The 72,089-nt window shown below is 41.5% G+C and overlaps 1 long non-coding RNA gene across 3 annotated transcripts; it reads left to right on the top strand.

The window, feature by feature from the left end:
- Positions 1–39,162: 39,162 nt before the first annotated feature.
- On the top strand, positions 39,163–42,957 carry LOC123573071 (uncharacterized). Of its 3 annotated transcripts, XR_012429502.1 has the most exons (3): positions 41,104–41,313; positions 41,952–42,097; positions 42,386–42,957. It is a non-coding gene; the product is annotated as an uncharacterized lncRNA (long non-coding RNA). The 3 variants fall into 3 exon arrangements; XR_012429500.1 differs by lacking the exons at positions 41,104–41,313; positions 41,952–42,097 and adding an exon at positions 39,163–39,398; XR_012429504.1 differs by lacking the exon at positions 41,952–42,097.
- The last annotated feature ends 29,132 nt before the right edge of the window (positions 42,958–72,089 follow it).

Genomic DNA, 72,089 nt, shown 5'->3' with positions numbered 1-72,089 from the left:
GTTGCAATATTAATAAAGACATTCCTTACTAATGTCCAGACTTGCAATTTTTTCTTTGACAGATATTCATATCTAGAATATACAAAGAATTTATACAACTCAATAATTAAAAGACAAAGAGTCTAATTTTTAAAATAGAGTCTAAAAAGACATTTCTCCAGAGAAGATATATAAACGGCCAATAAGCACATGAAAAGATACTTGGCATCAATGATTACCAGGGAAATATAAATCAAAACTGTGATGTGATACTTTCTCTCACCCTCCAGAATGGCTAGAATCAAGGAGTCAGATAACATATGTTGGTGAAGACTCAAAGAAGTCTAAATAATTGTACAATGCTAGTGGGAATGTAAAATGGTATAGCCACATTGGAAGAAGGTCTGGTAGTTCCTTAAAAACTTAAACATGTAGCTACCATATGACCCAGGAATTCCAATCCTAAATGTATACCTAATATAGTTGAAAGTGTTTGTCCACAGGGAAACGCAAAAGTTTATAGCAGCATTATTTATGATAGCTAAAAAGTGGAAACACCCAAATGTTCATCAGCAGATTAATGAATAAATTAAATATATTATATCCACACAATAGAATATTATTCAGCATTTAAAAAAAATGAAGAGCTGATACATGCAACAATACAGATCAACCTTGAAAACATTACATTATGGTAAGTGGAAGAAGTCAGTCACCAAGAGTCACATACTGTATAATTTTGTTTATATAAAGAGTCCAGAGAAGGCAAATCTACAGAGACAGGAAGATAAGTGATTACCTGTGGCTGGGGGTGAGGAATAGGAAGCATGGGTGGGGAAGATGAGAGAGATAAGGATTGGCTGATGTGGGTACAGGGTTTACTTCTATGTTGATTAAAATGTTCTACATTTGAATATGGTGGTAGATGCACAACTCTGTGAATTTGCTAAAATCCACTCAATTGTAGACTTTAAATGGGTAAATTTTATGGTGTGTGAATTATATCTTTACAAAGTTTAAAATAATTTAAAAAAAAGAAAAACAATAGAAAATGGGGTACCATGCAGTCAATAAATAAAAGAAAGCTGGAGTGGCTTTATTAATATCAGACAAAATAGACATTAGAAGAATAAATAGTACTAGAAATAAATACAGGCATAACATAATCATAAAAAGGGTAATTTACTAAGAAAACATAACAATCTTAAATATGTATGTACCTAACAACAAAGCTTCAAAACACTGGAGCAAAAGCTTAAAGAACTAAAAGATGAATTAAATAAATCTATAATTATATTCACAAACTTTGGCATTTTCTCCCACCATGTCTAGTGAAGTGTGCCTGTTTGTTTCATTTCTTACATTAGGGCAAATCTTTCACTATTTCACCACTAAGTTTAATGTTTGCAGGAGATAGCTTTTACCAGATGAAGAAGTTTTATTCTGTTTGTAGTCACTCGAGAGCTTTGTGTTTTTTTTAAAAATGGGTGTTTAATTTTATTTTTCTGCATTTATTGAAATGAGGATATACATTTTCCCATCTTTCTTTACATAATATCATACATTTTAGTGATCAATTCTTTGAAATTTTAAATTCACAAAATAAAATCCAATGAGTGATTTTCCTTTTTTATGCATTTCTAAAGTCAATCTGGTGTTATTCCGTTTAGAAATTTTCTATCTATGTTCATGAGGAAGAAGTCTGTATTTGCTTTTCATATACTATTCTTGCCAGATCTTCTATCAAAGTCATGCTGGCCTCATAAAAAGAATACGAAGTATTTCCTCATTTTCTACTGTTTGGAAGAGTTTGTATAAGAGTAGTGTTATATTTTTTTCCTTAAACATTTGGAAGCATTCACCAGTGAAGTCAATTATGACTGGAATATTCTTTGTGGAAAGAGATTTAAGTTAATGTCTTTAACGAACAAGGGATTGAAGTAAAGAAACCGTAATTTTTTTTTTTTTTTTTTTTTTTGAGACAGAGTCTTACTCTGTTACCAGACTGGAGTACAGCAGCGCAATCTCGTCTCACTGCAACCTCTGACTCTCTGGTTCAAGTTATTCTCCTGCTTCAGCCTCCCAAGTAGCTGGGATTACAGGCGTGAGCCACTATGCCTAGCCAGTCAGAAACTGTAGTCTTTTTGTAGATAGCCTAGCTAATTTTTGTATTTTTATTAGAGAAGGGGTTTCACCATGTTGGTCAGGATGGTCTCAATCTCCTGTCCTCGTGATCTGCCCGCTTTGGCCTCCCAAAGTGCTGGGATTACAGGGGAGAGCCACCACGTCCAGCCAGAAACTGTCATCTTTTTGCAGATAATGGTAGGTTAGGTTGACATCATGTGGCATAAAATGGGTTTTAATCCCAACCTCACACCATGTTCAAAAATTAATTTATAAGATGCGTAAGAGACCTAACCATCTAAGGCAAAACAATGAACCTTTTAGATACATCTTAAATAACAAGATTCAGAAAATATGATTATGTATAGAGTTTATCTGAGCCCAAAGCTTGAGGATGGACACCTGGGAGCATAGATTCAAGTTGCCCTGAATATACAGTCTGATTAGCAGCACTTACAAGTGAGTTTTTAAGGAAAAAGAAGAGGAAGTTCCTAAGTTCATTACCAATAATTTGCATTTAAATAACATAGCTATTGATTGGCTATATATTGCTCTTTGTATAACAAATTCCAGGAACATGAATATAATGTATGAAATAAAATACCTTTAAACAATTGCCCCTGGACAGGGGTGCAGGGGCCATGACTGAAGTTCCATCCTCAGGTGTCTGTGGGCCTGAAAAATTTTGCGCATCTTACATATCGGAGAATGCTCTGATCGATTTTCCCTTTCTCATTTTCCCCCTTTTCACTAACGTCTTTTGATGAAAGCCTTGCAGATACACTCAAAAGGTTTTGGCTTCTTTTATGTTTAGGAACTTAGTCCCACATCACTAGGAAGATTCATTTCCTAATGGCCCTATCCCACTGTGGGGGAAGAGGACATGTCTCAGTGAGGAATTTTAAGAGCACTAAGTGATGCCACTTGTTGAATCATCTCTAGTCTTCAAACTACCATGAATTTCATCATCTTCGAAGAAATAAAACAATGAAAGAGATACAGTAAAAATACAATGTACATAGAATTACAATCAAAAAGAGAATTTGGATGTCAGAATAAAACAAACAAACAAACAAACAACGTATTCTATTGGGCAGCCAACTCCACCCATCACCATGGCTAAAAAGAAAAAGGCAAAAAATAACCAAGTGTCAACATGGCACAATCAGATCTCTCACATACTGACTTAATTAGAACAGTCTTTAGTAAAATGCAAATTAAAATAATATATTATTTTCACCCACCCACTTCTGAAAAACTGCATATGCATAACCATTTTAAGGAACTCTCTCAGGAGCTACAAAAACTGAGCATAAAGCTGATCTTCATTATTCACAGATTTCTTATTTGCAAATTGTCGACTCACTAAAATTTCTTTGTAACTCCAAAAATCAATGCTTTCACTTTCATTCATGGATATGCACAGAACAGCAAAGAATTTGAGTCACCTGACATGCATCTTCCTAGCTTAGGTCAAACAAGGTGACTCTCTGCCTTTTTGTTTCAACTCTCATTTTGTAAACAAGAATCTTTTTTATGGTCTATTTGGTGTCATTGTTCTTCACTTTTGGGTGCTCTTGGTGAATGATTTCGGTGTTTAACATGCTCCCATGCACGGTGCTGACGTGCTGTCTAGGGGTTTGAAGCACAAGAAGGCTGTGATGTGTCTCCCAAAGAAAATATGTGTGTTAGAGAAGCTTTGTTCAGGTATGGATTACAGCACTGTTGGTGGTAGCTTCAGTGTTAATGAATCAACAGTATATATTAAATACGATGTCTTTAAATAGAAGCACACAAAACAAGGTTATGTATTGATCTGTTGATGAAAATGTTTTGACAAGAGGCTCACAGGAACCTAACCCTGTAACTCCCCTAACAGCAAATGCTCTGTGCTTGCTAATTCAGTGTTTGTGGTGACTTCGAGATGTATACTCTGTGAATAACGAGAATTGACTTACGTACTCTGCTTTGCAACAATTCCATGCCTACTCATATACCTAAAACAGATATGTACCTATGTTCCCCCAGAAGAGAAAAATAAGAAGACAGTAGCATTGTTTGCAATTACTTTAAATGGAAAATTTCCTCAGAGGCCCATCAGCAGTAAAATAATTTGGGTATATTCTCAATAAGAATAAATAAACTTCAACAACACAGAATATGGAAATGTCTTACAATATGTTTAGTGAAAGCAACCAGGCACAAAAGAGTACATATTGCATGATTCCATTTACAGAAAGTTAAAAATAAGGGTGAAACTAATTGGTGATGTTAGAAGTCAAGACAGTGGTTACCTGTGGGTGTATGGGGGAGTATTAGTGTTGGAGAGAAGAATGAGGAGCTTCGAGATGTTACCAACATTCTAGTTTATGATTGAGTGCTGGTTACATGAAGTGTCAAATATTTTGAAATTATTTTATGAGTCAACCGACAATTGCAATGGACAATTTCCTCCCTCAAGACCAAAAGAATTATGAGCATTTAGCTACTTTCACTGTTTCATGACCCTGGGTTATTATTTTCCACACTTCAACACTTTCAACATTGCTATCTATCTCCCACAGGAAAGGACTTTCTCAGTATAGGGAGGCAAAAAGTAATTTTTTCCTTCCACCAATCTTAGGTTCGTTGGCTTAGCCTCTATAACAAAAGACAGATTAGCAAGAGAAAATCAAACAGAAGTTTATTAACACATAATTCATATCTACATGGGAAATACCCAGGGAATGAGTCATTCTCAAAGAAGTGGCTTAACACTGTATTAAATAACATCCTTGGCCAAGAATAAGACATTTTTAGAGAAGTGATGAGACCCAGGAATAGGACTTTGGGTGCCTAGGGGATGTCAAAATGTGGAAAGGCAAATAGATGGTAGATAAAGCCTGGTTAATAAAGCTTGGTGGGTAAAATCCTCTGGTGCTGTCTCCAGGTTGATGAAGGTCTGAAATTGTTTGACTGTGTCCCCACCAAAATCTCTTGAATTGTATCTCCCAGGATTCCCATATGTTGTGGGAGGGACGCAGGGGGAAGTAATTGGATCATGGGGGCCAGTCTTTCCCATGCTGTTCTTGTGATAGTCAATAAGTCTCATGAGATCTGATGGGTTTATCAGGGGTTTCTGCTTTTGCTTCTTCCTCATTCTTTCTTTCTGCCACCACGCAAGAAGTGCCTTTAGCCCTCTGCCATGATTGTGAGAACTCCCCCAGCCATGTGGAACTGTAAGTCCAATTAAACCTCTTTTTCTTCCCAGTCTTGGGTATGTCTTTATCAGCAGCGTGAAAATGGACTGATGCAGGATCTAAAGTTGTATTCAGTGGTTGGCCTTTGTTCATACTGGTAGTGAGAAGCAGCAGACACCTTTGTAAATTTATGTCCTGCTCTTAGGCAAATAGGAGGAGGGCAGAGAGCTTTGTCTGCTTCTTCTCAGTTGTCTTCAGCTCAGAATAATGCTATGCCAAGGTGGAATATTTTGCGGGTGGCATATTCTGGTCTCCTACGCCAGGCCGGTTCATGCCTGGAACTGACCACTCAGGGTATTTGTTTTTTGTAGCTGAGGTGGCTCTTGAACATGGTCCAATCTACATTGAAGATGTTAATGATAGCCATGATGTCCTCCGGCAGAGGTAAATTTATCACCTGGAATCATGGGCTGGCAGAATGGGGCAGGTAAGATGCTTAATCTTTCATAAACTCTAATAGCTCTCTGTATATAATTTCTCATTGACACTTTCCAGCAAATTTTGTCAGAAAATGCATTCAGCAGTCTCATTATGGATACTTCTTTAGTGTGTGATAAATAATGTACTAACAGGTACCCTTGGCTTCTTGATGAATTGAATGTGGTTGAGGGGACTAAAAGATGGAAATAATTAAGGCCACCCAAGGACCAGTGAATAAAAGTCACAAGGTCTTTAGTCTTCCCTGATCAACTCTAGAAACACCATGGAATGTTCATATGCATGAAGACAAATGCCTTTGGCGTGTTGACATAGGTTTTGTGTTTCACAGTCACTCTTGGGACCTATTCATGAATGCAAACTGTCTTAGGGCAGGAAATTTTCCTGGTTTTCTCACCAGTGTATCTCCAGAGCCTTGAACAGAATCTGACACATGGCAGGTGCTTCATCAATTGCTTTTAACTCTACCCAAAGAAAGGAAAAAATATATTGACCATTCCAACCTAAAAGGAATGTTAACATACTGCCAGAAACACAGATATGGAGAATCAAGAACTGGCAATAAGCCTACTTATCCAATTCAAACCTTCCTGTGGACAGACTCCAACTTAAGAACTTGGATTTGATGAGTCACAAAAGCAGAAAATTTAATTCTTCTCAGGAAAGGATGCTCTCTGTTCATTCAAAATCAGAGTTAAGCATCTCAGCTTTTGTTGTTGTTGTTGTTGAACTTCACGTTTCTCTGTTTAGGCAGGGCCACAAGCCCCTGTCAATTGATCTACAATTGAGTTTCATGTACTACCCAGAACAGATATATTGAAGATGCCCATCAAAACCTGGCAATTAGAAACAGAACTGCCAATGTGGATCAATATGCTCAGTCAATTAGCTTGTTTATTCAACTGCCTTTACTCAGAGCTCTTCAACATCAAAGACCATTGAAGTTAATAAAATACAAATACAATATATTGTATGTCAGGCTGTCAATTGCCACTTTGATGTGATAATCGTTTTTAATAAGGAAATTATCCTTTACCTGGAAGAAGAAGGAGAAAGATAAACACTGGGAAGAACTTTTAAACAATAAAAAAAAAACACTGCACGAACTTAGATCTGTTCTACATCCTGGCTGTTCTCTGTTTGATTTCTCTGTGCAAAACATGCTATCAATTGGTTGTCCAGGTGTAAAAGGCTAAATAGTTCCACAGGCGCTGGTCACACAAATTTGGCTGGGGAGAAACAACAGCCATTAAGCCAAAAGCAAACCAAAATAATTACATTTTACAAAGATAATGTGTTTAGTGTGTTCTCATGCTTCTAATAAAGACATACCTGAGACTGGATAATTTATAAAGGAAGGAGGTTTAATTGACCCACAAGTCAGCATGGTGGGGGAGGCCTCACAATCATGGCAGGAGGTGAAAGAGGGGCAAAGTCATGTCTTACATGGGTGGCAGGCAAGAGAGAGCATATGCAGGGGAACCCCCCTTTATAAAACCATCAGATCTCGTGAGACTTATTCACTATCAAGAGAACACCATGGAAAAGACCTGCCCCCCATGATTCAATTACCTCCCACCAGGTCCCTCCCATGACTCACGGGAATTACGGGAGCTACAATTCAAAATGAGATTTGGGTGGGGATACAGCCAAACCATATAGATGATATCAAGCATCAAAGGACAAAATTACAACAAATTTAGTTTAAAGATCTCAACTGGCTTTATTGTAAGTCTAGAATCAGGTAATACGTTATTCCATAAAACAGAATAAGTGTGCAGATGAACTGAGCAGAGGGTGTTGGTCTTATAGACAGAAAGGGATGAAGAAAGCAGAAAGGAAGAACAAAAAGCAGATTGGTCATTTCACAGCTGCTTTCTCTGTAAAGCAGGGACAGGGAGACAGAACAATAGAGAAATAACTGAGCTGCTCACGTCAAGTGACATCAGGCTACCTTTTGTTGTAAGAATTAAAACAAAGGGAATTTCATTTTCACGCTGATTGAAGATTGAAACCGGCTTGTTTGGAAATCGGCTGTCAAAAGGTCAGATGACGAGTTGATGGGTGAAGCACGCCAACATGGCACAGGTATACATATGTAACAAACCTGCACGTTATCCACATGTACCCTAGAACTTAAAGTATAATTTAAAAAAAAAAAAAAAAGGTCAGATGACATTTTAGTTTCAGCTTGGTGACTTGGAACTTTAGCGTGGGTGACTCCATTTTGATTTAGTCAGATTTGTTGGGGCCTCATGCAGAGCTTAGTCTAAAACCATGGCCTTTTAAATGTTGTATTTAACACAAGTAAAACTTAGAAATAAGGTACAAAGAAGAGCAGCACACCTTTTCAATGTCATCTTAGAGTATTGCTTTGCAGGTTTTCCCAATGACATTTCATCATGCTCTTCTGTCCAATAGGATAGCTACCAGACACATGTGGCTATTTAAAATCAAGTTTTAATTACTTAATTAATTAAATCAATAGTTAATTAATTTGGCAATTAATTAAATTCATGTAATTAAAATCCACTTTCCAAGTCACACTAGGCCACATTTCAAGTGACCCGTAAACTTATTGAACAAGTGACTACCAAATTACACAACACAGACAAAGAACATTTCCAGCACCACAGAAAATTCTGTTCAATAGTGCTGGTTTCTAGGGGATTATTTGTGATTGACTTTGCTCACTTACAGGGAAGCTACATCTTAACTTGTAGATTTCTGTTGTGTATCTCTAACCCCCAAGGTAATGGTTTTATTGTCCTACAGCACATTAACTGGTTTTGTTTTTAACATTTTTTGTTGGCCAGTAAAATTCCTGATCCTTCAGTGCTATTCAAATCAGCTTTATCATCATCTTGATTTCCTTTATAATTAAAGAATCAAATAAAATCCTTAGTATGTGTTTATTTTATGTTGGTATAACGCTCATGTCTTAACTTTTAAAAAAATTATACATGAACAGTGAGAATTCAAAGATCAACAACTTGATAGGCCAGGGTGGGCATAAATGCACAAGCGTATATATTATTTTTAAGGGAGGAGGGCTTCCAAATATCTGGAGTCAAATGCTGGGAGTCAGTGTATATATTAAACATAAATGCCAAGAAGATGTTTCAGTCACACTTGCCTGAAGATGTGAGGGAAATAGAAATGTAAGTCTATGCCTTTCCCATCAGGATCCCATTCATGAAGTGATTCCAGTTCTCTCTGGCAATTCCAGAATTCATGGCCCATCAATATTCCTGAAGCAATTTGTGTCCTAATTTACAATGACAGGACATTAGCTATGCACATTCAAAGCATACGGCCATGTCTCTCTATATACAAAGATGCCAATTAATTTTGAGGCTTCACTTCCAGGTACTGACAAAGATTCTCTGCTTAGGCAAAATTTAGTCAAGCTCCTGAATGTTCTCCTAGGCCCATCTGTGCATTTCCTTGGAAAACCCAGTTTTGGCAACTAAGTCTGCTAAGTCAGTTTAGCCAAGAATCACCATCCTCATCCTGACCATCCTCAATATCTGATCAGACTCCTCATGCTCCACCATCCCCAGGTTATAGCTCATCACCCTTGCCTGCCTTCAGTGAGAATCCTGTTAGGTGGGTTTAGCCAGAATCCACCTCACCCCTGATGTTTCTTCTTAATAATTTTATTTTTTCTTCTTTTTATTTTCATTTTTATTTTTGAGACAGAGTCTCACACTGTCACCCAGGCTGGAGTGCAATGGCACAATCTCAGTTCACTGTAACCTCCGCCTCCCAGGTTCAAGCAATTCTCCTGCCTCAGCCTCCCAAGTAGCTGGGACTACAGGCATGTGCCACCCTGCCCAGCTAATTTTTGTATTTTTAGTAGATACAGGGTTTCACCATGTTGGCCAGGCTGGTCTTGAACTCCTGACCTCAGGTGATCCACCTGCCTTGGCCTCCCAAAGTGCTGGGATAATAGGCATGAGTCACTGTGTCTGGCCTCTTAATAATTTTCTATCTCTGGACCGCATCCTGCTCCTTGGCTATGCTGCATTAGGAGTGGAGGCCACTCTTTTCCTGCACTGCAAGACTCCATCACAGTGGTCCCTACATCTAGTGTGATGGTCCTAAATAAAGTCTTCCTTATCATGCTTTAACAAGTAGCATTGAATAATTTTCTCTTTAACAGTTACAGTGCGGGCCAGGTGCGGTGGCTCAAGCCTGTAATCCCAGCACTTTGGGAGGCCGAGACGGGCGGATCACGAGGTCAGGAGATCGAGACCATCCTGGCTGACACGGTGAAACCCCGTATCTACTTAAAATAATACAAAAAACTAGCTGGGCGAGGTGGCAGGCGCCTGTAGTCCCAGCTGCTCGGGAGGCTGAGGCAGGAGAATGGCGGGAACCTGGGAGGCAGAGCTTGCAGTGAACTGAGATCCGGCCACTGCACTCCAGCCCGGGCCACAGAACCAAACTCCGTCTCAAACAAACAAACAAACAAACAAACAAACAGTTACAGTGACATAAGTAGGATAAAATCATTTATTATTCCACACCTAAGCCTCTTACTCAGGACCCCAGGTTCAGGCCTTTAAGCCCTTTATCTTCTTTCCTGATTAACTGATAAGAGATCCATTGGTGAGTCTGTCTTGAAACATTTTTCCAGACAAACATCTATTGAAGCTGGTGAGGACAGATTTTTATTCTTAAGCCATGGGTGTAACTCTCTGATGCTGGATTAGAGTCCCAGGCTTCTTTTGAAAGGTGACTCATGGGCTGGTGGTCCTCCTTCCCGGCTCTGTGGGGCCTCTTTATTCTCCCTACACTCTGTGTGCTCTCCACTGAATCCTGCTTTTCCCATGGGAACTTCTCCATCACTTGAATAATCAAATTCCCTTATCAGTTGCATCGTCTACTTGAAACCCTGTTGGCTCTATACTCTGCTAACTCTGGACCCTTTCCCTCCCTGCTTCAGTCCCTCAGTCATTTGAACTTTAAGCCTCCTATCCTCTCATTTCAGCACATCAGGGGACTCAGGGTTCCCTTAAAAGTAAGCTGAAGGCTGAAAGGAGAGAAATGAAAAAAGAACTATTTGGAAACTGGAAAAATGAAAAATCTGAAAGGCATTCGCAAATATTGGTAAAAAGCTTCAGCCCTTACTGAGTAGGTAAACTCAACTTGTCTCATTTTCATAAAAAACACAATTTGGATAAATATATAAAGTGGAGATAAACCAGTGAGTTCATATTATTCTGTTTTACTGTTTCATGGCTAAAATTTTTTAAATTAAAAGCTGTAAGATCTGGTTGGATCTATTTGTATGTGTATTTATTTGTGCATGTATGTATGTTTGTTTGTATGTTATGTATACATTTCATTTTATCTCTGATGGTGTTACCAAACTAACTTTCAGGAAAATAGAAATCAGCCCAACTTTTTTTTAAATTAATGTGATCAGGGATAATCTTTGATAAATAAAAGCTAGTTTAAAAATTGTTGGTAAGATAAAAATATAAATGTCTTGAGAATTGTCAGCATACTTGTTTTTTGTTTGTTTGGTTGGTTGGTTTTGGTTTTTTTTTTTTTTTTTTTTTGGCCAGGCCTTGCTGGTCAGATAGGTTTGTGTTGCCTGTGATAGATGTTTAAGGCCGTAAAACCATAAATCTAACCTGACAGCAGACTGCACAAGAAAAGTGAATTGCATAATTGCCTAAAACATGTCAGTTGTAAAAGTTAACAAAGAAGAGAGGCTGTGAAAATGTTGTGAAAATCTTGTGTCATCAAAGCTGACTGAGATTGCATAAATTTATTTATACTATTTTAATAAAAATTAGTTTTAATAGTGGATTGATATAAAAGTAGAATCTTGTCTTCTCTGTTAAAATGATAAAGTTTTCTTGAAGTATTTGTGTAAGAATATCCATTTTTTTTGTTTTGTTTTGTTTTGTTTTCCTTTTAAGTAATTGGCCTAGGAAGCAAAGATTTTGTGTTTTATCAAGAAAATTTCTTGAATTTGATGTATTTTATTAGGTCTTTGATTATGTAAGAAAACTGAATCTTCTCAATACTAAGACAGCTGATGTTTTAAATCACAACTATGTAACTTTTTGTATTTGCTTTTGGAATCTTTTATTGTCACTTTGATTAATTATATAATCAAAATAAATTCAATTGTATTAAACCTTTTGACTTTTTTGATACATTTCCAAAATAAAATTTTATATTGTGTCTTTTTGACCTCAAATTAACTTTGAGATTTCCAGGTGAGTCCCTGGAGAGCTCAAAGAATGTGACTTTTAACTTCTAAAATAAAGATATTAAACTAATAAGGTTTATTTGATTTATAAATTCTATGGGAATCATTGTCTAATAAGAAATTGTGTAATCCTTCCTTGACTTAAAATTTTATGGGTATGTTGTAAATGCATGTCCCAGAAATCGTATAAAATTGTTAAAAATTTTATATTCTAGAAATCTGATATATTATTGGTCAAAATCTTGATATTATATTAAAATGTTGTTTACCACAGAAATAATCAAATTTCCTGATCAGTTGCATCATTTTTATATGAGCTCTCATCAGACCTTAAACCATGGTAGTTTAAAGTTTCTGTCATTCATAGACAGATATTATTTTATTTTACTTTTTCTCTAGAAGTGTTTGCACTTAGCAATAGTTCAAAATTGCTTTCTCATTGAGGAGGTTCATTAAAAATTACTTTGGAAGGACTCTGGATTACAGATTTCTAATGACTTTAAGATAATACTTTTGGACTGGGTAAAGAATTTTCACAACTCTAATTAAACTGATGACTTCATGACACTGTTATCCTAAGATCAAGCAGAATAAGAATTAATCACATGAGACTGAATAAACTCATAAGGGTAATTTTTTGATGATTTTTTTGTTTTAAATATTGCCAGTTTTTAAAATGTTTTGTTTTCCAGATTTAAGGAAACTTTTTACAGCTATCTCTAGCTTGCAGCAACTTGGTAATGTTTACTTTTGTGAACAAAAATTGAAGCACATTTTCCCTACTGATCCCTCCAGACTTTGAAAACTATTCATAAATATTTTTATTTTTATAATAATATAGTTGTGCAAATAACTACAAATTCAATAAGAATCAGTTCTCCTTATAACAGGACGTAATTGGAAACACTTGTTATATTACCAAGGCTATGACTAGAATGTCTTATTTTCAGATATTGTCAGACGGATTTTAAAAACTAAGATTGGCTTTATAAAGCCAATAAAGCCCCCTGTGGAAAAACTGGTCTGAGAGTTCTCAGACTTACAGGTGAGTAAAACATGTTAATTTTTGGAAGGCCTGGTAATCCTGGGAAATTTTAAGGACCTTATGAAGAAAGGAATTCATGGTTGCAGCCTGATAGCAAGTTCTTGATTTTGCTTCTTAGTCTTAAAAGTCTTTTCTTGTTTTTACTTTGTTAAACTTTGATTTCTTGTTAAAAGTTTCAGAAAAGCAAACTGAAAAAGAGCCTATATGGTCAGTCACTAATCTTGCTGCACTTATATAAATATTCAGGCCAAGTTTAATGAAACCAAACTTATTTTGCAGACTGATTAGTCTTACTTTGATTATCTTTGATAGAAATTGGGTGACTGTACAGAGGAAAAAAGTATGTTCTAGAAGAAAACTATAGTGCAGTCAATATTAAATTCTAGCTCTATTTGTTTTCTTTGAGGTTTTATTATCTATCTTCATTCTGGACTGGATTCTGAATTCTTGTAATTTCTTTCGATATCTGACTATGATTCTCCAAGCTAGTATCTTCAATTTTCTTTAGACCTTCTGGCTTGGAATCACTAAAATTAAACTGCTTTTTTTTTTCCCTGAAGCTCTGCTAGTAGAAGTTGGACAGCTAGATGTAAACTTCTGAGAAACCACCGCCAGAGCTAATGTATGGACAATCTTCCTCAAATCCTAACTGCACAACAGGAAAATCTTTCAGATTGCCACTGCCTGCCCTCACTTCAACTGAAGATGCTTAAAACCCAGCATCTAGAAATCTCCTTCACTGGCTGCCCTCTGGACTCAGAAACCAAGTTTATAATTTTTCCAGCTATTAGTCTTTGGTTTTGTGTCTATCTTCTTAGAAACTAAACTCCCTTCATTAAAGTCTTATGGCTCCTACCATGCAGGAGATCTCCTCGGCTGCCAAGTGTCAGTGGATGATTCAGCCAGTCATTAATGAGCAAAGGGCAGCTGAGCAAGAAAGTGGACTGACGTCGTTCAGAGAATCAAAGAATGTGTCTTCTTCCTTTGAACAAGAATCAGAACTGACTCTTTGCTTGACCAAACTTTAGTCAGGCTCCTGAGCCTTCAGCCTATCTGTGAACTTCCTTACAAAATCCAGTTTTAGCTATATATATATAGATATATATACACTATATACTATATATTATATAGTGTGTGTATATATATATCTATGTATAAATTTAAAAATAAGTCATAAACCTGGAAAACGGCGGTCCTGGGATGGATGGCACTCTAGTCACACAGACCAACCTGCACCAGTTAAAAGCAAGTCTATCTATCTATCTATCTATCTATCTATCTATCTATCTATCTATACCTAATATAGATCTATCTATATATCTATGTATAGAGATATATATCCAGTTTTAGCTATATATATGCAGTTATATATATAAAACTATATATATAGTTACATATATAGCTACATATATATAGTTATATAAACCTTGCTAAGTCGGTTTAGCCAAGATCCCTGCCCTTGATATCTGATCAGTTTCCTCATCCTCAACCCTCCCCAAGGTGACATCTGATCACCTGGCTTGTCTTCAGTGAGAATCCTGCTGAGTGGGTTTAGCCAGAGTCCCCCTACCCCTGATGCTTCCTTCTAGTCATTTCCACCCACTGACTCCTGCTCTGCTCTTCGGCTGTGAATTCCCTCTTGCACGGGCTGTGTTCAGCGTTGAGGCCAATCTCTCTCCCACTGCAAGACTCCATTGCAGTAGTCTTTATACCTTTCATGATCATCCTGAACAAAGTCTTTCTTATTGTGTTTTAACAAGTATCATTGAATAATTTTGTTCTTTAACAGTACCTTGATGTACTCTGAAATCTGGTATATACAAAAGAACAATATACTCACCGGGGAAGTTGACCTGAGACTAAAATAGCTGCCCCCACCCCGCAACCTCCAAACCAGGTTTAAGAAAGCAGTAGGTTTATTTGTAATCCTTGCGAGAGGACTAAATACGTGTTATTTGTCATGCTTATGTTGCTGTTGTTGTTCTAAACAGCTCTAGAATCTCAAAGTAGAGACTTCCTTACTAGGTCACAATATCACAGTAAAGATCTTTTAGATTCCCACAGTCTTTGAAGTGGTCCAAAGATTCTTGTGCCCAGCTTCTAGTTCGCAAGTTTTGCTTTATTCACCAGTACAGACCACCCTGTCATCTAAGCAGCAGGTTATAAAAGGAACCACTTTATTTTCCCATGTGCTGTACATTTTTCCTATGTCCCCATTTTTATTACTTTTAATCCCGATTCTCTGAGACAAATCTTAATGTTTCCATTAGAGAGAGTGGGAAAATGAAACATTTACGTAAAGTCACACAGCTGGGAAGTGTCTGATCTGGGCTGTGTATCCAGGTCTGCCTGATCGTAAAGCCAGTGCTCTCTGATGCTGTTCTAAACTCTGCACTGGGAAGTTCACAAGTCAGAAGAAGGCACCTGAGGCAGACACTGGGCAGGAAGATAGACCTTTATTCCTTTCTGGGCCTCTGAACTTCCTCCAGGTTCACTGCCAGCTCCACCAATCTTTGCCAGGGCACTTCATTTCCTAGGGGTCTTTTTTTTTTTTTTTTTTTTCCATCACTACCTGTATTTATTCTTCCCAAGTCATCTCTCCCTCCCAAGCCACAACAGCACCTTTGAGCTGCCCAGTGCTTGCTCCACTGAACCCAATTTGCGGTACTCAGTCAGGACAAAACATCATTATATGTATGTAAGTGCCGCCAAGTAAGATGTGGGGCGATGTTTTCCAGAAGTGCACTGGTCACAGTCCATTTAGTGCCAGGGAAATCGAGTTTGAAGGAGCTGTAATTATCATTATTGACTGGATGGTTCTGTGCTGCTATATGCAAAATCTGTAATTTTCTTGACAATGTGGCAGAACATGGTATGGAACCCTCGCTCTCCTAATCCTACAACAGGAAAAAAAAAAAAAAAGACAATAACAGCCAAGTTGGCAGATGAGACTCTTCCTTTACTGCAGCCTTCTCTACCCTTTCTAGCTGATGGTCTGCCCTGTGAGCAATTACATGCAGTTGGATGGGTGGGGACTACACATGGCCATAGAGGAAACAGGCAAATAAAATCTGGTGGCTACCCACCCAGGAGCGTTCATGAAGGGTCTGCAGTTCCCAGGCGGGTCTTTCAGTGCTTTATTTGGGCATTAGGAATTCAGTTTATTTCTCCGATAACATGAAAAAAGTCAAGCATTACGGAAATGAAATGCAAGGCTGTCATGGGTTGAATTTTGTTCCTCAAGAAAAGACAAACATGCAGCACCTTGGAACGTGATTTTATTTGGAAACAGAATCTTTACAGATATAATCAAGTCAACGTGAGGACCTTTATCCAACATGACTGGTATCTTTATAGAAGGGAACTTTGAACACAGAGACAGACATGCATAGAGGAAAGATGATGTGAAGGGATACAGGGAGAAGATAGCCATGGAAACACAAAGGCAGATATTAAGGTGATGTTCCAACAAGCTAAGGAAAGCAAAGTTCACCAGCCACCCCTAGCAACTGGGGAGAGGCCTGGACAGATTCAACCTGCTGCCAACACCTTGATATTGGACTTCCGCCTCTGGAACTCAAACAGAATAAACCTCTGTTGTTTAAGCCACCCTAGCTGTGGTGTTTTTTGTTATGGCAACCAAGGAAGCTTATGTGAAAATCTCACCAAAAAAAGGGTGGGTATGAAGAAAGAATTTTAATAAATATGTATGATGCATTTTGGTGATTTGAAAAGGAAGCCATATTTGTCTAGAAAAGACTTTTCCTGGGCAATTGACATCATCACTGGTGTGGAAACGAATGAGTCATAAACCTGGAAAACAGTGGTCCTGGGATGGATGGCACTCTAGTCACACAGACCAACCTGCAACAACCAAAAGCAAGTCTGTGATCAGAGCGTGGATGGCATCAGCCAAATCTGCCCTCTAGCAACAGTGACCACAACAGTCTCCTGAAATGCTAATTATCTAATTATCCTTCCTTATGAGAGCCTTTTTTAAAAAAACTATCAGCGGCTAAATAAATTGAACATGAAGGATAATTTGGCTTACTTATTTTTAGAATATTGTCTTCTTTAACCTATCTTATGAGCCTTCATTTAAATAATTACTCCAAGCTTCCCCCAATGGCACATTTCGCATTTTTAGCGATACCCGTAATGACTCCCCGTGCCACAGAGAGATGACAATGACCCTGTGGCTGTCTCCACTGTGCATCCAACTCACTAATGCCCTCTGTCTCTACCTCCCTGGGGGCCGAGGTCCCTGGAGACACCTCTCCTGTGGAGTCTCTTTCTGACTTCGGGGGACAGAGATGTGTCTTATGGATCACTCAGCTTTGTTTGTACTCTGGGAAGCTGCACTAGAATCTCTTCCCATTGAGACTTAATCAGTGATTTCTTGTTGCTTCTTGTAACTTCACTGAATTGTAACAGAAGTGTTAATGTAAGTACAGGTTCCATCTCAGTGATTTTACCAAGGCTTTGCTTGCTCAGCGAGCTGGTATCCTCTGACTCCTTGACTCTTTTCCTCCTGTCTCCTAGAGATTTGCTGCCTGCCTTGCTGATAAGGGAGGTTTTGTGGATTTTTTTTGGATGAGAGCATGTACAGTGTTGTCTTCCAGGTGTCTCTGGAGTTCTTCCATGGCACATTCTGCATCCAAAAGCACCAGATTCCTGCAAACGACTCAGTTCAGGGGCAGATCAGAATATTCCATTTCAAATCATCAGGATTTCAAGTGTGGTTTGTGTTTTATGGATTCCTTCTCTACCCTTCTTCCATTACCCATTAAAATATTTTTTGGCTCCCCAAGGATGAAGAAATACAGAACAGAAATTAAAATATCAAGCCCAATGACCTGCCTTCAAACTATTGGTGATGAAATGCTATTGCTGGAGATGAAAACATGCCACCCCCAAAACAAATATGACTAAAAAGCTACCCTTTTGCAAGAGAGATTTACATCTGTAAGATAAGTCTCCTTTTGGAAGGGGGTCTCCTTCTCTGCACCAGGGAAAGAATCACTAGGTTTACCCCCATATCACTAGAGAGACTTCATCAATGAAGAAGGCATCGACTTAAGTCTATATAACAAGTCTTAGCTTTGTTTAAGGTCCTTTTCCTGCCCATTTCTTTTCTTTTAACAGAGGTGGGGTCTCACTACATTGCCCAGGTGGGCCTCAAATTCCCGAGCTCAAGTGATCCTCCTGCCTCAGGCTCCTGAGTCACTGGGATTACAGACATGAGCCACTACACCCAGCTCCATAATCCCCATTTAACATGTGAGAAAACTGAGACACAAACCAGGCAAGACACCTGTTTGGGCTGGACACACACAGCCAGGTGGCTGAGCTGAATATGCTTGTTTGTACCAGGTTGGTTCCTGCACTCACATTTGTCACCCTCCTGTGATGATCTGACCTACTAAGTATCTCCAAGAAAATCGCCAGAGGGAGGTACTATGTGTTTTAACACTGTAGAGCAGCCTCAACAAGCTTCACCTGGGACAAGCTAAAGGCTCTATGGAGAATTCATTAACATTGTTTCCTTTGTATTGACTGTTATTACAGTAACCTTTGAATCACCCAAAAGGATACTGGATTTCCATTCACAGGAATGTTACAATGTATCCCATAAGATGAATGGAGTTACATCTAAGATTTTTACCAGTGGACTCAAGGGCTGCAATATACTTACAAGATCCCTCAGAATATACTTACAAGATCCCTCAGTAAGTAAACGATATATCCAACAAGAGGGGATTGATCAAGTGAATATTGGGCTATCCATGCAGTAGAATGTTATGCAGCTATATGGAGGGGTAAGAATGCTTCCTAAATGAACTACGAGGGAAATAACAAGATATATCATAAAATGGAAACAAACGTTAGGGGCAAAATGTGTAGCATATGCTACTGTTGCATGATTCTAAAAAATGAAAAAGGGGGCCTGGTGCAGTGGCTCACATCTGTAATTCCAGCACTTTGGGAGGCCGAGGTGGGCAGATTGCCTGCGGTCAGGAGTTTGAGACTAGCCTGGTCAACATGGACAAACCCTATCTCTCCTAAAAATACAAAAACTAGCCGGGCACGGTGGTGCATGGTGGTGCATAATCCCAGCTACTCAAGGGGCTGAGGCAGGAGAATCACTTGATCCCAGCGGTGGAGGTTGCAGTGAGCTGAGATCGTGCCACTGCACTCAAGCCTGGGCAACAGAGGAACACTGCGTCTCAAAAAAAAAGAGAAAGAAAAAGAAAAAGAAACAGGTGAGAGAGAGAGAGAGAGAGAGTGTGTGTGTGTGTGTGTGTGTGTGTGTGTGTAGAAACAGTGGCTTCCTCTGGAAGAGAAAGAGAAACTGAGCGGCAGGACATGGGGAGTGAGGGTTCACATCTTGGTGCCTTTTTAAGATTTAGAGCTATTTAAAGATAAATTGAAGTTATCTTAAAAAATAAAAATGCTTAATGAAAAGGAGAGCCGACTAAAGAAAAAGTAAGCTGGGACTGCAGGTGCATGTGAGAGCACCAGGCTTTCGCTATTTCTCTTTAATAGGTCTTTTCTCACATCCTTCTTTCTTTGTTTCAGAGAAGAATGGTATTTAAGCCGGAAGTTTAAACTACCCTTTTGAGATCTACTCTAGAGATTTACTCAACTCTTTGAGTTATTTCTCATGTATACAGAACATATACTTGTACATGCAATTAAACTTCTGTCCATTTTTCTCTTGATAATCAGTTTTTTCCTTCCCAGGAGTCTCAGTTAAGAACTCACGAAGAGTGGAGGAGAAAATTATTTTTCCTCACCTACACCATTCGTATGGTTAACAGAAAGTGCTTTTAGAAGATTCCTGTAAATAAATGGATTACTTAATAGAAATTCAGAGAGGCATAGAGGTCTTCAAAAAGTATCCTGAGTGGAAAGAAAATGAGGTCATCATTATCTAGGAAAACCCAGATGACCTAGAGCTTCTCTCATAGAAGTGCTCACGGAACAGAGAAGGGATGTTAGTCCTTCCTCCAGGTTCATCTGGGGAGCATCACACCCCCCCTCACATCTCCTGTGCACACTGTCTGTTGCTGGAGCATCATTCCTGCACCCCCACACCACTCTGTGTTGAGGACATCACAACCCCTGTGCCTGTGACCCCTCCACACTCCATATTGCACCACACTGAAAGCCCAGTCTGCTTACTAGCATGCCTTGCTAATAAAGAGATGTCGAATGTTAAATTCTAAAATTCAACTTTTTTCGAACATCTTCAATCCTGTTGACAATAAGTAAATCAAGAAAAATAATAGACTTTTCAAAAAAGTCAATTCTGAGACTGAGTTTCGGTTTCAGAGACGAAGTCCTCATCCTTTGGAGGGTGAGTTTGGCTGTTTTCAAGGTGGAGGCTCGCTGCTTGGTCTTCTTCACTTTTGGTTTCTCGCCTTGTCTGCCCCTGCCCTGCCTCCCATCCATCCTCCTCCATCCTGTGGTCGTTGGCTTCCTAACACCAATATTGGATCCTGCTTGAACACCTTAAGGGCCCATTTGCTGCTGTTCTCAGGATAAAGTCTTGAGTCCCCAGCACGGCACTCAAGGCCCTTCATAACTTGGTCGCTTGTGTATGGTAAGGTAGTGTGGGGTTTAGAGGAAACACAGTCCACACCAACATTCTCACTTCTGACACCAATTGCAGATTCAGGAGGTTTCCAAAACTATTCTCAATTCGTATAATTTTTTAGGATTTGCAGAACTCTTCTGCCTCATCTCAGTTAATTCCTCACTAAACTCTGCCTGAAATTATTGGGCTAACGGTCACTGTCTGTGCAGTAAATGATTTAACCTTGCCCAAAGAAAGGTCTGGCTTTTGTCCCCAGCTGCTGAGACACGGTGTGTAGGCCCATGGAATTTCCCTTCTAATAAGGATGTGTCTATTTACCTGAGGCCCAAGACGGGGTAATTTATAAAGGAAAGAAGTTTAATGGACTCATAGTTCCACATGGTTGGGGAGGCCTCACAATCATGGCAGAAGACAAAGGAAGAGGAAACGTACGTCTTACATGACAGCAGGCAAGAGAGAGTATGTGCAGGGGAGCTCCCCTTTATAAAACCCTCAGATTTCGTAAGAATGTCTTACATGATGCCAGGCAAGAGAGAGCATGTGCAGGGGACCTGCCCTTTATAAAACCATCAGATTTCGTGAGAATGTCTTACATGACAGCAGGCAAGAAAGAGCGTGTGTAGGGGAGCTCCCCTTTATAAAACCGTCAGATTTTGTGAGACTCATTCACTATCATGAGAACAACACAGGAAAAACCCACCCCCATGATTCAATTTCCTCCCACCAGGTGCCTCCCGAGACTCATGGGGATTATTACAATTCAAGATGAGATTTGGGTGGGGACACAGAGCCAAACCATATCATCTGGAAACTGTATTTGGAACCTGCCAGACTCTGCCCAGGTGCTTCTTCCCTTAGCTGATTGTGATATGCAGCAATTCCTCATGATAAGCTATAACAGCACCTTTCCCTGAGTTCTGCAAGTCCTTCTAAAAAATGATTGAAATTGAGAATGGTTTTGGAAACCTCCTGAATTTGCAATTGGTATCAGAAGTGAGAATGTTGGTCTGGACTGTGTTCCCTCTAAACCCCACACTACCTTACCATGTACAAAAATGCCACCACTGTTTCATTCCTGGTATTATTCTCTCTCTCTCTCTCTCTTTCTCTCTCTCTCTCTCTCTCTCTCTCTCTCTGTCTCTTTCTCTTCTTCTTCTCTCTCTCCTACCACTTGCTCTCTTCTCTATTCTTCAACTTCAAGCCGTAGCTAAACTACAGGGTGGAAAGAGCGCTGTTCTGACCTGGGAGTAGACAAATGAGAGGCAATGTCAAGTCTGAGTCATAAATGCTTTAAAACTTTGGTTTTCTCTTTGGTAATTAAAAAAAAAAAAAAAAAATGGCCCTGAGCAGTTGATTCTCAGTTGAGTGTCCTGTGTGTCAGCATTCTGAGTGAAGGGGCAGAGACCAGCCCAGGTCCTAAAGGGCAAGTCAGGACATGCCCAGTTGACCTTCCTGATTCCACATGGTCCCTTGAAACTGTAGCTGAGTTAAGGGTTAAAGTGAGGGAATACTTCCTCATGATCACAGAAAAGTTAATATTTTTTTGACAGGGTCTTGCTCTGTTGTCCTGCTGGAGTGCAGTGTCAAGATCATAGCTCACTGCAGCCTCAAACTCCTAGGTGCAAGCAATCCTCCTACCTCAGTCTCCCAAGTGGCTGGGACTACAGGCATGCACCGCCATGCCCAGGTAATTTTTTAAATTTATTGTAGAAATGGGGGTCTCGCTATGTTACCCAGGCTGGACTTGAACACCTGGCCTTAAGCACTCCTTCCACTTAAGCCTCCCAAAGTGCTGGGATTACAGGAACGAGCCATTAGTCGAGGCATGTCTGGCCAAAACTAGTTAATACTTTATTATCTTCCTTTCACATTCCCATTCACTCAAGATTAATTTAGATTTTAAAAAATTCTGCCTCATAATATGAAATCACTTAATGTCCTACTATTTCCTGCAAGTCAGTTCTGTTTTGTATTTTCAAAAGTGTTTCCCAAAGCCTTACAAAAATACAAAAAGACATGACACTTCTCCTTGTTTTATTGCTCCCTTTTGGCCAGGTCAAACCGCCCATTGCTTATCTAATGGGGGATACGGCCTTCACAAATGCCACCTGAAGAATGCTCAGAATGAAGCCAACTCAATGCCCAGGCCAAATACACTGTGTTTATGCAGATGCCCAATCCATGGATCAACAGCTCCTTCTTCACCACACCATCCTTCCTCCCAAGAGGAGAAGGCTAGAATCCGTATGTTGACTCTATCAAAATGCAGATACCACCATATGTCACCAAAGATGGCACTGCAGTTGCCCTTGGCCGAGTTCCTGGTGCTTGCTGGTGGCACATTTTCAAAGCACAGACATTTTCAAATCAACCACTGAGAAGTTTGATGAGCGGCTATGATGCCAACAGAAGATTCAAATGGCAATCAGGTGTTTGGGGCCAAAACTCAGTCCCTCGTAGCTCCTGTGGCTGAGACCATAGGCAATGCAAGTGCTCTGACAGCATCTGAACACACTTCCCTTTCAAAACCCGCGGCAGCCTTTCCATGCCTTGGCATGCAAATGAGTCAATGCTATATTTGGTAATGAGTGCCAGTCCTTTTTTGACAGGTTAATTAATATTCATTATTCAACAGAGAAGAAAATGCTGAGTTGTTTATCATTGGTTCATTAGTTTTAGCCAAATAAAGGATAAACATAATTACTCTCATAAACTACTGTGACAGAACCTAAAAATTATAGGGCTGAAAATGGATGCCTTCAGGAAAACCCTAAAAGAAATGAGACCCTTGGGTCTCAGCAGATGAGTGAGAAAAACAGTTCTAGTTTCTATTGGCATGTCCCAACTCCCTCTCTCACTGGACCTGGGCAAGATCATCCTCCAAAAATGACTCTGCTCTTGCATTTCCTGTTGCCTTTGTCTTCACTGATGATTTTTGCTGTCAGGTGTTGAGGCCTTGATACTGCTGTGTGGTGCATGTGCAGAAGTTAAGCCTTCTGTGGGGGCAAGTTCTCTGACTAAGCAAAAGGCTACACCTGACATCATGAAGCTTAGCATGGGTGGGTCTCCCTCTGAATTCTAGCTTCCTGACTGTGTTTCTTTATGCTAAAGATTTAGCAGGCTTCTCCTGCATTTTCCCTCCCATCCTGTCCTTTTCTCTAGTGTCAGTGCTTTCACCTTCAACAACTCAAGACTTTAGATTCTACTTCTTACGGAATCAAACTCAATCCTCTCTGTATTCACTGTTTGTGTCCCTCCCAAAGTCATGTGTTTAAACTCTAACCCCCATGTGACTATGTTTGGAGATGCAACCTATAAAAGGTCGTTAACGTTAAATGAGTTCATAAGGGTGGAATTAATCCAGTGGAATTAGTGTCCTTAAAAGAAGAGATGCCGGGGCTTGGGCAGTCTCTGCAGGTACACAAAGAAGAGGTCACATGAGCATGCAGTAAGAAGGTGACTGTATGTAAGCCAGGAACAGAGCCCTCACCTCTCTGCTGGCACCTGGATCTGAGACTTCCAGTCTCTAAAACTGAGACAATAAATTTCTGTTGTTAACCCATTTCCCATTTGCCCCAAGAATGCTGCACTGGCAGCCAGCTGCAATTTTTAATTTTTTTTTCTTTTTTTTTATTATTATACTTTAAGTTCTAGGGTACATGTGCATAACGTGCAGGTTTGTTACATATGTATACTTGTGCCATGTTGGTGTGCTGCACCCATCAACCGGTCAGCACCCATCAACTCGTCATTTACATCAGGTATAACTCCCAATGCAGTCCCTCCCCCCGCATGATAGGCCCCAGTGTGTGATGTTCCTCTTCCCGAGACCAAGAGATCTCATTGTTCAGTTCCCACCTATGAGTGAGAACATGCGGTGTTTGGTTTTCTGTTCTTGTGATAGTTTGCTGAGAATGATGGTTTCCAGCTGCATCCATGTCCCTACAAAGGACACAAACTCATCCATTTTTATGGCTGCATAGTATTCCATGGTGTATATGTGCCACATTTTCTTAATCCAGTCTGTCACTGATGGACATTTGGGTTGATTCCAAGACTTTGCTATTGTGAATAGTGCCACAGTAAACATACGTGTGCATGTGTCTTTATAGCAGCATGATTTATAATCCTTTGGGTATATACCCAGTAATGGGATGGCTGGGTCATATGGTACTTCTAGTTCTAGATCCTTGAGGAATCGCCATACTGTTTTCCATAATGGTTGAACTAGTTTACAGTCCCATCAACAGTGTAAAAGTGTTCCTATTTCTCCACATCCTCTCCAGCACCTGTTGTTTCCTGACTTTTTAATGATCGCCATTCTAACTGGTGTGGGATGGTATCTCATTGTGGTTTTGATTTGCATTTCTCTGATGGCCAGTGATGATGAGCATTTTTTCATGTGTCTATTGGCTGTATGCATGTCTTCTTTTGAGAAATGTCTGTTCATATCCTTTGCCCACTTTTTGATGGGGTTGTTTGTTTTTTTCTTGTAAATTTGAGTTCTTTGTAGGTTCTGGATATTAGCCCTTTGTCAGATGAGTAGATTGCAAAAATTTTCTCCCATTCTGTAGGTTGCCTGTTCACTCTGATGGTAGTTTCTTTTGCTGTGCAGAAGCTCTTTAGTTTAATTAGATCCCATTTGTCAATTTTGGCTTTTGTTGCCGTTGCTTTTGGTGTTTTAGACATGAAGTCCTTGCCCATGCCTATGTCCTGAATGGTATTACCTAGGTTTTCTTCTAGGGTTTTTATGGTATTAGGTCTAACATTTAAGTCTCTAATCCATCTTGAATTAATTTTCGCATAAGGAGTAAGGAAAGGATCCAGTTTCAGCTTTCTACTTACGGCTAGCCAATTTTCCCAGCACCATTTATTAAATAGGGAATCCTTTCCCCATTTCTTGTTTTTCTCAGGTTTGTCAAAGATCAGATGGCTGTAGATGTGTGGTAGTATTTCTGAGGATTCTGTTCTGTTTCATTGGTCTATATCTCTGTTTCGGTACCAGTACCATGCTGTTTTGGTTACTGTAGCCTTGTAGTATAGTTTGAAGTCAGGTAGCGTGATGCCTCCAGCTTTGTTCTTTTGGCTTAGGCTAAGTCACCCAACCTGTGGTGTTTTGCTATGGGCAGCCCAAGCCGACTAATAGATTAACATAGACTAGTAGGCTATCTGGAAACTATGGCAACATACACACACACACACCCCTTGTCATTTTCACTTCACTGCTCTGTCATTGTATTTTTAGGAAGTGTTGATGAGGATGATGGTGATGACAATGAGAATAAAAAGGAAACAAACATGTTTAGATCAGGTGTCAGGCACTTATTTTCCCCCCAAAGTGCTTGCACATTCATTACCTCATGTGGAGAGCCTGGGTCCGAGCAGCCATGGTTTCAATGAGAAAGTCAGGCTCTGAAATAAGAACTTCAATGAGCAAAACTGTCTTTATGTTAATAAAAGGAAAATAAAACTCAAAATCTGTAAACCTCTAGTGATCTTCTCCCTAGTGAATGTGGATGTAGTCAAATAAACAAGTCTGTGTGTTTCAGCTCCCTAAGGACAGAACGCACTTGCACGGCTGTATTTACTGTTTATATTTAGAATAATTGTTTTAAAGAAATAAAACAGTGCCAATCCAGTTTGTTGCAGGTGGGGTTTTCAGAGAGCAGTCACTGAGACCAAGTTTGGGATACTAGATGCTAAAGGAAGGGATGAGAGAGAGAGCAGAACTGGGCAGAGGGGGAAATGGAACCACCAGGCAGCTCAGCGGAGTACTAACCAGGAGCCCTGGAGCAAATCGCCCAGCAGTGGGTGGCCTCTGTCCCCCTACCTTGCTCAGTCCCTAGATGTGGCTGCCCTGGGAAGATGAGACCTGGAGCAGAGCAGTTTGGGTGCTGGGCCTGTCCCTGAAGGAGCTTCAGCCAGGGCCTGTCTGCCAACACATTTCCTACTGCTGGACAGCAAAGCCTTCCCAGAATGGAGCCTGGGTGATGCATCTCTGTGTCCACCCCAAGCCTGAAGCTCCCTTGGGACCCTGCCTGAGCTTTTCTGTTTCCAGATATGGCCACTATATTAGAGTAGGTTTGGATCCTTCTCATCAATGTTTTTATACTGGAACTATAAATTCCTGTATCCATACAAATGGTCCAGTTTAGTATGTTTTAGCCATAGAAAAATGTCGTCCATTGGCCTAGGCAAATAATTTATGACTCGGTCCTTAAAAACTAATGAAACAAAAACAAAAATGACAAGTGAGACCTAATTAAATTAAAGAGTTTCCACACAACAAAAGAAACTGTCAACAGGTCACAACCTACAGCATGGGAGAAAATATTTACAAATTATGCATCCATTGAAGAATAAATATCCAGAATCCATGAGGAACTTAAATCCATAAGAAGAAAACAAATAACTCCATTAAAAAGTGGGCAAAGAAAACAAACAACTCCCTTAAAAAGTGGGCAAAGAAAACAAATAACCCCATTAAAAAGTGGGCAAAGGACATGAACAGACACTTCTCAAAAGGAGATATTCAAGTGGCCAACAAATATATAAAGAAATGCTCAATATCACTAATCAAAGAGATGCAGATCAAAACCGTGAGATACCATCTGACACCTGTCAGAGTGACTAATATTAAAAAGTCACAAAATAGCGGATCTTGTCAACATTGCAGAGAAAAGGGAATGCTAACATACTGTTGGGGGGAACGCCTTATTAGTTCAGCCACTGTGTGAAGCAATTTAGAGATTTCTCAAGCAACAAAAAATAGAGTTACCATTCAACCCAACAATCCCATTTCTGGGTATATACCCAAAGGAAAGCAAATCATTCTACCAAAAAGTCACCTGCAATTGTAAGTTCATCACAACATAATTAACAATAGCAAAGACTTGGAATCAACCCACGTGCCCATCAACAGCAGATTAAATAAAGAAAATGTGGTACATATACACCATGGAATACTACACATCCATAAAAAAGAACGAAGTCAGCCAGGCGTGGTGGCTCATGCCTGTAATTCCAGCACTTTGGGAGACCGAGGCAGGTGGATCTCCTGAGGTTGGGAGTTCGAGACCAGCCTGAACAATGTGGAGAAACTCCATCTGTACTAAAAACACAAAATTAGCTGGGCATGGTGGCACATGCCTGTAATCCCAGCTACTCAGGAGGCTGGGGCAGGAGAATCGCTTGAACCCAGGAGGCAGAGTTTGCAGTGAACTGAGATTGCACTGTTGCACTCCAGCCTGGGCAACAAGAGTGAAACTCTGTCAAAAAAAAAGAAAGAGCAAAGTCATGTCATTTTCAGCAACGTGGATGCAGCTGGAGGCTATTATCCTAAGTGAATTAACACAGAAACAGAAAACTAAATACTACATGTTCTCACTTATAAGTAGAGCTAAACAATGGGACACACATGGACATAAAAATGGAAACTATAGACACTGGGAACTCCAAACAAGGGAAGAGGGAAAGGGCTGAAAAACTACCAGCTGGGTGCTATGTTAACTATATGGGTGACAGGTTTTCAACAGAAGCCCAATGTTCAGCATCATGCAATATACCCTTGTAACAGACCTGCACATGTAATCCCTGAATCTAAAATTAAAACAAGATGCTGTCATCATCATAATATATGATATATATATTATGTATGACATATACAATATATATATAGTTGATCCTTGAACAGTGGGGTTTGAACTACATGAGTCCCATTATAAGTAAATTTTCTTGTGCCTCTGCTGCCTCTGAGGCGGAGAGACCAACTCCTCCTCTTCCTCCTCTTCCTCAGCCTGCTCAGCATGAAGACAATGAGTATGAAAACCTTTATAATGGTCCACTTCCAGTTAATGAATAGTAAATATATGTTCTCTTTCTTATGATTTTCTTAATGTTTTTTCCCTAGCTCACTTTGAGAATACATAATACATGTATGCTACATGTGTTATACACATGTACGCTATATGTGTTAATTGATTGTTTATGTTATCAGTAAGGCTTCCAGTAAACAGTAGGCTATCAGTGGTTAAGTTCTGGGGGAGTCAGAAGTTATACATGGTTTTTGGCCAGGCATGGTGGCTCACGCCTGTAATTTCAACACTTTGGGAGGCCAATACTAGAGGATCGCTTGAGCCCAGAAGTTCAAGACCAACCTGAGCAACTCCTTCTCTCCAAAAAAAAAAGAAACAGCCTGGCATGGTGGTGCACATCTGTGCCCCCAGCTACTAGAGAGACCAGAAGTGGGAAGATCACTGCAGTCCTAGAGATGGAGGCTACAGTGAGCCGTGATCATGCCACTGCCCCTCCTGCCTGAATGACAGAGGCATCCTGTCTCGATTTAACACCAAAAAATTATACATGGATTTTCTTTTTCTTTTTTTTTTTTTTTTGAGACGGAGTCTCGCTCTGTCGCCCAGGCTGGAGTGCAGTGGCCGGATCTCAGCTCACTGCAAGCTCCGCCTCCCGGGTTTACGCCATTCTCCTGCCTCAGCCTCCCGAGTAGCTGGGACTACAGGCGCTCGCCACCTCGCCCGGCTAGTTTTTTTGTATTTTTAGTAGAGACGGGGTTTCACCGTGTTAGCCAGGATGGTCTCGATCTCCTGACCTTGTGATCCGCCCGTCTCGGCCTCCCAAAGTGCTGGGATTACAGGCTTGAGCCACCGCGCCCGGCCTTATACATGGATTTTCAACTGCACAGGGGATTGTCACCCCTAACCCTCACATTGTTTAACAGTCAACTGCATATACCATACATGTAAACTACACATATATCATATTTATTTATATATATTTTATTCTGAAGCTATATTTTTTAATTCAACATTTTGTTTAAAACGTTTACCTATTCTGATACATGACAATCTTACTCACTATGAATTGTTATTAACTAACATATTCTAAAAGATGTGAAAAATCGCATTGTGTTTGTATACTGTGATTTATTCCCTCATATCCTTTGCTGGTGTGTGAGCTGTTTCCTGGTTTACTCTTGTAAGCAAAGCTTCAGTGAACATCTGCCCTCCTGTGTCCGTGGTTTGAGGATTTCTCTAGGGCACCAGGACAAATGTCTTCCTTTGCTTTTCTACATTCCCCTTGAACGTGGTGTGGTATCTGCCCACAACTCATGCTCCATTATAAACACCAACTCATAATGTCTGGAATGATGCTTTCCTAGTTCCTTCCACCCTTAGTTCCTTCTTTCAAACTGCCAAGTGCTGGAAACCAATACTTGAAGATCTCAAGGCAGGCAGGTGGTTGCTATGAGCAGTGCTAAAGCCAGGGTTACCATTTAACTGGACTGTGTTCATAAACCTGTCTTTTTAGATCAAAAGTTTTTGCTGTAGAGATTCTTCTTTCAAAATGAAGAGACATAGTATAATACATATGCAGATGCGGTAAACAAAGAGCAAAGGAACAAAAACTCTAATCTTCTGTTTTTTAAAGCAATCAACATATCAATTGTTAAACTTAAAAAAATGAGGAAGTAAGCAAAACAAAAACAAAGCAAAGCCCTATGAGCAACGAAAGCAGATGTTTAGTCACTAAAACTGTATTTTCATCAGAGGAGGGTACCTTCCTATCTTCATCAAAATGTATTGAACTCGTCTTCTCACTTAGTCTCTCTCTGTGTGTGGTACAAATGCAGACACATTGGGTGAGTACTTAACTCTTAGAAATTCAATGATAGACAACCAACAAAAGTGGGGAGAGATAGAAATGAAAACTAGGCATCAAACACTCCCCAGGGGTGGAGTCTGTGGGCCAGTCATTCCAGGTAATCCGTGCACATGGCCCCAGCACGGGCCTGGGATGAGATCGGTGAGCATCTGCCCTCCTTCGCGAGGGGTGCAACCTGGTGTGTTGCTAAACCTCTTTGTAGTCTCCACCTTTTATCTGAAAACTAGGAATAATAACAGCATTTATTGCTTGGGATTATATGAGTAAGAACAGAGCCCTCAGGAGAGTGTCTCGCACGTATAACGTGCTAAATAAATGCTGCAGATGGAGAAGCCACAGTGGCCCTTGAATGCAGCCCTGTTTTAAAACAGTAATAACTGATGCTAATAATCATGACCTTGGTTCATTGAATAAAAGAAATAACACTCAGTATGTTCTCAGCATATGCAGAGTGAATAAAATGTAACTCGATGACAGCAAAAATATAGATAGGAATGTATGTAAGTATTACAATAGGAACAGCAGTATGGAAGCACTCATGACCTTAGCTTATTAAGAAAAAATAATGTTTATAATGTTCAGTGTTTTCTCAGAAAGAAAAATGGTTAATATAATATTTTGAATCATTTTTATTCCCAAATGCCATATGAAAATTTTACTCCAAATGCTAGATAAATTACATCAACTTTTTCCAAAACTGCATCCTACAATACCATAACAAGATTTCCATAGTAAAGGTATGTTTGCGATAATGTATGGTTGTTCAAGGCTGGCTTAAAGTGAGCTAAACAGGGATTTTCTCTTTTTGTAATGATGGAATTGGAAACTGGAGCCAATTTTTCTAGCTAAAAATAGAAAATCTGGGAAAATATTAACAGAAGAGTTTGAACTAACAATACAGTGATGGATTATGGAGAATAAAATTTAGGAAAGGAAATAAACCCATAGAAGTAAGGTTGGCATTTAGAATTCCTTTTTCACAAGTGGTGTCTACCCATTTGGAAGAGGTAGTTGAGGCATTAAGAAGCTGAACAGCATTGTTTACAGTCACAAGGGAATGGAGGAGCAAAAATCACAGTTGACAGCTCTGGAAAAACAGTTTCTCTACACTCATATAACATTTCTGACATCACATGTGTGGGGTTTTTTCCCTCACCAACAGATTCTCTGATACCAGCTAGGTGTCTGACAATTTAATTCATTTCTGACATTATCTACTTAGAGTTAGCCTCACATCCCATGAGTTAAATGCTCAGTCCCATAAAACTACCTCCTCACTTCAGATGTCAATTGCAAGTCCAGACCTTTCCTACCACTGACCAACCAGCTATAAAATGGGTGGCTCCCATGACTCCTTCTTAAGGTTTAATAATTTGCTAGCATAGCTTGCAGAAATCAGGGGAACAATTTATTTACATTTACTGGCTTATGATAAAGGATATAACTCAGGAACACTTCAGATGGAGGCAACACAGAGGGCAATGTATGGTATGGAGGGGGTGTATGTATGAAGCTTTCATGCTCTCTGTGGGCATGACACCCCCAAGCACCAACCCAGAAGCTTACCGAAATCTCCTTGTTCAAGAGTTTTTATAGAGCTTAATCTCCAGTACCCTCTTCCTTCCCAGAAGGTGATGGGTAGGGCTGAAAGTTTTAACCCTCTAATTACATGGTCTTTCTACTAACCAGCCCCATGTTGAGGCTATCTAGGGGTCGTATCATAAGTCACCTCATTAGCATAAACTTGGGTAATCCAAAGGAGCTCATCATGAAGAATAAGATATTTTTATCACTCAGGAAATTCCATGGGTTTTAAGAACTCTGTACTAGGAACCAGGGTCAAAAAAAAAAAAAAAAAATTCTTATTACAACCAGGCTCCACTCTGGGGAGCCCTTGGAAATCCATCTCCTTGGTATTGAGACCCTGTAGGACAATAGGCTATTAATAGCAGTAAGGCTGGCTTGTGAGTAAGTTATCTCTCTCAGGGACTAAGCCTTGCTTTTCATCATATTCAGATTCTAAAATTGGATTTTGTTAACCTCAATTACTAGTGTTCTGAACTGCTTACCAGAAGTAGTGTATACCTTTGTGGAGAAAATTAGCATCATCTAAGGCCAAAAATTATGTCTACAAAGTTTTGGGCCACAATTCTTAACTGTTAATAGTAATAATAAAAACCAAGTAGAGAAAAAGCCTGGACAACATTAAAATAAAAACCAATACAAACAACAGATATAAGAAATAGACCCACAAGGGAACCTGGAAAGGAAGTACCAGATACTGACCTATAACTGTAATTATTAGTTCAAGAAATAAAACAGCAAGATTGAGCATTTTTGACAAAGAAATGAAAACCATAAGAAAGAATTGAATGGAAACTTAAAAATACAATGATCAATATTAAAAACTCAATGGATGAAGTCAGAAATAGACTAAACACAACTGAAAAGAGAACCAGAGTTTTGGAAAATTGGTCAGAAGAAAATATCCAGAATGAAATGTGAAGAGTGACAAAAGGAATGAAAATGCAAAAGAGAGGCTAAGGGATATAAAGCAAGCACTGATAATTATCTGAAACTGGAGACCCACAGCAAGAAAAGAGGCAGCATGGATTAGAAGAAATATTTGGAAAGATCCTCTGAGAATGTCATAGGACTAATGAAAGACATCAAACCACAAATCCATGAAGCCCTAAATAAATAAAATAAATAAAAATAAATAAAAGTAACAGCAGAATACATAAAAATGAAATGATAGGTGTATCAGGATAAAACTGCTGGAAACAAAAAACAAAGAATAAAAAAACCCTCTGAAAACCAGCCAGAAAAAAATAAACACATTACATTTAAAGCAGTCAAAATTAGACTGACAGCTAACATCATAGCAGAAACTCTCATAGAAGACAATGTAACGACACATTTATCCAACGTGCTGATGAAAAAAGTGTTAACCTAAGATTCCATAATGAGTGAGAATATTTTCAAGAATGAAGAAATTTTATGCAAATAAAAATCAGAAAATTTATCTTAATCAGGCCTTAATTAAAGGAAACAAAAAGATGGAGATACATGTGTACATATATAATTAAAATGCACAGAGATAATAGCATATCATTCATGATAAGGACTAATGGAGTTAGAGTATTATTAGAGTTTTGTATTGTCCAAGAAGAGATAAAAGTACCAACTAATAATTAAACTTTGATAAGACAAGGATGCAGATTATATTCTCTAATTAACCAGCAAAAGAACAGTAAAAATACTTGTAACAACTTAGCAAAAAGGGGGAGAGAAGAAATAAATTTAAAAAAAAAATCTTAACAAATTCAAAGGAAGATGAAAAGGGGGAGAAAAAGAAGCACAGATAGCTGGAACAATAGAAAAGAGTTAATAATATGATTAAAACATAATTATCTGCTTTACATTAAATGTAAATGGACTACATAAATAGCAATATGCTACTTACAAAATAATACATCAATACAATACGATCAATAAGGTATGACTTTCATACTTTATTGATAAAGTATGAAATAAATAAAGTATGAATACAGAAAGTTTGAAAGTAAAAGTATAAAAATTAACCAGGCAAGATTCACAAAAGAAAACTTGGGTAGCTATATTAATAAAAGCAAAGTAAATTTAAAGTCAAAAAACATTGTTAGAGATACAAAGACATTTTGTTATGAGAAAAGTGTCAATTTGTAATGCAAGTGTAAAACTTACAAAATTCTGTGACTAATAGTCTTCAAATATTTTGAAGCAAAATAAATAGAACTATAAAAAATTCAAAAGTTTATAATCACCTTGAGAAATTGTGGAACAAATTTTTCAGTAACTTAAAGAAGAAGAAAAAATAGAAAGAGCCAAGACACTCTTGAAGAAGGACAAGGTAGGGAAATTGCTTTGCCGTGTACAAAGACTTACAAAGTTACCGTGATTAAGAAAGTGTGGAACTGGCCCAAGATGGATGAAACAGAGTGGAATGCAGGAAGAGATTATGCATGTTTGGACACTTAATTTATGAGAAAAAGGTAGCATTGTAGAACAGTGGCAGAAAACAATTTTTTTCAACAAATTGTGTTGAGTCAAATGGATTTGTATTTGGAAAAAAATAAGTAAAATGTAATCCACATATCATGCCATAAAAAATTACCTTCAGGTGGATTATAGATCTAAACGTGAAAGGTAAAATAATAAAACTCTGGAAAATAAAGTTAGGAAATATTCATTAACTTGGGGTAGAGAACACTGTCTTAAATCTGACACTAATGCATTAAACATAAAGAGAATTAATGAAAATGAACTATATTAAAATTAATAAGTTTTGTTCATCCAAAAATACTGTTAAGAGAGTGAAACAAGCCACAGATAATATAAAGGACCCTTTAATATTAATATAAAAATAAAGCCAGGCAACCGAAAAAAAAAGGTGCAAATGACTTGCATGGATATGTCATTAAGAAAAACTCCAAGGGTTAGAAACATCAGAAAAGGTGTTTGACTTCACAAGACATCAGGGAAATGAAGATTAAAACCATAATGTGACACTACTTCACACCCACCAGAATAACTAAAATTAAAATTTCTGACAATACCAACTCAAATTCTCATACACTACAGGTGGGGGCGTAAACTAGTATAGCCACTTTTGAAAACTGTTTAACATTACCTATTTAAGTCAAAGGTATGTGATATTCTAACAACGTCTCTTTTAGAGATACACAATACAGAAATACATTCACAAGCTTAGCACAAGACATCTACATGAATGTTCACAGAAGTACTATTTATAAGAGCCTCTAAAGGGAAGCAATCCAAACGAGTATTGGTGTTAGAATGGACAATTAAATTAGAATAATTAGAGAATGAAATACTCTATAGCAAAGACAATGAACAACCCAAACTTCATCCAACATATGAATGGATCTTACAAACATTATGTTGAATGAGGGAAACCAAACACAAATGTATACTTCACGGTTTCCTTTATATAAAGTTCAAATCGGAAAAGCTGCACTAAGGTGTTAGAAATGGGAAAATTGCTACTTGGGAGGCTGAGGCAGGAGAATGGCATGAACCTGTGAGGTGGAGCTTGCAGTGAGCCGAGATCGCACCACTGCACTCCAGCCTGGGCGACAGAGTGAGACTCCATTTCAAAATAAAAAGAAGAAAAGAAAAAGAAAGAAAGAAAGAAATGGAGAAAAATGGTCATCTTGGGAGAGAAAAGAGGAGATGAGATATTGGTGGGAGGAAGTATGAGGAAGCAGCTGAACTCTGCTGCAATACTCTATCTTCTGACCTGTGAGATGGTCAAGTGGATAGTCATGATGTAATAATTGATTGAGCTGTAATGTATGTTTTCTGTACCGTTGATAGTTGATTTACATTTCATTTTTTTTAAGTTTTACAAAAGGAGGAAAAAAGCAGTTAAATAGATTTCTTTCCTTCAGGACTTCTGAGAGACTTTCATATACATTCTGAGTCCTCAAGTGGGGAATATAGCACGTAACATATCTCAAAGTTATTTGACCACAGCATCCTTTTTCTTAATCACTTAAAAGTCTCAGATTTCCATCGAATAGTTTGGGAATCTCTGAATTACCTGATAGTTCATGACCATCTGTAGCATCTTTATGCTATTACAGTTTGTAATATGGTGAACTACTTATTTCCTCCATTTTCTGACTTACAGCTTCTAAAGTCTTTTTAGATAAAGGTGCTAGGATAAACTTTTGTTCTAATATTTGGTCTTTGATATCTGGTTCCTGGCACAGAGCTCCTAAGACCTTTGTAATTTCCTGAGTGATAGGAATGTCTGACACAGAGCTGCTAAATCTTAGGAATTTCCTGGGTAACAGGAAATGCTTGTTCTAATGAAGTGACTCTTGGTGAGCCCAGAGATAGCCTCAGGATGCGGGGCTGGGTGTCAAGGGAACCAACCACGTGGTTAGAGGCTTGGAACTTTCAGTCTCCATCCTCCCTCAAGCTTCTGAGAGAGGAGAGAGGCTGAAGGTCAAGCTGATCATCAGTGGCCAGCAATGCAATCAATCATGCCTACCCTACGTAATGAAATTTCCATAAAAACCCAAAAGGAAGGGATTCAGGTGAGGTTCTGAGTAGCTGAACCCATGAACCCTTGGAGGATGGAGCACCCCAGAAAGGGCATGGAAACCCCATGCCCTTCCCTATACCACACCTGGTGCATCACTCTGCTTGTTCATCTGCATCCTGTGTCTTATTCTTTATGATAAACAGATAAAAGTAAGTAAGGCATTGCCCTGAGTTATGTGAGCTGCTCTGGCAAATTAATCAAACCTGAGGAGGGGGTTATGGGAACCCCAGTTTATAGCCAGTCACGAAGAAGTATAGGTGACAACTTTTTTATACTACCTGTGATTGGCATTTCAAGTGGGGGCAACCTTGTAAAATTGAGCCCTTGACCTATGAGATCTGACACTATCTCCTTGGAGATAATGTCAGAATTGAAATATAGAGCACTCAGCAGGTGTCTTCTAGAGAGCTGCTTGCTTGCTGTGTAGAGAAAACTCTCCACACTTCTGGTGTCAGAAGCATTGTGTAGAATGGTGTGTGAGAGTCGAGAACAGAAGAAGCACTTTTTTCCCCCTTATTCTTAATATAGGTATTCTTAGGACTCAAGGACAAACCTTATTTGATAAATGTAAGGCAGCCTTAATAAAATGGACTTTGTCTTCAAGGTTAATAGGTATAGTGGCATCACTGATAAGCCAACCTTTAACAGTTAGAATGCAGCCTTGGCTGCTGTTAGAAAAAGACCCAAAATAAGAGTGGTGTATTAGTCTGTTCTCACATTGCTATAAAGAACTACCTGAGACTGGGTATAAATAAAAGAGGTTTAGGGTGGGCACATTGGTTCATGCCTGTAATCCCAGCACTTTGGGTGGCCGAGGCAGGCAGATCACCTGAGGTCAGGAGTTTGAGACCAGCCTGGCTAATACGGTGAAACCCCATCACAGCTTAAAAAAAAAATACAAAAAAAATAAGCTGGGCCTGTTGGCCGACACCTGCCATCCCAGCTACTCAAGAGGCTGAGGCCGGAGACTCGCTTGAACCTGGGAGGCGGAAGTTGCAGTGAGCCGAGATCGCGCTGTTGCACTCCAGCCTGGGCAAAAGAGCAAAACTCTGTCTCAAAAAAAAAAAAAAAAAAAAAAAGAAAAGAAAAGAAAAGAAAAAAGAAAAAGAAAAGAAAAGAGGTTTAATTGACAGTTCCACAGGCTGTAGAGGAAACAGGGCTGGGGAGGCCTCATGAAACTTACAATCATGGAGGAAGGTGAAGGGGAAGGAGGCACGTTTAATGTGGCGGGAGAAGGAGGAAGAGAGAGTGAAGGAGGAGGTCCTACATACTTTTAAACAACCAGATCTTGTGAGAACTCACTCACTATCACGAGAAGAGCAAGGGGAAATCCACCCCGGTGACCCAGTCACCTCCCATCAGGCCCCTTCTCTATCACTGGCGATTACAATTTGACATGAGGTTTGGGTGAGTACACAGACCCAAACCAATCGGTGTGCTTAAATAAGACAGCACATTTTTCTCAAGTCTAATTACAGCCCAGGGGAGTAGAGGGTGGTCCCACTATTATCAGGGGTGCAGGCTCTTCCTGTCTCATTCCATCGTGTTTTCCACCCTTTCCAGATAAGTATGGAGCTTCCTACCCTCTCTGACGTGCTCCACCCTCCAGTGACCTCTGTGAATTCAGCTGTTCAACTTCTCATGATTCAGGATGGCTGCTGGAAATTGACTCGTGACCCACCCACATTCCAGCTAGTGGGGTTAGGGAAAGGGGGACAACATGGGAGGGCGTTGCCCTTGTTTTTATGGCACAACCTAGAATTGGCATCCATATTGCTGCTTACTCAGCATTGGTCAGGATTTGGTCACATGGTCACACCCTGCTGCAGCACAGGCTGGAAACAGTGCCCCTGCTGAGCTAATACATAGGTTTCTCTTACGACAGAAAGGAAAAAGCATAGATATTGCTGAGGGGAGGTCTTTGATCCTTCACTAAATACCTCTGGAAGGAGTTTTAAAAGATATCCCATTGAGGCTGGGCGCTGTGGCTCACGCCTATAATCCCAGCACTTTGGGAGGCTGAGGCAGGTGGATCATGAGGTCAGGATATCGAGACCATCCCAGCTAACATGGTGAAACTCTGTCTCTACTAAGAATACAAAAAAATTAGCTGGGCATGGTGGCGGGCACCTGTAGTCCCAGCTACTCAGGAGGCTGAGGCAGGAAAGTGGCGCAAACCCAGGAGGCAGAGCTTGCAGTGAGCCGAGATGGCGCAACTGCACTCCAGCCTGGGCAACAGAGCGAGACTCCATCTTAAATAAATAAATAAATAAATAAATAAATAAATATGAAAAAAGATATCGCATTTAATTGGCATATTATGTGAAAAAAATCAATGGTTAACGTATAGGAAAATTAGGACCTAGATTGAAACTAGGCCTCATAAAATTTAGAAAATAGGCCTCATATAGAAAAAATTAACACCAGGTGGCTCTGGATAGGGTCCCACCCTGCCTCAATAAGGTCCCACCCTGATAGGGTCCCACCCTGCCAATTCCGGGGGTCCCACCCTGCCTCGAAGTTCCCGGAATCAGCAACTCCAAGAAAAAACCTCATAAGGTCCTGCTCTAACCAATTAGCATAAGACACCTTGCTCAGGCCATAGACAGACCCAATTACCACGCGCCTAAAGCTTTGTTTGAATTTCGCGCCCTAAGCTGTGTTTGAACTTGTATTTGCCTATATAAACAGCCTGTAACAAGCAGTCGGGGTCCCAGGGCCAACTTAGAACTTGGGACCCTAGCGCGCTAGTAATAAATAACTCTCTGCTGTGAATCTCGTGTCGGTGATCCTTCGCGGCGACCCCTGCCCAGGAAGGAATCGACAGTTCGGTTCCAACATTTGGTGCGTTGGCCGGGAAGTGGGGTCGTCCGAGGACCCCCGACCCATCCGGCGGAGACCTATCTGGCCCGGGCCACGGACTGCTGACTGAACGGACCTACCAGGTACCTTCGTTTTGTTCTGTCTGTCTTGCCGGCTAACTCTGAACTCTGGAGAGTACTCCTTCTGAATTAAGTGGGGAAGGGGGACAGACGTGTCCCGCACCTTCCCACTTTTCGCCCTGGGGGACGCCCTGGCGGTAGTCTGGGAGAAGGCTAATGACTCGGTCAGCCTCCTCAAATCTGTAGGCAGGCCGCCCCTGCCGTCTGAATATTTTGTAATCTTGTGGCGCTACTCTCTGGCCGCGCGGCTTCTCCTTACTTGTCTGGTCTTTGTTTTTGTTACTTTTGTTTTGTCCTTGTTTGTTATACGTGGACGAAATAAGACAGACGTTGACGACTCCTTTGTCTCTGACCCTGACTCACTTCCCTGACGTTCGGGCTCGAGCCCACAACCTCTCCATAGAATTCCGTAAGGGACGATGGCGAAAATTCTGCTCGTCCAAGTGGCCTACCCTCCATGTTGGGTGGCCCCGGGACGAAACATTTAACCTCCCAATTATCTTACAGGTTAAAGCAACAGTGATGGATCCTGGGCCACACGGACACCCAGACCAGGTGGCCTACATAATTACTTGGGAGGATCTGGTCCGAAACCCTCCCTCTTGGGTGAAACCCTTCCTCCATTCCCCTTCCCCATCCCAATCTACCCTCCTTGCCTTAGAAGCCCCAAAGAATCGGAATCCGGACCCGCATAAGCCAGTCCTCCCAGATAAACCCCAGAGGGACCTCCTCCTTCTCGAACCCCTGCCTCCTCCACCTCAAAACCCCCTTCGGGGACCTCCACCTTACGCTTCACCCTTGCCCCCTGTCTTGTCCCCAGCTCTTTCCTCTACCGCCTCGACCCCTACCCTTTCTCCAACTTCTCCCTCGGCCCCTCCCTCCACCCCGTCTCCTCCTCCAGCCCCGCCCAAACTCACCCCTCGGACGCCGCCGCCGACACCTCCTCGTCTCCGCTTGCGGCGGACTGAGGACCCAGAAGGCCCTTCCACTTAGCAATCCTCCCTTTTTCCCCTCCGTACTGTCAGTCACACAGTCCAGTACTGGCCCTTCTCTGCCTCTGACCTCTATAACTGGAAGACCCATAACCCTTCCTTTTCCCAAGACTCTCAGGCCCTAACCTCGTTAATAGAATCCATTCTCCTCACCCACCAGCCCACCTAGGATAATTGCCAGCAACTCCTGCAGGTCCTCTTAACCACTGAAAAAGGCAGCAAGTCCTCTTGGAGGCCCGGAAAAATGTGCCAGGACCAGGAGGCCTCCCAACCCAACTTCCCAATAAAATAGACGAGGGATTTCCCCTCACCCGCCCGGACTAGGACTATGAAACGGCACCAGGTAGGGAGAGTCTCCAAATCTATCGCCAGGCTCTGTTGGCGGGTCTCAAAGGGGCAGGGAAACGCCCCACAAATTTGGCCAAGATAAGAAAGAAACCCCTAAGGAAAGGGAAGCCAGGTTAGCGAAGGAACAGATAGAGCGAGAGGATCGTAAAAACCGAGTAAAGGATAAGCATTTAACAAAAATCCTGGCAGCAGTTGTGAGAAAGAAAGGACCAGGGAGAGAGGGAAAGAAGCGGAGACGGCCAAAAGTGGAAAAAGACCAGTGTGCCTACTGCAAAGAACAGGGGACTCGCGGAGGCGTTAAGGACAAAAGAGGGCGCGGCCAACTCCCGGAGGAACGGCAGGCCGAGAGCGCGGCGCCCGGGCCTGGCGCCAAGCCTGAGCCCGCCAGACGGGAGGCGGCCCCGCCGCGGGCTCGGCTCCGGCCCCAGCCACGCCGGCATGGCCGGCCGGACCGTACGGGCCGAGACCCGGAGCCGGGCCGAAGATAACATCAAGAAGGTAATGGCGACCATCAAGAAGGTCCAAAAATGGAAGAAGCAATGAGTGACTGTAGGCAACACTTCCCTTCGTATCTTCAAGTAAGTGCCAGTGGTGGACCCCCAGGAAGAGGAACGAAGGCGGGCAGGTGGCGGGGCAAAGAGATCCCGTGGCCGGGAACGTCGGGGCAGGGGCGCCAGTCCCCGAGGGGGTGGCCCTCTCATCCTGCTGGATCTCAATGATGAGAACAGCAACCAGAGTTGCCATTCGGAAAGTTCCCTGCAAAAAGGCACAGAGCCCAGTCCTGAGGGCAGCCCCCAGCCCAGCCGCCCTGTGTCACCTGCCGGACCCCCAGAAGGGGTCCCTAAAGAGGCTCAGCCCCCACGGCTAGGCCAAGAAAAAAAATCCCGGGGGCATAACTGCTGGCAGCACTGACGAACCCCCAATGCTAACCAAGGAGGCCCTGGCAATGATCCAGCAGATGCATGCCTGGACACACTTAAATAATTGAAAGCTAAAATTACTGATTAAAAAACTGACTTTCTAATCCCAAAGACAAGTACCCTCGTAGAACAAGTGACATCTGCCTGTAAGGTCTGTCAGCAGGTAAACGCTGGGGCTACCCGAGTGCCAGAAAGGAAACAAACTCGTGATAACCGCCCAGGAGTCTATTGGGAAATAGACTTCACTGAAGTAAAACCTCACTATGCTGGATATAAGTACCTACTGGTGTTTGTAGATACCTTTTCAGGATGGGTAGAAGCCTACCCCACCCGGCAAGAAACGGCACACATAGTAGCCAAGAAAATTTTGGAAGAAATCTTTCCTAGATTCGGACTTCCCAAGGTAATTAGGTCAGATAACGGGACGGCCTTCGTTTCTCAGGTAAGTCAGGGGCTCGCCAGAATATTGGGGATTAATTGGAAATTACATTGTGCCTATAAACCCCAGAGCTCAGGACAGGTAAAAAGAATAAATAAAACAATAAAAGAGACCCTTATTAAATTAACCTTAGAGACTGGTTTAAAAGATTGGAGACGCCTCCTATCCTTAGCTCTGTTAAGGGCCCGGAATACACCTAACCGTTTTGGGCTCACTCCATATGAAATCCTCTACGGAGGACCTCCCCCTTTGTCAACCTTGCTTAATTCCTTCTCCCCCTCCGATCCTAAGACTGACCTACAGGCCCGGCTAAAAGGACTCCAAGCAGTACAGGCCCAAATCTGGGCCCCCTTGGCAGAACTGTACCAACCAAGACATACACAGACCAGTCACCCCTTCCAGGTGGGAAACTCTGTCTACGTTAGACGGCATCGCACTCAAGGACTAGAGCCTCGGTGGAAAGAACCCTACATTGTTATCCTGACCAGTCACCCCTTCCAGCCATAAAGGTTGACGGAATCTCCACTTAGATCCACGCATCCCACGCCAAGGCTGCTCCAGAGACGTCCGGATCAACACCACTTAAGACGTGAAAACTCCAACGCTCCGCGGACCCGCTCAAGATAAGACTCTCTCGTATCTAACTCCTTACTTATTGTTTACCCTTCTTCCCTGCGCCGTCTCTAGTGTAGTTTTTGACGCTAATCCCCACCGGCCATTTAGCCTGACCTGACAGATAATTAATTTTAATAATCAAGAGGTCTTAAATAAGACCTCCGAGAATGCTCCTATAAAGACTTGGTTTCCAGACCTCTATTTCAACTTAAAAAAAAATATATATATATAGCAAAAAAAAAATAAAAGACACAGGCCCCCGGTTTACTAGTCCCACAGGAGTCCTATTAAGAACTCCTCAAGATAGACAAAAATAAAAAAGACAGGCTAGAAAAATGTCCATCAGCCAGAACAGGTTTTATGCCTGTCCCGGATGCAAGACAGAACCAATAAAAAACTTGTAGAAATCTGACTCACTTGTATTGCAAAAACTGGTCCTGTGTAACTACTAATAATAAAAAGTAAAAATAAGCCACAAAACCTTAGTATATAACTATGCCCTTTGTCCAGCCCTGTACCACAACCCGATATTCAGAAAATTGCAACCTGGTTCACATCAAGTTTAAAGATGCGGCAAAATCTGATAACAGATAGATAACAACAAAATTAATATAAAGTCTCTATTTATACCAGCACAACCCGCCTAAAATTCCCCTCCAAATCAGACTATTAGTCAATCCAGACACTGCCCCTGTTGCAGTAAGGCCAGACCAGGTTTTATTAGAAGCTAAGAAGCCCCCGGTTTCCATATCGGAGAAGCCCCAACTAAAAACTCCTCAAAGCACTTCCCCGCCCTTAATCTCCCTCACCCTCGCCGACATGTTAAAAATTAAGGTAGCGGCTAGAGTTAAGACCAGGACAGCAGCCCTAGTGCATAGTAACCATCATCTGCAACAACTTAAAGTAGCCATAAATAAAAACCTTAAAGCCATAGAACAATCTATCACAAAACTTGAAAAGTCCTTGACTTCTCTGTCTGAAATTATATTACAAAACCGACAAGGACTAGAAATTGTCTTTCTAAAAAAGGGCGGGCTCTGTGCAGCCCTAAAAGAGCAATGTTGTTTTTATGCAGATCATTCAAAAATAGTTAAAGATTCTATGGCAAAACTAAAAGAGAAAAAAATCTCAACAAAGTTAGTTTAAAAATTAGTACAACCAATCCCCTTGGCTTAGCACCCTAATCTCCACCATCTTAAGACCCCTCATCCTGCTCACGCTCATCCTGACTTTCAGGCCATGCATACTCAACCACTTACTCACCCTTATTAAAAATAGATTACATGCTATGGTTCTGACCCAACTATACCAGACCCTCAGGACTAAAAAAGAGGCTCAAGATTGAGCCTCTGACACAAAAAAAGGAGGGAATGAAACTAGGCCTCATAAAATTTAGAAAATAGGCCTCATATAGAAAAAATTAACACCAGGTGGCTCTGGATAGGGTCCCACCCTGCCTCAATAAGGTCCCACCCTGATAGGGTCCCACCCTGCCAATTCCGGGGGTCCCACCCTGCCTCGAAGTTCCCGGAATCAGCAACTCCAAGAAAAAACCTCATAAGGTCCTGCTCTAACCAATTAGCATAAGACACCTTGCTCAGGCCATAGACAGACCCAATTACCACGCGCCTAAAGCTTTGTTTGAATTTCGCGCCCTAAGCTGTGTTTGAACTTGTATTTGCCTATATAAACAGCCTGTAACAAGCAGTCGGGGTCCCAGGGCCAACTTAGAACTTGGGACCCTAGCGCGCTAGTAATAAATAACTCTCTGCTGTGAATCTCGTGTCGGTGATCCTTCGCGGCGACCCCTGCCCAGGAAGGAATTGACAGTTCGGTTCCAACAGATAAAAGTAAAAAGACCTCCAAGAGAGGAACAATGATTTCCAGATTCTGTGGCATTCAGTCAATGAGATTCTTGTTGTTTCTGTGTTTTAGACAACAGAGACAATCTGTAGAATGTTCCATTTTTTACACAACACCCAAGCAGCTGATTCACAAGAAAAGTGCGGCAGTGAGTGTTCAGACCAGATGGTCGATAACGTGTTGCTTGCCTGTTTTGTGTAAAACAGTTCAGTGTATTAGAAACAGCAGGAGCTTTGGGGTCAGAAAGACCAGGGTGTGCACTATGGCTTTGTCACTTTCGAGACATGTGACGCTGCACAATCTGATCATCAAAACCAAAACCCACCAATGTCTGGCTTTTCCTTTGAGTCCTTTTAATGGTATTGGCTACCTCTTTTGATAAGCCGAATTTCAGTGTATAAATGTTGCCTCTTCTGCTGCAACCCTGCCTCTACGAGACACCTAATTAACAGCCACATTTTCAAAGACACCTAACAAAAGCCTCCCTGTGTGTCTCAGCACAAGGACTCTCATTAGTGAAGCTGGGTCGGGTGATTATTTATACCACTTCTATAATTAAAAATTCTGAAAGCTAATTACAATTATCCATCAGTATTTCAACATGCCAGGGCTGAAGATCTTAACCTTCTTTGAAGCATTGTGCGTCTCTCTCTTCTCATTCTAATCTCCTTTTGGGCTTCTTTGCTATCCTTTTGAAAACTCTCCAGTCCTCAAAGCCTGACTGTTTGTTTTCTATACAGTTCTTCAAGCTCCCAGCTGTCAGAAGAGCTATTTGTCATCTTTAAAATGGGAAGGGAAGTGCCAACAATTGCTTCTTCTGATGCCTCAGCTATCCACATAAATATTTGCAAGATGGGAGGCTCAGGTTGCAGCCAATGTGCCTGTTCCTGGGTTCAGCTCAACCTGTTCCTCTTGTCCTTCAACTAAAGGGTTCTCCACCGCCACCTGTCAGGGCCTTTAGGTGTCTCTTGTAAACACTGCGTGTAATTAGTAGCCATTAGTTCCAGCAGTGGTTCAAACAGGGAGAAAACCAAAGTATCAGAAGTCCCATTTAATTAAAGTAACTGCATTGAGAGGACTCATCTGACATTGTCTTGCAAGTAACTATTGAACTCTAGATGCAGCAACATAGAGAAACATCAATCTGGAAGAACCATGTTGGTTACATCATCACCATTATGACCTACCACCATCATCATAATCACCTCAACACATTGATATTGAAGTCCCTCTCCCTGAGTATATAACGCCCACTGTGGGCGTGGGAGTTCATGCTGACACTAACACCCTCCAGGTGGGCTGAAGCACTGGCCGTATGCTGTTTTACACATGGAAGTGCTTCTGGAAATTGTCCTTTTGATTACATCTCAGATACCCCAAGGAAGCTGATATTTCCAGGCTTGCAGTGGCTTCTGGTTTAAAATGACATCTGGCAAAATGTTTCTCACCAAGAGAGTTTGGACGGCACTAAGAAGGAAGCAAATTCACGCTACCACCAAGAGCTGGATTTGATTATCAACATTTTCTGGAATCTGGGGGAAAGTTTCTCTACTTCCAGAGCTAATGATAATAGATTGGAAAAAATAGTAAATCAACTTTGCAGGGTCACTAAAAATTAATAAACAAGCCTGATTGTTTGAAAGTGACCGGCAACTTTTACCTAAATGCCTTCTGTTTTATCAGCTAGAAAATGTGACAGCCATCTCCTTACTGTGGGGGTGCTTCTTTTGTCAGGCATTGAGGTATTTCTACCCTCTCTAGCAAGAACTGAAAGGACAGAAATTAGGGAAGACTGGAGGCAGGGGTCGCTTTGGGAATGGATCCTATATCCTGGCAGGTATTGACTGCAGGTAACAGGCACAAGAGAAAATTTCATCTCAGCATAGAAGAGCTACTTTACAAGAATGACACTGAGAATTTGACTATAATCTATGTTCATTTTCTCCCCTTCCATCTGCACTTCTTAGGATGAATTCCAAATTACACTCAGGTTGAGAAATAATGGGATCAAAAGGAATGCAACATGTTTGCATGTGAATATGAAGCCCAGTAAATATTCTTCTCACTTGAGAATCAGTACACAAATATGAAAAATAGATTTTGATTATAGTTTACAAATGTTCTGTCTTTTCTTGCCATAGGATTTTAACTCTCCATTATGTTTTACTAAGGCATGGTCATGTCACTTGCTCTGGCTAATGGGAGGTGAGCAGAGAGCCACCATGATGGCCGGAGAGAACCTGCTCTGTCAACTTGGGTTCCAAGGTGACAATGACATGGAACAGAGTCTCAGGTGATTAGGAATAGATGGGTAGCATGGGAAGAAATATCCACACTGTACACATTAATCCCCATTAATCATCAACATCATCTGCTCCTGACATCCAACCATCAACATCCTCATGGCTCAAGGACCCAGAATCACTCAGGGCAGATGATCCTTCTTCTGACTGAGCATCAGAAAGTCAATTGTAGCCTAACGCAACACCACGATGCCTACATCATTCACCTCATTTTATCTCATCACGGAGGCATCTCACATCAGCACAAGAAGGGTGAGTGCAGTACAATAAGGTATTTTGAGAGAGAGAGATAGCACATTCACTTAATTTTTATTACAGTATATTGTTATACATGCTCTATTTTATTTGCTATTGTCCTTAATCTTTTACTGCATTGATTTTATAAATTAAACTTTATTGTAGGTATGTAATATGGTTTGGCTGTGTCCCCCACCCAAATCTCATCTTGAATTGTGGCTCCCATAATCCCTATGTGTCGTGGGACAGAGCTGGTGAAGGTAATTGAATCATAGGGGTGGGTTTTTCCTATGCTGTTCTCGTGATAGTCAGTAAGTCTCATGAGAGACTTATAAAGGGCACATCCCCTTCATAAGCTCTTTTGCCTGCCACCATGTAAGACGTGGCTTTGCTCCTCCTTTGCTTTCCACCATGATTGTGAGGCCTCCCCAGCCATGTGGAACCATGAGTCCATTAAACCTCTTTTTCTTCATAAATTACCCAGTCTTGTGTATTTCTTTATAGTAGTATAAAGATGGACTAATACAGAATGTATATATAGAAAAATACATTGTGTATATAATATTTGGAACTGCCCACCGTTTTGGGGGGTCTTGAGATGGATCCTCCATGGATAATGGGGGACAACTATATGTACCTAACACCATAGGTACTGTATGTTTCTAATACCATAGGTCATAATACATAAGGCAAATTTGGAAAAAACAATTAAAAGAGAAACACACAAATACAAAATCGTACTGGGAGATTTTTAACACTTTTTTGGGAATTGATAGAATACTCTGACTAAAAAGTAGTTCATATGTAGCCTATTTGAATAAGCTGATCTTAAAAACCTGAACTAACAGACACATAGAATTCTGCAATCAAGAGAAAACAGTGTCTTTGAAAACACATAAATGGTAAACTAAGTCTCCATAAACAACAAAGGATTAATATTCCACCTCCCGGGTTCAAGCGATTCTCCTGCCTCAGCCTCCTGAGTAGCTGGGATTACAGGCACGTGCCACCACACCTGGCTAATTCTTTTGTATTACTAGTAGAGACAGGGTTTCACCATGTTGGCCAGTCTGGCCTCAAACTCCTGACCTCAGGTGATCCACCTGCTTCAGCCTCCCAAAATGCTGGGATTACAGGCATAAGCCACTGTGCCTGGCCTAGAAATCAATTTTTAAAAATAACTATGAAAATTTATATGTCTAGAGATCAAGAAATGCACTAATAAATAACTTGTTAATGATAGAATCAGCCATAATAGAAATTAGAATAGGTGTGGAATAGACATATAATAAAAATACTTCATATCAAAACATACTAGGTCCATCTATATAAAGCCATGAATAATGATATTACAATAGAAGAAAGTCTGGAAATTAATTAGAAAATAATTCATCTTAGGAGAGCAGAAAAAGAATAATAGAATAAATGTAAAATAAGTGTATGTAAGATATTAAAATATGAAAGAAATTAAAAATTAGAAATTAGCCTATGGGAACTCAACAAAGCTGAAAACGTCAGTGATATGGTTTGGCTTTGTCCCCACCCAAATCTCATGTTGAATTGTGATTCTGAGTGTTGGAGGTGGGGCCTGGTGAAAGGTGATTCGATCAAGGGGGTAGTTTCTAATGGTCTAGCATCATCCCCCAGTGCTGTCTCATGATAGAGTTCTCACAAGATCTGGTTGTTTGAAAGTGTGTAGCCCCTCCTGCTTCATGCTCTCTCTCCTGTCGCTGTGTGAAGATGTGCTTGCATCCCCTTCACCTTCTGCCATGGTTGTAAGTTTCCTGAGACTTCCCCAGCCATGCCTCCTATAAAGCCTGTGGAACTGTGAGTCAATTAAACCTCTTTTCTTTATAAACTCTCCAGTCTCAGGTAGTTCTTTACAGCAATGTGAGAACAGACTAATACAGTTGGTTTTTAAATATATCTAACAGAATTGGTCTTTTTTGGCAAGATTCATGTAGGAGATGGGAAAAGTACAAATAAAAATATTTAAGATAAAATTAGGATATGAAAACTAATAAGAAAATAGTATGAATAAATTCATTCCAGGCTGGGTACAGTGGTTCACACTTGTAATGTCAGCACTTTGGGAGGCCAAGGCAGGTGGGTCACCTGAGGTCAGGAGCTCGAGAGCAGCCTGGCCAGCATGGTGAAACCCTGTCTCTACTAAAAATACAAAAATTAACTGGGTGTGGTGCTGGGCACCTGTAAACCCAGCTTCTCAGGAGGCTGAGGCAGGAGAATCACTTGAACCCAAGAGGTGGAGTTTGCAGTGAGCCAAGATTGTGCTACTGCATTCCAACCTGGGCAACATAGTGAGACTCCATCTCAAAAAAACAAACAAACAAACAAAACCAAAACACATTCCAATACATTAAAAATTGTAAACAAATGAAAAATGAAAAATCCTGCAGCAAGTATTTAAGAAGCAATAATTCCATGTTTAAAATATATCAAACTTTGGAAAAAGATAAAATGCCTGCAAATTTATTTAAGGAGACTAACACGACCATAATTACAACATCTGTATCAAACAGTATAAAGAAGGTCACAGCCCCATCTTTTTCTTTAAAATCCTAAACAAAATATTAACAAACTTAATCCAGCATGATTGAAAATTATAATAAACCACAAACAACTTGGACTTATCTCAGAAATGCAAGGTGGATTCAGTATTGAGAAATTACCTAAGGCATTTTACCACATTAATAGACTAAAAGAGAACAATCATATGATTATCCCACCAGACGCAGAAAAAAGCTTTTTGATAACTTCTAACATCAATTCGTGACAAAACTTCATATCAAACTTAGAAAATCAAGGAACTTCTTTAATTTGGTAGACAGTAACTTACAAAAATATTATAGCAAATTTTACTCTCAATGTTGAAGAAATAGATCATGATGTTCACTGTTCCACTTCTATTTTTAACTTTATAAGTAAGAAGTTTGGTTAGTTCAGTAAGGCAAGAAAAACAAAAACATAAAAATTGGAATGAAAGAAACAAAAATGTTGCTATGTTGTAGTTACCCTGCAGAGAGGCATGAGTTCCCTATTGAAAATGTGGTTGAGATTCACATTGGGGATGGATAACACCATGCCTGTACAAATAGGGTATGGAAAGCTTATTACTCACTTACTGAGGTTTTCTGAGGAGACTAGGGCCTGGCCCTTTTTTTTTTTTTTTTTTTTTTTTTTTTTTTTTTTTTTTGAGACAGGGTATCACACTGTTGCCCTTGCTAGAATGCAGTGATATGATCACAGCTCACTGCAGCCTCAACCTCCTTGGCTCAAATGATTCTCCCACTTTGGCCTCTTGAGTAACTGGGACTACAGGCACGCACCACCACACTCAGCTAATGCATTTTTTGTAGAGACCAGCTCTCACTATGTTGACCAGGCTGGTCTCAAACTCCTGGGCTTAAGTAATTCTCCCACCTCAGCCTCCCAAAATGCTGGGATTACAGGCATTAGCCACTGCGCCCTGCCTTGACCTCGGGTTTTTATTGTAGTTATGTGATAAAACTAATCTGAACATTGATATAGGTGGGGATGGGGGCCTAGTGGCTTGAACTTCACAACCGTTGAGAAAGGATATGGCATTCAGAGCTTTTTATCAGCTTGCTCGGATCTCAGACATAGGGTAGAAGAGGAAGTCAGAGAGAGACTGTTAAATTTGAGAGCAAACATCAAAACCAGAGCCAGACTCTTTATGACAGTATCCACAAAGAAGGCTGAAATTGAAAATTGAAACAATGTACAGATTAAATACCTAAATTACCAGAAGAAAATAGTAAAAATTTCTAGATATAAAATCTATAGGCAAATTCTATTGTATTTCTAAATTTCCATCAGAAATTTAGATTTAAAAAGATATTTGCCACAGCATTGAAAATATAAACTACCTAGAAATAAATCTAACAACAGTATAAAATTTTTTCAGAGGGAAAAATTACAGAATTTTAATAAAAGATATTTTTTACAGATTCAATAACCACCTCTCAGTTTTGCCCAAATTAAACTCTATTCAAAACCCTTCCGGGTTTTTTTATGGAACATAGAAAGATGAATGTTACATTTACAAGGAAGTAAAAATGTCTCCAGATAGTGAAGATACTCTTAAAGAATAAATAATAAACCCAGCCTTAAGTCAAGACATAATATAAGTGTGTATTTATTAAGCCTGAATGAAATTGGTACTTAAACCTCACAGGTTTATTTCTGTCTCACACAACATGACCAATGGGAAACTGGAAGGTGTCCTTCACCACCCCAGTCACTCAGGGACTGGCACTGACAGTGGATACATCATCCATAATGGATCCCAGCAGCAGGGGAAATATAGCTAGAAGTGGAGTGCTGGTTCCTCTATTCTTTGGTTAACTGACACAACTTGTTCCCACTCACAGCCATTGGCTGAATCTTGTCACTGGGCTGTGCCTAATGGTGAGAAACCACAGAATGTGGGAAAGGAGACAGAATTGTTCATCTGCACCATTGGTCCTGGGAAGGGTCCCATAAATTGAACATCCTGTAGCTTCTGACAAGTTTAGATAGTGAAGAAACTTGCACCTATGCACTGGAAGGATAGCCAAACCTGTTTTTAATAGCGTTGTTTATAATAGCAACAAAGTTAAGAGCAACCCAGCCATCCATCAACTGTAGAATGGAAAAATAAGTTGTAGATTGCCACAGTGAAATACTCTTGTAGAGTGATAGCTTGAGCCAGTTCATCCTGTCTTGCAAGAACCAATTTTGTACCTCTCTTCCCAACTCTGCTTGAAGTGGCTTTATATTGCAGCTTGAAATCAACTGTGCTGGAGGTATTTACACCATGGAAATGGGCAAACAGTACAAATCAGAGCTTTGGTTACCTGGAAAGCCAGTTGTTAAATGAAGTAACTGGAACTACAGGCATGTGCCACTTGACACTGAATGTGTAGTAGTAAGAATGATAAACTACAGCCATATGCATCAATATGGACAAGACTTTATGCAAAGTAAAAGAATAAATGCATAGAAGCATACACAGAGTATTAGTCTACTTGTATACATACAGTTTCAAAACTGGCAAAAATAAATACAAGTATTAGTCTACTTGTATACATACAGTTTCAAAACTGACAAAAATAAATACAAGAATAACTAGGTAATCCGTGTGTGTGTGTGTGTGTGTGTGTATATATATATATGTGTGTGTGTGTATATGTGTGTGTGTATATATATATATGTATATATATATATGTCAAACCAAGGGAAAGGTTAACAGAAAATTTGGGGTATGGTTATAAAAGGGAGGTGTAAACAAAGGATTGAGATCAGAAAGAACACATTTCAAGGGACAGAGTCATTCATGACTATGAGCTATTTCTTGGCTTCAGGGGTGGGTAAATGAATATTCATGTTACATTAGCACTTTTAATCATCCATTCATATTTCATCCACTTTTTTGTAGCTATACTACATTTTGGAATTTATAAAATCTTATCAAATGGTACAATTAAAATCAGCTCTGGAGGGAATAAAGAGCAAAAATGACATTTGGAAAATTAAATGATGTGAAAAAAAAAATGAGTCAATCTCCTAAAATGCAGAGAAAGAAGTCACCAAGGTGAAAATGAGGAGGGAGAAGGTCATAGATATTGCAGCCCAGTGGGCGGGCAGAGGGAGTCGGGGGAGGGACTACAGAAGAAGGAAAAATCAAGTTAATTGTTATCTTTTCTTAGTGTGCAATGTCCATAGGGTTTTGAAGGTAAATGTTGTATCCTCAAATTCTGTGCCTAACCAATCTGTTTTACATGCATGAAGGTGATTAAAAGAAATTGTGAGAATTATAAATGCTCAGGAAATATATGAGTCACATATAGTTCATTCTATCAGACCTGCCAGATTAATCCCAATGGCAAACCCAAGAAAGAGTGGCTTTAAAGAACTTTGTTTTCTTGACACTAAACTCAAAAAAGCAAAGTTTGATTGTATTTTCACAAGTGCTAGCTAAGTGATTCTTCATCTATTTCTACACTGCCTGAAAATGTCTATTTTATAAAATACATTTTATATCACAAGTCAGATGAGCCATTTTCCAAAAATTGATGACATTTAAAATGTTAATATATGAAACACCTATTCTCATTCTAGTCCTGTATTTGCTGAACAGTGGCTTAATTTATCCCATTGTCTTTATTCTTCAACTGTATCCTATGGGATGCCAGGGTGGCATGTAAGCACCTCTGAGGTGCTACAAATGAAATTCTGAAGTCTGAAACGTTATAAAAACAAAGTGCATATTAAGATGTATTCAATACTAAGATTTAACTTAATGAAGACACTCCCAGTACATTATCTTGGGTAATGAACTTGGGTAAGCTGAGAGTTGATCTGCTCCCCCGACCCTCATTCATTTAAACTTCTAGGTATATCACTGACTGAGCGATTTGCACCTTGCAAGTAGCCACTTATAATTTGGGCATTTGATGTCCATCAGTGACAGACTGGATGAAGAAAATGTGGCACATATACACCATGGAATACTATGCAGCCATAAAAAAGGATGAATTCATGTCCTTTGTAGGGACATGGATGCAGTTGGAAACCATCATTCTCAGCAAACTATCGCAAGAACAGAAAACCAAATACTGCATGTTCTCACTCATAGGTGGGAATTGAATAATGAGATCTCTTGGACACAGGAAGGGGAACATCACACACCGGGTCCTATTATTGTGGGGAGGGGGTAGGGGGGAGGGATAGCATTAGGAGATATACCTAATGTAAATGACGAGTTAATGGGTGCAGCACACCAACATGGCACATGTATACATACATAACAAACCTGCACGTTGTGCACATGTACCCTAGAACTTCAAGTATAATAAAAAAAATAAATTAAAAAGATAACAATTTGGGCATTTTAATGTCCTTTCTTACAACACTGTAGAAACTGGTTAACTTCTGTACACAGTATTATGGTCAACAGAGAATTTATGCTTGGCTAGGTCCATGTATAACCCTGTAGAGTGTCAAAGAAAAAAATTATTCATTGACACTCGTTAAAGCACAGTAAGGAAGACTTTACTCAAGACCATTGTGTTGGTGTGGGGACCACTGCAATGGGGTTTTGCAGTAGAGGAGAGAGATTGGGCTCAGCTCTGGGGTAAGGGGAATTCTGATGCAACCAACCTAACAGGACTTTTGCTGAAGGCAGGCCAGGGTGGTCAGACATCACCTGGGGGATGGCGGAGGATGAGGTATCAATTGAGGGTCATCAGATATTGAGGGTGGGGAATTCTGGCTAAACTAACTGAGCAAGGCTCTTTTCTAAACCTGGAGTTTAAAAGGAGGTATGCAGATGGGCCTAGGATGTTTCAAGGGCCTGGCTAAATTTTGGCCAAGCAAACAAGCTTGTCAACAGCTATCACTTGGGAAAGATCAGGTAGCAGGATCATATACCATTATAGGTGTTTCTGACACTTACTGTAAATCTTAGGGGCTCTTTTTTTGACTTTTATATTCTCTGGAAGGAGTAGGAAAATAGATAACGTTCATGGATTAAACTTTGAAACAAAAAGATGTCTGATGACTCTGCTTTTTAAGCAGTCAACAGATCTGTTGGGGAAATCTACATAAATGTGTTATTTGCAATGCTCTTTGCCTTGGAGGGCAGGTGACTCTTCAACTGGATTTCATGTTTGCTCAGTGTAAATAGTCATATTCTGGTGGTGGCCTTTAGTATTAGACGGAGTGTGGGATGCAAAGGCAGAGAATCTAAGGAGCTGAATTATTTCTGCACTAAAGAGAGGCGAGAGGGAGAGAGAGGGGCAGAGGGAGAGAGAAAGCTGGGGGAAAGGACAGAAAGAGAGAAAGGCTCAGACTAAATGGCTGGAGAAACCCTGTCAAGGAAGAGACAAGAAAGAGTAAGGGGTGGTGTGCAGGCACAGAGGGTGGTTGAGTGAGCAGGGATGTCTATGTGAGTTTTTCTGTTTTTAAGCAGAGCAAAACACAGTAAGTGTCTATTACTGAAATGTAGCTGGTGGCTTTATGGTGATGATTTTTAATAAAATAACAAATTTATGTTATTATTTATATAGCAAAAAATAAATTTCAAAGGAGAAGTTAAAATTTATATAATAAATTTAGTATCTCGAGAATTAGTAGGAACAGAAAGATTAAAGTTAATACCAAGTATGAGATTTGGGCATTCAATGCGTAGCACTGAATCTATTAGCTGAATTGGCCAACACGACAACAAATAAATGAAAGATATAGGACAAAGAGATATGTGACCATTCACATCATTAGACGAGAGAATCAGGTGCAAAGAGTAAACAAAGGGCATTAAGTTTCTTAAAGACAGTCCTGCTGTGTGGTTTACAGCATGAATCCACTTCCTTATTTCTTCAAGAAGCCTTCAGCAAAATATAGACAACCTGCCCGTGCTTTGGGGGTGAGTTCATTTGGAAAGGGGCAGGTCGGTGGAATGAGGATGCGGAAAAACTGTAAATCAGCTTGTGTTCAAGCTGAGATAATGGCAAGAACAAACAGGCATCTGCCCAGCACGACCCGGCCACAATGGAGTTTCACCAAGGCAACAAGTAATTAGGTGAGACGTCCAGATAGTCTCCGCACTGTGCAACAAAAATCCCACAGACCGAAATCACTGAGATGCCGAGATGGACACGGCGGCCCCACAGAGATAAAATCCCTGATTGTAATTTTGATATTTATTAGAATGTCCTCATCTTTCTCAGTGGTTGAATTTATCCCTAAATATGACTAATTTTAATTTTAAAATATTTAAACTGATCAAATATCTCACTTATGGTTTCACACAGAAATCGGTTGGAAATAGGACTCTGCCAATTAACAAAACATGCAAACACAGTTTTAAGCCAGTGAGTTATAATATTTGGGCACTCTATAAAACGAATAATATTCTTTTTTCCTTCTAAAAATTGGAGAAACAGGAAGAAACACAATAGCTATTTTTATCCCCGTGGAACTTTAGAAATCATTTTCTGCACTTTTAAATCTCATGTTAAAGGGCCAGAGCCACTGAATTTTCTTGAGACTGATAATGATACAATAATATGTACATCTGACAGTAAAACTGCTGTTCATGAGATGCAGCAGGGACCTTTTGTTGGGGCCTGTGGACCCCCCAAGCATGGAAATAAAGGAAAATCTTGAATTCTTTCCAGGGACATTCTAGGCACCTGGCTAGCCTTGAGAAGTAGATGAGCAAGTTGATAAATGAGGAGCGAAGAGTAGCTTAAAACAATAACCAGGGAAGTCAAGAGAATTTTTGGTTCTCTATAGAAACTAAAGAAACAGCATTCACATCGGTCTCTGAGTTGTTTTTCAGAATCTTAGCTCCCACTAAACGAATTCGCTGGCCCATAGACCTCAGATAAGGGGGAACCAAGGAACGCTGACTGGGGTTCTATGGTCTCAGTTTCTTTCTCAGTAGCTGCACCCTCAGAAGGAGAAGGTCACACCCACAAGCTCAAGCTAACATTCTTGTTGGCTGATCCCAAATTTTTAGGCAAAACTTTACCTTCTTCACCAATTGCAGATCAGAAAATCTTTGGATCCACCCACGACTTGTCCTCCACCAATTCGAGATTTGAGATGTCTCACCTTTTTAGGTCAAAGCAATATACAGTTTCCATGTATTGATTTATTACTTTGCCTGTAACCTCTGCCTCCCCACCTTTAAAACCCTTACCTGTAAACCATCAGGGAGTTCAGGTCTTAAACATGAGCTGCCCAGTGCTCCCTGCTTGGCGCCCTGCAATAAATGCCTCCCTTTCACTTTCTCTCGCTGTGATTCCAGTGTCCGTGTTTGGTTTTCTTGCCCTGGGCTAGCAGACCCAAGTTTGGTTTGATAACATTCACGCTGTCTATCTCTGTCTCCAAATCAGGCTACACAGTATCCTTTGCTTACATTGACTATTACCATAAAAGACTGAAAAACTCCGTGAGTTAATTCTTCCAATAGATATTGATTGAGCACCTAGAGCTTGTGGCTGGAGATCAAGAAGAAGTTCAAACTCTCATCTCATGTGGCTTACAGTCTGGCACCCACGTTCAAAAATTAGCCAAATAACCAAACAAATCACTGTTTACTTTTAAACTGAAACAGTCCTCTGAAAGAAAGGGTCACACTTCTATGAGAGCTTCAAGAGGTATTTTAGTGGTCATCTTCACTATATGTGGAGATGAGAGCTTTATCATGCAGATGTGTGTTTTATCAACCAGTGTGAGGAAATGAGGAGTCCACAAGTTGAATCGTGCAGGTCCATCCCCAAGATAGGTGAAGGACCGTGTCATTCACTGGGTTATGACGACGCTGTTCACTGGAGGAATAACACTGCCACTCCCTGGGAAGATGACAGTGCCATTTGCTAAATGGGAGCCAGCGATGTTCCCTGGGTGGTGATGTCACTCAATGGATGGATGATGACATCACTCACTGGATGGATGATGATGTCACTCACTGGATGGGTGATCATGTCACTCACTGTCAGCCTTTTTCTATTATGGTGGGGAAATGCCATGGCCTTATGAACAGGGACTGTGTCATTCACCTTTGTCACCCCAGGATCTACCCCTGTCCTTGGTGCATGTATTACTCTGTTGTCATGCTGCTAAGAAAGACATACCAGAGACTGGGTAAAAAAAAGAGGTTTAATGGATTCCCAGCTCCACATGGAAGGGGAGGCCACATGGTAGAAGGTGAAAGGCACGTCTCACGTGGCAGCAGGCAAGAGAGAGAATGAGAGCCAAACAAAAGGGGTTTCAATTATAAAACCACCAGATCTGGTGAAACGTATTGACTACCACGAGAACAGTGTGGGGGAAACCGCCCCCGTGATTCAATTACCTCCCACTGGGTCCTTCCTACAACACAGGGGAATTATGGGAGCTACAATTCAAGATGAGATTTGGGTGGAGACACAGCCAGGCCATATCAGTGCATAACAGTTATTTAGCAAATATTTGTTGAATGTGTTAAATGGAAATTTTTAGAAAAAGGTAAAACCATGACAAGCACACAGATATAAATATAAACACTTGCTAGAGGATGTATTTTATGCTTATAATATGAGGGAAGCAGGCAGATGTCAGAACCATTTCACAGCAAAGGTCAAAACAGCACAAATCTATGTCTAGTAAAGGAGAGTTGAGATGAATTGCAAATAGAGACAAAATTGTTTCTTTCAAAGTAGGAGGAAGTTAATTTAAACCACTACCAGCTAGGACAATATTTACATATCTATCACTTACCTACAATTCACGAAGAGTTTCAGAATAGCTGGCAGATAATGGTCCAGGCTGCAATCTGATAGCTCAGAGGGCATGGGATAGGCAGTGCAGTTTTCCACTGAAACACAAAAATGTTTTATCTACAAACGAATGAATCACTGGTGTCATCTTGACATGCAGAGAAGAGAGAACATTAATCAATAGAAACAACTTTAAGTCGGGACCTTGGGTACAAGATAACAGTTACCACTTTTGAGACAAATCATTGTGTTCCCAAGTTGTGTGTCTGTCGAGGCTGCTCCGGCAGAGACGTGGAGCCATGCTTGTGGCTCATGGCTGTGCTACGCGTCCTTGTGGCTGCAGGGAGCAGTCGCAGGGCAAACTCTGCCCTGAGCCTTTTGAGCCCATGGTGTGAGCATTTTTACTCAAAGCAGGCTTAGCTATAGCAACATGTTACTCCAGAATTGTACCTTGTATTTGTTAGATTTCATAGGCAGTAGTGCCTTCTACCTTCACTATGCTCCCTTTATGAGCCAAAATCAGCCCTGACGCTCTTATTTGTAACTGCTGGAGCAGGACTTGCAGGAAGCCTGGGCCCGACGGTGATATTTCCACTGACTGGCTGATGACCTGGCATGAGGGACTCGCACTGAGGCTGAAGTTAGCAACTGTGCATTGGCTGTATGGCTGATCGGCAAGGGGAAGGCTCTCAGCCTTTCTCTGCCCCCTGTGTGTTCTGCTGGGAATGAAAGCTCTTTGCAGGCACAGAGGGGAGTGGCTCCCCTTTGTAAACAAAATGACGGATGTCCTTCTCCATCCTTCTTTCATGAGTGAAATTCAATAGCATCTTTATTTAAAAAACAAAATGAGTCGGGCACGGTGTCTCACGCTTGTAATCCCAGCACTTTGGGAGTCCAAGGTAGGAGGATGACAAGGTCAGGAGTTCGAGACCAGCCTGGCGAACAAAGTGAAACCCCTTCTCTACTAAAAATACAAAACTTAGTTGGGCTTGGTAGTGGGCACCTGTATTTCCAGCTACTAGGGAGGCTGAGGCAGGAGAATTGCTTGAACACAGAAGGCGGAGGTTGCAGTGAGCTGAGATCGTGCCAGTACACTCCAGCCTGGGCAACAGAGACAGACTCCGTCTCAAAAAAAAAGAGGGGGGGGTAGTGGTTAAAAGTTTTCATTAATTTATTAAATGACTAAAAAGTGCCTGTCAGTGGTCAAAGACCTTCATATGTAAAACATCTGATGATTATAACAAATTAGAGGCCGGACGCAGTGGCTCACGCCTGTAATCTCAGCACTTTGGGAGGCCGAGGCGGGTGGATCACAAGTTCAGGAGATCGAGATCATCCTGACTAATACAGTGAAACCCCATCTCTACTAAAAATACAAAAAATTAGCCGGGCGTGGTGGCAGGTGCCTGTAGTCCCACTTACTCAGGAGGCTGAGGCAGGAGAATGGCGTGAACCCAGGAGGCGGAGCTTGCAGTGAGCCAAGATTGTGCCACTGCACTCCAGCCTGGGCGACAGAGCATGACTCTGTCTCAAAACAAAACAAAACAAAACAAAAACAAATTAAAGCACTTAGTGTCCATTCATCCTTCCATCCACACACTCCTACCCACCTCCACACCCACCTACCCATCCACTTATTCACCCATCCATCCGTCTATCCATCCATCCACTTTCATACCCACCCACTCGTTCTTTCATTCATCCATCCATGCATCCACCCACCTCCACATCCACCCACCCACACATTCATCCCATCCACCCATTCATGTATTCATCCATCAAGCTATTCATTCATTCCTTCATCCCCAAACTACTTACACACCCACTCACCCATCCAATCATTACTTCATCCATCCACCCACCCACCCACACATTCATCCCGTCTATCTACTCTGGTTCTCAGATGCTAAAATCAAGGTGTCAAACTAGACAGAGTTTCCATCTAAATGTTTGGAAAGGATCATTCGGATGGTTGACGGAATTCAACTCCATACTGTTGTGGGACTGAGGGTTCCACTACCTCATGGGCTGCAGGCTGTGGCCACCATCCTCTGTCAGGGGCCTCTCTACAGTCCTAGCACAGCAAGCTCACCTCTCTGAGCCTGCTCACATTTGGACTTTTTATGGCCTCCTGTTTTGCTGAATCTCTTCCGATTGCTGCCTCTTCCACTCAGAGGAAGATCTCTTCTTTTAAGGACTCCTGTGATTAGATGAGTCCTGCTCAGATAATCCAAGATCATCTCCCTGGCTCAAGGTCCATAATCATAACCACATCTGCAAAGTTCCCTTGACCATGTAAGGCCACAGAGTCACAGATTTGGGGATTAGGATGTGTACATCTTCCAGGGGATCTCTCACTGTTCCAGCTACCATACATCCTAAATGAAATACAGAGATATCCTATATGTAAATACGTATATTTGAAGCCGCCTTTGTAAACTTATGACACAAACAGTGGAAGAGATCAGACCTCACTGACTGCATCTTGCTTCTAACCTCCAAGCTGTCCTTGTTCATTCTTGGGTGTAGGCTGAACTAACTTTGGGAGGAACTTGGTTTATAGTTTAAAACAAAGACATAGCCCTTTCCCAAAACAAACCTTCTTGCCTGGGGGCTAAATTGCCTTTGTAGGACTAAGAAATTAGCCACAAGATTAGAAACTATGGTTTAGGAGTCATGTAGCTTGAGGGTACAAGATTCTGACCCCTCCCTAAACTGCTCCTAAGATCCGTGGTTGAGATGTTTTGCAGACCCTGCACTTGATGGATCAGCTGGCACCACCCAAATTGGTAAACTGGCTCATCTGATCTTGTGGCCCCACCCAGGAACTGACTCAGCACAAGAAGGCAGCTTCCACTCCCTATCAGGACACGGGATTTCAACTCTGACCAATCAGCACTCCCGGCTCATTAGCTTCCCCCCAACCATTTCATCTCTGACCAATCAGCACTCCCGGCTCATTAGCTTCCCCCCAACCATTTCATCTCTGACCAATCAGCACTCCTGGCTCACCAGCTTTCCCCTAATCACTAAGTTGTCCTTAAAACTCTGATCCCCAAATGCTCAGGGAGACCGATTTGAATAATAATAAAACTTGGTCGGCTGCATAGCCATCTCTGGGTGAATTACTCTTTCTCTATTGCAATTCCCGTGTCTTGATAAATCAGCTCTATCTAGGCAGCTGGCAAGGTGAACCCATGGGCAGTGACATATTCTTTTATTTTTAATTTCTTGAGAGGTAATTAAAATTCGAAGGTATTTTCTGTGCCTCAATGTCCTCCTATAGAATATGGGGAAATACTGAACTTTACCTCCTGAGGCTGTTGCGTGTGGCTGCAGCAATGCCAGGTAACAGGGCAAGTGCTCAGTAAAGGGAAATCATGACCTTTATAGAAGAATACTGACCTGCTTAACAGACAAGCTACCGACACAAATCAGCCCCTAGCAACAGTGTCATCTTCCACATGTTGTTCATGTCCCACCTGCCAAATGGTGCCTAGTTTTCCAGGTTCCCAGACAATGCACCGTGTTTTTCCTGTCTTAGGGAACCACCGATGAGACTGGTATTCTGTTGGGAAAGTCATCCATCAGGTGACTCTCACCATCTTTGTCGAAGTTACAGATGATATTTGCTGGAATATTTATTTATTTAAGAGTAATTTAAAATATCATTTCAGTGATGTAAGTGATATTTAGGGATTTTTACTGTTTACAGGTTTTTGGATTTTAGGTTTTCTGGATGGTCTGTTTTTTTTATTTTTTATATTATTATTATTATTATTATTATTATTATTATTGAGACAGTCTCACTCTGTTACCCAGGCTGGAGTGCAGAGGTACAATCTTGGCTCACTGCAACCTCTGTCTCCTGAGTTCAAGCAATTCTCCTGCATCAACTTCCCAAGTAACTGGAATCACAGGCATCCACCACTATGCCCGGCTAATTTCTGTATTTTTAGTAGAGACGGGGTTTCACCATGTTGACCAGGCTGGTCTCAAACTCCTAACCTCAGATGAACTGCCCACCTCAGCCTCCCAAAGTGCTGGGATTACAGGCGTGAGCCACTGTGCCCAGGCTGGATGGTCTGGTTTTGAATGATTCATCCTGGCCGCAATTGTGCCCATCAGATATGTTTTGTTTTTGTTTGCTTGTGCATTTATTTATTTTTCACCTCATAATTTTTCAGAATTCAAGCTTTTGAAAATATATATGCAGTGTTTTTGTAACTTGGAGTATTTATTCAAAATACTTTCTTCTACCCCTGCCTACTAGGTCTACTGCTCAGGTCCTCCTCTAACCCCCTTTGTATGAGATGAAATGAGAATATTTCCCCCCTCTTGCTGCCTGGCTTGACCATGTGACTTAGCCAATGAAAGGTGAAAGGAAATGATGTAAATCACATCCAGGTAGAAACTCCTGGATTCTGCCCTTCCTCTTCTTACTGAGAAGTGAAGTCTAGATCAGGCAAGCTGCTTCAGCATGGATAGGAAAGGACATGGAGAAAAACTGAAGTCAACCCACCAAGCAGTCATGTAATGTGAGTGGGAAGTAACCTGTCACATTCATAAACCATTGAGATTTAGGGGTTGTTTGTTACCAGGACGTAATGGATGAAAGCTGACTGATGCACATGTGTCATCAGGAATATCTGCAATTACTCAGCCCCAGGGCAACGAACGGCAGAGCTCCTGGGCACAGGGCAGACCCCTTTCTACAATTCAGTTTATAACAGCTACTTTCTGCCTTACCCTTGAAGTATCTTGCTTGATCATCCAGTCCTATCTTCTGCAGCTCTGACGAATTTGAAAGCCATTGTTACAGATGGTGTAGCTATATGATGAAAAAGGCTACAGGGGCCAAGTGTTCAGTGGCTCATGCCTGTAATCCCAGCACTTTGGAAGGTCAAGGCGAGTGGATCACTTGAGGCCAGGGGCTGGAGACCAACCTGGCCAACATGGCAAAACCTGGCTAAAAATACCAAAATTAACTGGATGTGGTGGTGCACACCTGAATTCCAGCTACTTGGGAGGCTGAGGCAAGAGAATTGCTTGAACTTGGGAGGCAGAGGTTGCAGTGAGCCTAGGTTGTGCCAATGCACTCCAGCCTGGGTGACAGAGCAAGACTCCATCTCAAAAAAAAAAAAAGAAAAGAAAAAAAATGAAAATAATAAAAAACAAAAAGGCTCCAGGGCTTGCATCATTTTGTATATATGTTATAAATCTTTATTGGATTAACTCACTGTGATTGACTAATTGACTGATTGATTGATTGATTGATTGATTTGTTTTGCTGTTACTGTAGCTTAGCATAGCCTACCCTCACCTGTAGAGATATACACATCTGTGACTCTGGGCTAGAAATATAGACCCAGGTGAAAAAATGAAATAGAATAATAATGGGAATGGAAATAATATAAATGGAATAATATAAATAATATGATATATTATAATATAAATAATAATAATATATTCAGTAATATAAATGGAAATAATATAAATGGAAATCAAAGCCACGAGAGCAAACAGAATTCTTTATTCAAGGAGCATTGGCCCACAGTAAGGGGAAGATGCTATTTTGAAAAGGAGCAAGTTCGAGTATCAAGTTCAGCAAGGCTGAGGATTGAGCAGCAGTTTCTGCTAGATCAGTGTTCTGGCAAGTGCAGTGTCAGAGGGGAGACAAGAGAAACCACCAGCTCTCAGAGGCTTCGGCTGTGCTTGGGAGGCTGAGAAGCCGGAGTGAAGGCAACCCTTAGAACACAAGTGATGACAAATGGCAGACACGGTAGAAGCTGGAGAAAAATGTAGAAACAAAGGAATTCTATATAAGATTAAGCATTCTCACCTCATTTTAAAATACTGATAAGAAGTTGCTTGGTTAAAAACACATGAGAGTTAGGCTAATTAGGGATTAAAATCCTTGAGAAGGTGTAAGGAGAGAGAAATAAAAGGCAGAGAATGTGCAGATGGATTAACTTTAGCCCAGGAAACAGCCCCTCTTTCAATCAATTAAGAGAAGGAAACAAAGGGATAAGAGCATGTGAGTAGGGGGCTTGAGCTTGAATAATTGATGCTAGAAGGGGGAGCTCTCGTATATTACTTCACACACTCATTAGGTGTATGTTCTGTGCCAGGAACTAGTGTGATGGTGAGGTGGGAGGGTGGGGACATGAGGAAGGGGAGGTGGTTGTTAAAGGGATGGAGGGTGGGGGCTATAAGAGTGGGGAAGTGTTTGTTGAGGGAGTGGGAAGGTGGTTGTTGGGAGAAATGAGAGAGGAGGATGGGGAGGTGGCTGTTGAGGGAGTGGGAGGGTGGGAGCTCTGAGGCAGGAGGTGGTCATTGGAGGGGAATGGGGAGATGAGGGTATAATGTTAGGGAGGTAGTTGTTAGGGGTTTGGAGCAGGGCTGTGAGAGTCAGGAGGTGGTTGCTGGAGAATATGGGAGAGGAGGATGAGGAGGTGGTTATTGAGGGGGTGGTGGCAAGTGACTGGGGTTTTGCACGGGTCCGCCTGGTTCCCAGCTATTTCCCTGGGTTCAGATGAAATAATTGAATCAGTTGCACAGTGCCATACTAAGCATAAGGTTCTAGGTCTCTAAAGCCCAACTAATTCAGAGGATTCAGAGGACAGGAGCAGGAAGCAGGAGGTTCCCTGGCAGAATGGCTCCTTCTCTGCAGCTTTCGTCTATCAGGGACGGACCCCACCTGCCGCACCTCCGTGCACGCCCTCTGCTGCCCTCTCTCCACCCCGCCCCATGCACTTGGCATCAGTCACTTGGAACAGTGCTCTGAGCAGACTGAGGAATGGGCTCTGTTTGGGGAAATGAAGGAGGAAGAACGGATGTGAACCCGCTGGACACATAAGTTACTGAGGCTGAGGATACAGCCCTACCTGTGGGAAACCACCTAAGATCGTGCCCACGGCTCCCCATGCATTCTCCTCCCACCTGCTTCCTGCTTGACGAGGGTTGTTTAGGGTAAATATGTGCAATATATGTATTGAACGACAGGCGTCTTCAACTCCATGGCTTTGTTTACAATGGCTATTACGGACTGAATGTCTGTTTCCCCACAAAATTCATATGTTGAAACCTCAACTCCTAATGTGATCCCATTTGGAGGTGGGGCCTTTGGGAGATCATTAGATTTAGATGAGACCATAAGAGTGGGGGCCTCATGATGGGATTAGTGCCCTTATAAGAAGAGACTCAGAGGCTGGGTGGGGTCACTCATGCCTGTAATCCCAGCACTTTGGGAGGCCAAGGCAGGCAGATCACCTGCAGTCAGGAGTTTGAAACCAGCCTGGCCAACATGGTGAAACCCCGTCTCTACTAAAAATACAAAAATTATTTGGCTGTGATGGTGTGTGCCTCCCCGAGTAGCTGAGGCAGGAGAATCACCTGAACTCTGCATTCCAGACTGGGTGACAGAGAGAGACCCCGTCTCAAAACAAAATAAAAACAGAAGAGACTCAGAGAACTTGTTCTCATTCTCTCTTTCTCTCTCTTCCTCCCTCCCTCCCTCTCTCTCTCTCTCCACCATTTGAGGACACAGCAAGAAGACAGCGTCTACAAGCCAGAAAGAAAGCTCTCACCAGAACCTGACCATGCTGGCAGCCTGATCTTGGACTTCCAACATTGAGAATTGTGATAAAGAAATTTCTGTTGTTTAAACCACCCAGTCAATGGCATTTTTTATGGCAGCCCAAGCTGAATAATTGAATAGCTTATAATTTTAAAATAATAATCTTAAAGCAAGGGAACTAGCAGAGTTTTATTACATGTCTTTGTTATTTTTCTTCTCTGTAGTGGACTTTGGCTGTGATGCTAGTAGTTTTATTTTTTTCCTTTCATTCTATTTTTCTGTGTCTGCAAATATTCTATCATAAGCATCCATTTTTTAAATAAAAAGAAGTAAATGTTTTTATTTATGATTTTATAAGTTAGAAAGCAGGAGATTTGTCTATACCGGGCATCTAGAATGAAATTACTTCTAAAATTGAGCACTAATTTTAGGGCTAAGTTTTTGGCAGTGAAGGCTAAAGGGAAGATTTTTATATTTCTTAGAAGTTGTTTGATCAAGGTATGCATAAAAACACTGCCAGAGAGAAACCTGCATCCACCTTCCAGAAGGAATACGCATAAATTCTGATATAAGAGACATAGGTTAACATAACAGATAATGTCTGAGTAGTGCTGTAGGCAAGAAATAAAAATTTTTTTTCACAGGTGTTTTCTTATATTTCCCTTCCATGGAAGTTGAGGAGGTAGTATTTTATCATGCCTACATCTCTCACAAATTGTAAATGTGTTTATAGTCTACAAGAAAAATGTTTTCTAATAGTCTAACTTTATCCATGGACAAGCTGTAAGGAACTAGAAGAATGAGCAGGTAACACAGACAGTCTCTCTGAAAACATCAAAAGCCCCAGGTGAGTCATTTTTATAGAGAGCATGCTATATATATATATTTCAGGCAGAAAGTCTTGGAAATTGGCTACATAGGAAGCAGCCTCCCAGTTCCAGACTCCATGTGAATGCAGCCAGACCGTAAGAGTCCTTGAGTCTTCTCCATCTGTTCCCCGGAGGCTGCTAAAAGGATCAGGTGGGAGGAGAATGCATGGGGAGCCGTGGGCATGATCTTAGGTGGTTCCCCACACATAGGGCTGTATCCTCAGCATCAGTAACTTATGTGTCCAGTGGATTCACATCTGTTCTTCCTCCGTCATTTCCCCAAACACAGCCCATTCCTCAGTCTGCTCAGAGCACAAACCAGAGCCCATGGCTGTGGTTTCATCCATGTGGGACCCACAGTCATGTTCACAGAGGGTGCGGGTCCCTGGGCCCCAGGGTGGGTCTCTCCAGAACACCTTCTGAAACACTAAGTTCCATATCCTGACAGTGAAGGGACTGGCCAGGAACTGATCCTTCAGCAAGAGGGAATCCACATGGCTGACCCTGGCCAATCTGTGTCCAAACCATGTTGTTGAAAAAGATACACCACTTGGGGTTGGATGAAGGTGATTTTCTAGGACTATCCGAGCTTGAAGGTCTGTGAATCACTGAGGGGAATGCTCATTTCCCACTGGACCAGAGCGGGGCAGCTTGTGTGAAGGCAGATGCATTGGAGCTCATCTGAACTGGGTACCACATTCTAATTCTTCTTGATTAACATCAGGGTTTCAGACAGGTCATTTCACCAGCATGTCCTTTAGCTTCCTCGGATGTAAAAAATGCATTTCATGATAATGAACCCAGTAGTTCATCTGTCTTTGCTGTTGCAGGACGAGAGGATTCTATTGACAAGGGACACCTCGGGTGCTCACTTCCACTCTTGCAAAATGGCCGCAGTAGACCTCACTCTCATTTCCAAAGAAGTAGAGGAGGTTGATTCACTGCATAGGTTCAAAGAGGGTTGGAGACAGTAACCAGGATTTGATTGATTAGTGAAAGATGAGGGCTGTTAGCAGCACAGCACTCTCCCCTGAGCCTACGTTGGCCTGGGTGTCTACCGAATGTTCAGCATTTAGGCTTAATCCATAGGTGTGCTGATGTGGTTCAAGGGGCTCCGGATAGACTCCTAAAGCTATGAGAATTTTTGCTCCTCTGGGACCCACAGAGACACTTCCACAGAGGCCACAGGCACCACTCAGCACCCATCCCCTAGGTCTGAGGGACATAGGGTTACAGGATACCTCACCCCCCAGGCAAATCTGTGTCTCCTCTCCAAAATAATAAATGTGGGTTGGAATGGGTTGCACTAAAGGCTGAAAGTCTATTTCTCCTTCCCTTCTAGCCAGGAAGGTTAGGAGTAGGTGGCAAACTTCAAGAAAATGAGATGAGAAAGTGAGTTCTCTTTTGACAGAACAGAGAAGAAAGATGTGCACAGAAAGAGATTGATCTCCTCGAGTAAACAGAGCCCAGAGCATTTTTTTCTCATATTCATTTACCAGTGTTTGAGAAAATCATTCCCTATCATTGTCCCCACACCATAAGTCACATTCAGAATTTCTTTATTAAGACCAGATAAGGATCAGGAAAAATGAACTGGAGAGAACACATGTTGCCTAAGTCTGGGAAATCATAATCTTTATATGAACGGCTTAAATAGCCCAGCTAACGAGCAAGTTCACTCTTAATTTTCTACAACAATGGCAGCTTTCGCCAGCTCTTTATCAAACCCAAGATGGGACTCATCTCAAGATGGTAAATGATTTCTCATCCGTTATTTTATCAGCACCCCTGATTTATTTATTACCCTTAAAGGCATATTACTCTTAAAGTTTCTAGACTTCCTCTAGGAGGTGGGAGGGTGAGGGTGGAGAGAAATCCCACTGGTGGATTTGATCAAGACTTCTTGCAGTGTGTTTCTTTTTTTACTTCAGTACATGATTAATTCACCTGTTAATCTGTAAAAACATCACCCTCCCCATCTCTGTCCCCACCCTCAATGACAAAGAACTATTCCTGTCCTTGAAACATTCTCAATCGAGAAATGTTTTTGACTACCTTTGTTTTTTGTTTGTTTGTTTGTTTATTTGTTTGTTTTTATTTTTGAAGACAGAGTCTCACTCTGTCACCCATGTGGGAGTGCAGTGGCACAATCTCAGTTCACTGCAGGCTCCGCCTTTCAGGTTCAAGCCATTCTCCTGCCTCGGCCTCCCAAGTAGCTGGGATTACAGGCATGCATCACCACACCTAACTAATTTTTGTATCTTTAGTAGACATGGGGTTTCACCATGTTAGCTAGGCTGGTCTCAATCTCCTGACCTCAAGTGATCTGCCTGCCTTGGCCTCCCAAAGTGCTGGGATTACAGGCATGAGCCACCGTGCCCAGCCATATCTTTCTTGCTTTTTATGTTCAACTTGTCTTACAAACAACAACAACAACAACAAAAAACAATAATAATAAAACAGCAGAGATGAGGTAACACCAACAAGAATTAACTCTTCAACTCCTCGAGAAAGAAATCCTTTCTCCATCTTCATCTACTGCCTTGGGTAGACTTGGAAAAGAGGTCCACCATTTGCTGACCTATGATTTCCCCAAATTCTAAAGATCAAGGCAAGAAAACCTGGCTGAAGTGGGATTTACTGGTAGTTCACTGACAGATTGAATATAAAATTAATGATTTGTTCCCTGGGTGAGTTCCTGCCTGCACAGCCGAGAGCACCACAGCCCCTTCTTCTTGGGGTTTCCCATTCAAGGACATGACGAAAGGATCCGGACTGGCTGAGTATGATACAGATGGAAAGGTACACAACGACGTCTACATCTATGTGCAGTTGTTAAAATGTGGCCTGAGTGAGACTCACCCTCATTCGTCCCTGTTTCCCCACCCTCCCTCCTCGTTATTCACCTCCTGCATCTTCTTCTGTTGGGGGTGGTGTTTACGGCATTCCTCTATTGCCTGGAGAGCTGTCACAGCATTTCGATGAAGAATGGTTTGTTTTTCTGCAAAATCCTGGGTTTCATCCAATTAACCTTTATCCTGTTTGTTATATTAATTTGAGCAGCCCTTGGCTATGACAAGAAAGAACCTCCCTTTTCCTCCATCAGCTCAACCCGTCGTCGTCTTCAAGACCAACCTCTGCACTCAGGGAGGGCCCTACTTCCCCTTCGCCACCCTCAGCTCACATTAGCTTGCTTCTGGCGATAATTTACAATTCGGATACTCACCAGAACCACCTGAGGGCCTGCAAAGTCTGTTTGGAGCCATCTGGACACGTCTGGATTTCTGGATTGATGTAGGCAGGGATGTGGCCTAGGCATCTGCATTGTTTAAACTTTCCAGGAGATCCCAGTACCTTAGGAGGATGAGATCCTCATGGCTGCACAAAATGCACACCGCTACCCCCACGCCAAGGCATTCTGATTTACATGGTCTGCGATGCCGCACGTGTGGGGAATTCCCGAGGGTTTCCAGGTGACTCTTGCACAGGTTGATGGAGAGCCACCGGTTTCCTCCTTATCGATTGTGCGGCAAGGTGTGAATATGGCCTACAATGTCACGGGTAGGCCTGCTGTCCTCTTTCCTAGGAAGCTTGGAGTCCCAGGGACAGCACAGACTGCATGAGGAACAGGATGACTAGACTCATTCCTCGAACCCCAAGCTCCAGCACCATACACAGTGCTCCACGACCATGTGACATTCATCTCCCCAGGGCCAGATCCAGATTTTTACAGGGCCCAGTTCCCATTCAATTTGGAAAGGGGGCCTCCTTGATAAATGCTTTCCAGGCTCCCTTGTGGCTTTCTTAGCTCCGAGGTAAACATGAATCTCCTGCTCCCAGGTGGGTTTGCTTAGATTGCTAGCAGCCTGGTGGAGTCTGTAGACAGATCTGTGAGGACCAGGACCATTTTCCCCACCTTTCAGGACTGTTCTGGACTCTGGCATTATACTTGGAGATATTTCTTCTGGAGTCACACGCAGGTGAAAGCTCCAGAGAAAAGGCCACTCATTCACTCAGAGGATGCACCCAGCTCTGCAAGAGGCATCAGCCGTTAATATATGGAATGTATTTTGCCAGGACCGTGACGGTCTTTAGAAATGGGCCTTAGGTGTCATTACCCCAGAGTCATCGTGGTGAAGTATGTGTCCTCTGAGTAGACAGAACATTAGAGCGCCCTGAACTGAATTGGTCAGCCGAAAACACCAGTTTTATCCTTGGAAGGAAATTAAGCCATTTATTGGAGGACAGAAGTTCAGTATAATAGTTAAAGCAATCTGACATTTCCATAAATTAATAAAATGTGTATGGCTGGCATAATTATGTATGTAAAAGCATTGATCTCTCCTCCCCAAAGTCCAGAAGGAGAATTCCAGGCAGTAGGAAGAGGCAGAAGGTCAGGGTCAATGACATTAGACCTGTGTCATCGGAGATGAGCCCGCCTGAGCAAGAACCCCATGCAGCCATGCACACTCTCGCACTCACTCCTTCCCCCACTCCCTCCCACACTACCTCACTCCCTCATTCCCCCACTCCCTCCCCTACTCCCTCTCCCACTCCCTCACTCCCTAACCCACTCCCTCCCTCCCCAACTCCCTCACTCCCTCACTCCCCAACTCCCTCACTCCCCACTCCCCCACTCCCCCACTCCCCCACTCTCTCACTCCCCCACTCCCCCACTCCCCCACTCCCTCACTTCCCCACTCTCCCACTCCCTCACTCCCTATCCCACTCCCTCCCTTCCCCACTCCCTCACTCCCTCACTGCCCCACTCCCCCACTCCACCACTCCCTCACTTCCCCACTCCCCCACTCCCCCACTCCCCCACTCCCCCACTGCCTCACTCCCCCACTCCCCCACTCCCCCTCTCTCCCTCTCCCCGACTCCCCCTCACCCTCACTCCCTCACTCCCTCACTCCCTCACTCCCCTACTCCCCCACTCCCCCACTCCCCCTCTCCCTCACTCCCTCACTCCCCCAGTGAGTTTGCTCATTCACATGCACATTTTTGAGACTCAGCTCAGATCTTACCCATTTTCTGTGACCTTCTCCCACTCTCTTGTTCAAAGCATACACTTCGTGGTGCATACACCTGGAGCCTAACTATGATCCTTTCTCAGGCTCATACTGTGAAGACAGGCACCTCTCAACTATGAAGACAGGCACCTTCTGTGCTAATCCTTTAATTCTCAGCACTTAACAAAGAGCCTGGATCAAAAAGGCACTCACATGCCTGCTAGATGCA

This window comes from Macaca fascicularis, chromosome 1, assembly GCF_037993035.2.
Source record: "Macaca fascicularis isolate 582-1 chromosome 1, T2T-MFA8v1.1".
In the NCBI taxonomy this organism is placed as follows: Eukaryota; Metazoa; Chordata; class Mammalia; order Primates; family Cercopithecidae; genus Macaca; species Macaca fascicularis.
This window is presented reverse-complemented; position numbering and strand designations above follow the sequence as displayed.